This window comes from Notolepis coatsorum (assembly GCF_963971535.1).
Source record: "Notolepis coatsorum genome assembly, chromosome: 16".
NCBI lineage: Eukaryota > Metazoa > Chordata > Actinopteri > Aulopiformes > Paralepididae > Notolepis > Notolepis coatsorum.
The window spans coordinates 1815633-1877996 of record NC_140180.1 but is presented as its reverse complement, the minus strand read 5'-3'; the positions used below and the strand labels follow the sequence as shown (position 1 = coordinate 1877996).

Here is a 62364-nt window from a genome sequence, read left to right as displayed (position 1 = left end):
TGTCACAGGAAAGATTTGCCTCTAGGATGGAACCCAGGTAGGTAATTTCGTCTTTCCTTGTGACAATATTGTCACCCACTGTAACTGAGAATCCGTCGGTCTTGCTGAGTTTGTTATTTGAACCGAAGAGAATGGACTCTGTTTTGCCCATGTGTAATGATAGTTTGTTATCAGCGAGCCATATGCAGATTTTGCCTAGTTCCGTGCTGAGGGTTTTTTCAACCTGCAATTTGTTCTTGTCAGAGACCAGCAGGGCTGAGTCGTCCGCAAACAGGAACAAGTTGCAGTCACAGGCTGACGACATGTCATTTGCATAAATTAGGAAGAGTAGCGGTCCTAGTATGCTTCCTTGTGGAACACCACAGCTCACTGTGAGGGGGGGGGATAGAGTACCGTTTACCTCTACCATCTGTTCTCTCCCCTCCAGGTAGGATTGCATCCAGCTCACTGATAAGCTATCAAAACCAATTGCTTTTAGCTTGTCCATTGATTGTCTATCAGCGCAGTTTATCAGCCTGAGCAGCGATCGTGGACGCGCATACACCTCGTGAACGCGCATACACTCTATCAGCCTATCAGCCTAGGACTCTCCGCTCCTCCGACCAAGGAGAGCTCGTCGTCCCATGGACCAAACTAAAAACCAGTGGTGCGTTATTGAAATCATCTGGGGTGACACGCACCACGTGCACGCGCGCTCCCTGCGCGTGCGCGCGCTCCCGCGAATGCGCATTTAATGTCCCCTCGCTTGGGCACAGACTAAAGACAGTGCCTAATTGCCTCTACGAATGGAATGTAACACGTCTTCACAACAAGGTTAGGTGTGAATGTGTCTGAGAACGTATTTAACACACCTGACGACCGGAGCTATTGATATGCAAATAGCGAGTGAGGTCCCACACCGTGGGACCCCGTCCCATGAACAACGCATGCCTGCTAAAAACCAAGGGTGACCGGGCTTTTTCAGTCGTAGGCGTAGCACCCAAGCTATGGAATCAGCTACCTTATGAAACCAGGTCTGCTATTAGTGTGGAGTATTTTAAACAAGGTCTAAAAACCTTCTTATACAGTCAGGCTTTTAATTGATCATGTATGTGGTATAACATGTGTGTATATGTGATTATATTTTAATTAATTTATTTTGAAGTATTCTACAATCTTGTATGTGATGTAACATGTGTGATTATTCTATTCTGATTAACCTTTTACTGCCTGTAAAGCACTTTGTGATTTTAATCTGGAAAAGCGCTATACAAATAAAATGTACCTTACCTTACCTTACCTATCAGCGCAGTTTATTATCAGCCTGCGCAGCGATCAGTTTGCCAGCCTGCGCGGTCTATTTACAGATTTTATTCACGGTTTTTGTGATACTAAATCCAGTGGAATGATTAGATTTGTCCCGATCCATAGATATGCAACATGGCTATAATAAGGTCATTTATATAGCCTGATATTCTATATTCTCTAATATAATGTGAACATGCAAATGTTTTAATAGCCATGTGTAAGCATATACAAATTATACATGTGTGCGAATACACATTCCTTGTACTGTATGTGTTTATGAGATGTACAGTACGGCTCAATACACACAATTGTTAAGGGGGTGCAGACCAGAGAAAGACGTTTGTCTTGTTTACATCAGGGTCCCCCATTTTCAATTCATAGTGACATTTATGACATACACAACATACATGACATCATGACATTTATGGTGTAATGGAAATTATTAAAGGACAAACGATGAGCCGCTTACATTAATCATTCTGAGTCATTATTAATAATAATAAGAAGGTTTATTTAATAAAGAAAGTTCATGACAGCGTGGCCACGCTGCCAGACCAGTCACCCCCCCAGAGGCAGACATGTTAACCCCCTAGCGTCTGACAGGGGACTGGCCTGGAGGCCTGGTCAGACATACAATTGAATACATGAAATGACGTAGAAGAAAACAAAATGGCTGGTTAGAGAAATTAATAATACGACTATGTTATGGCTAAGCCTGGAAGGAAAAACAGCTCCATCTTACAGTTCCCATGACCTTGGGTTATGGCTCTATGGCTGGTACAAACAGCAACTTCGTTACGACTGAGAGAGAATGATAGAGTAATCTTAAAGAGACATACACACATTAACCAGTAAATCTGGTCAGACTGAAACTCAAGCTGTATGACATGATGAAACAACACAGATCCATAATGACATGATAATATTTCCACGACAGTTCCCTCCTCTTGATAATTATTAATAATCATAATTATTAATCACTTCATAAAGACAACAAAAAATATTATCATCATTAAACTCAGCAAAAAACTATTTTTATTATCTAAAAAACAAAAGGTCCTCTGCATAGACCCTGTGTCACGTGCAAAAGAGAAGTTGTCATAACAGCAACCATCATTTAGCGTCTCTTTGCAAATGCCCAGGCGGTGGTTGGAGGACTCAAGGGTACAGTGTCCAGTCTCTGGTTTTGTCAAGGCCATACTTCTCCCACCACCAAGCTGAAAAATTTAAATCACAAAAGAAAAAACAGGAGAGTATCTTGCAGAATAATAATTCCCCTTATTCAAAACAAAAACATTCTCACAAAAACTCATAGCGAAAACAGAATACACGTGACTGCATTCTCCGGGAGATAGCCAAAACAAAACAAAAACAATTTGCAGACTCCTCACAAAGAATGAAAAAATAACTGGTTACTATTGCAATGCACAACACATTAAAAAATCTCCACCTGAATCAAAGAAAGTTCATTACATCATTACCTAACATCTTTTAGGACGATACTGTAATATCTGCATGTATTGTGGTTCAAACCTAAGCATTGTGGGTAAAACTTGCCTCATCCCGGAAACGGTCTCTTCTCCCTCCCCCGGTCGCTGGTCCAAGCACCCCCCTCTGCAGTCCCTGTATGCCGTGGCTCGGTCCTGATGATCCTCCCCTCCGATGCAAGGAGCCTGTCCGGTGAATGGCTTAGACCTGCTGGAAACTGTCTCTAAGATCTTTATCTCAGGACCACTGATCCTATCAGACTGGAGTCAGCTGTCGGTTGATGGTCTTAGCGCCCCATCGTTCACTAGCCGATAGGCCCTCTGCCTCCTAGTTCTGGAGCAGATTGGGACAGCTTACTTTCACAGAAACCAGCTGTAGTCGGTCCCCCCACTCAGGCCCTTGGTTGTGGCCCTGATGGAACAGGCCTGCTAGAAACTGTCTCAGTGTCCATGCTGTAGCTGCAGAGTGGAGCTCTGGTCCAGTAGATTAGCTGGGCCAGCTTGTCTCCCCGTAATCAGCTGTAGTCGGTTCCCCCGTCAGGTTCTGCTGGAAACCGTCTCACAGATCTGATGGTCACGGAGTACTGTCCATGTGTCACCGCTGTAACTGCAGAAGCCTGGTACAGACAGTGGTCCTCTGCGCGTCCTCCTCTTGGTCAGAGATGGGTGCCCGGACCGCAAGGAGAGTGAAGAGACCGTTCAGCGAGACCCCACCACAGAAAAAAGAAAGAAGAAAAAAAACCCATCAGTACATAGCTAAATCTTTTAATAACGAATCATTCTTAGATGATATTGTTCTTTCTGATACTTATTGTTATGGGAGATTTATAATATAATATGAGCAATAACTTGTAATGTTATCAGTACATGGCTCAAACACAACTGAACACAATCACGTGCACTCCTGTGACATACGAATAAGATTAAAGAGAGAGAAAGAAAATAAAGAATTAATAATAAAAAACTGTATTCTGAAGCTGGACGAAGGTCATTCAATCACACTGTCACTCAGGGGTGACATGTTGTAGTTCTCACCTCCTTACCAGAGGACAGGTCTAAGACTGAACTGAACTTAAAGGGGAGACACTGCAGGTGAACTAATATATATCACACTGAAACTTCCCCAGTTCACTACTTACATTAAGACACATCCTGCCTCTGAACCACTCCTTCTATCGCCCTTTGCTAAGCCAACACATTTCGATCACTGTGTGTATTGAGCCCCACTGTACTTTTAAGGAGGAATTTTAAATCAATAACTTGTTCTGAGGCCAAAGTTTGAAATAAGGAATGGAAGATAGTTTTAATTCCTCACACTGATCAATTGATAAGGAATGCGCAGTTGGTAATCAGACCATGTAAACAAATGTCCGATCACCAAGTGAGAGCGATCTTTCGTTCGGCAAGACAGTTAATACACACATATGACGTGGAAGGAGCTGGAACATCACCCTGAGGATTGGCTGAAATGACTATTATGGCTGCTTTACAAGGAAAACAGAACGGATCCCATAACAATGTCACTTATGGCCTTATAGCAAGGATCAACATAGATCATAACCAAATTGTTTTGACTGGCTAATGTGTGCCTCTCTTAAAGAGAAACGCACATACTACGCTGATACCTGATGACAGCGCCCTCTCATACAATACCAAAATCTTTAAAGAGGACTGTTGTTCATCGTGCCATCAATCATTGGAATAACTGCCCACCGAACATAAGTAAATTGAATAGTAAAGTGTCTTTCAAATACCACCTAAGAATGCACTACTTAAATATGTGAGCTGATGTTGATAATGATGTCTGCCCCCCCATTATACCTGTCTCTCCCCCCAATATATATATATATATATACACATAACATATATATACAGTGGCTTCCCCTCGCCACAATGTATAGCAAAATAAAGCCCAAAATATACACTATCTCTATTGGAATGGAGACTTCAGCTCAGGCGACAGCTAATGGGGATCCTTTTCAACAATAAACCCGCCTTCTGGTTGTCATGCGACGTGTTGTCATGACAACTGCGTTTAACCTTTACACACACTTCAAAACGTTTCTCTACTGTAGCATTAAAGAGGTCACCCCTCTCCCTCGCTCTGGGCCTCCAGTACACTCTAATCTCAGATGTTCTAATGAGGAATGTCAACAAACATTCTCTCGCTGGCAGTGTGGCAATATGACTTGCTGCACAGGATAAACTAGGGATGGGCAAAAATAATCCAGATCGATTGATCACATGATGTACTCGAGTACTCGTGGAGGAAAACGCTGTACAAAATAAACTTATTTTCCGGTGTTTTAGACTTTTATTTTGAAGCCCACCGCTCCGTCTTTTCCGGTGTTCTAGACTTTTATTATGAAGCCCACCGACCGGACCGGAAGTATTGTTGTGTGATTATCACGACAGCCGCTTTGTATTCCCTTGTAAACGATAACGAACCAGAGCCGCGTTGGGAACCCTGTTGGTAAAAGCAATGACGCCTGCCGCGGACGTCAAGTTGATAAAGTTCCTATAATAACTTTACGAAACGTGTGAAGACATTTTGATCGACTTCTTTTTTTTTAGTTCATGTTATTAGATTAAGCACTTATTGTATACACATGAAGCACTAGATAGACTATTTGTTTAGTTCAATAGTTGTTCTTAAAGAAACATTCCCATCAGGCACCTCGCGGAACCCCTGTGTGCCCCGTGGTGTGCAGGCAATCTACCCGTTATGTCAGTCCTTTGACCACCCGCTTATTGTAAACAATCATGCATGCACTTGTTTTAACGTTGTTCTGTGTCGTTAGCCACGCTATATGTTGTATTCATTTTGTTAGCTATTTAGCCAATGTTGTTATCACTGAACGAACACCACCAAAACGTTACTGATCTCTAATCCTCATTTAGCAGCCCAATTTCTCCGGCAGTAGCTATGTATTGATCACAGACACAAGTGTCAATCTATGTAAATATTGATGAGTATTTTGGTGGCTGATACAATGTGATGATGAGCAAAAACAGTCCAGCTCTACTGTCAATAACAAGATACTAACTGACGTAAATTCACCCATGGCAATGTCAACACACACAAACGATGCAGATAAACACAAACGATGCAGATAAACACAAACGATGCGAATTGTTTATCCCCTATCACAGCGTGCGTGCATGTAAACGTGTGTGTGTGTGCCTACACAGACAGAGGAAAATATTTCTATGTAATATAACAGCGTGCACAGCCTGTGCTACAGTATGCACTTGTTTCTATTCTATCCTGTATTTAATAAAAATAATTACCCATATTTGTGCCTTTATGGCTGCTCTTTTTTTTTTTTTATGTTGATTCAAAACAGGGTATATATTGAAATGTATTTAAATCCCAGTCTCAAAGGTATACCTAAACCCTATACACTTTATAACTTTGGAGCTACTAATACAAATTTCAGAAGGCCCATTGTCAGTGATTTGTTCACATGGCCTTAATATATTGCTGTACCTGTATCTCCATCGATCTGTGTGCGTGCATGTGAGTGTGCGCTATACTTTGCCTGAGCTCAGGTCGATGTCTCCCCGCCGTGCGTCCAGCCAATGCGCTGTGGGCCCGTCCCGTCCTGCACCTCCGCACGCCATTGTGCTTTTTTCCCCTCGAACACCTCCTTATAGGCTCTATAGGTCTTTACACCAATGCCCGGCGCACCGGAGTTGATGGTCGCCGGCGAGACCAGCGGATAGGAGACGGGACGGCCGGTGACGGTGACGCACACGGAAAGACACCGAGCCCAAAATCCAGCCCCGGGCACACCGTGGGAGAAAAGACAGAAAAACAGATTCTTAGCTTCTCCCGTCATGACCCCACAGGCCCCCCTTTCTGGCCCCTCTAAACAAACAGAAAATAAAAACCCACAATATGTGGCAGACAAATCGTTTCCTCTGAACACTTTCGAGAAAAAAGCTCTGTGGAGTAGCGTATCACGCCTAATTATCGGATACAATGCCCCTATCTTATTTCTTTTCAGAAAAACTGCAGTATGACCAGATAAGACAGTGAAAACTAATCACACGACCCCCTGACCCCCTATCTTTTGGCATCCCACGCACGGTCCAACTTCCCGCCTCCTTGTTAGGAAAACAACCAAAAAACCCAGAATCAGTGCCTAAAACCCTTTCCACTATACTCCACAGTACATTCTGCACACGCCTACAATATCGGATACAAATGTAATTCACGCCTAATTATCGGAACATACCTCTTAATTTAAAGTGTCCAGAGGAAAACCATAAAAAAGGTACCCAAAAAAACAATACTATGTACAAATTATGTAGCCCCCAAAAATTGGTTCCTCCTGAGCACTCGGAGACAAAAAGCTCTGTAAACAGCGTACAGCCAGAACATACCCCTTAAATCCCAGTACTCAAGGAAACACAGGGGGGTTACACACATTATCCTATATTCAATACCCCACTCGCATAAGTACTTTATAGATAGAAACAAAAACCGCTTTTCAACAGAATGGCTACTTTATACATAACCGCTTTTAAACAGAATGGCCACTTTATAAATAACCGCTTTTAAACAGAATGGCTACTTTATACATAACCGCTTTTAAACAGAATGGCCTCTTTATAAATAACCGCTTCTAAACAGAATGGCTACTTTATAAATAACCGCTTCTAAACAGAATGCCCAGCTCACCGAATATCTCCCCCACGCTCCCATGGATTCTAGCCGTAGTTGGCAGCCAAACGGACGCTAGCAAGCGGTTCCTCACTCCCTTCCCATGTGTGCGGGGGAGTATTGAGGAGAAGAAAGCGCTTTCCCTGAAGCCCAAGACTTCAACCTGCCCGCATAGCGCCTCGGCTCGCGGCCAACTCGACCCCCATCGCTCTAAAATATATATTAACTTAATTAAAAAAAATATCCCATAATTCTTCTCGTCGTCAACATATTTTATTATACTCGTGGTAGGCACCCGCACCCCGTCTATAAGGCACGAGCCTAATCCCTGCCTAATACATTCGGGACATACCAAGATTGAGAAACTATAGAAAAAAACCATCGCCAGTCTACCAAGCACAGTAATACACCAATACAATGAAAAAAATAACCACTGCAGAGCACATAGTAATATACATTTAAAAAATAGCTCTGACCGGCACCATGTTCTAGTTTAGACCTCTAATTATAAATTTAAAAACAAAAAATGTTTTAAACAGAAATCAGAATGTCAACAGCTCACCGAGTGTTCCTTATCACGCGTCCCCAAGGTTCATGCCGGAGGTGACAGCCAAGCGGACGGCGCAGCTGGTTCTCTCCCCTCGGTGTCTCGCACGGAGGAGCCTCGAGACAGCGCTCCCCCGGAATTCCAGGATTCACCCTTTCTGCAGAGTCCGTTTGGCGGCCGACCTCGACACCCATCGGTTAAAAAAAAAACACCTCGTCGCCATCTGTAATGGAAATTATTAAAGGACAAACGATGAGCCGCTTACATTAATCATTCTGAGTCATTATTAATAATAATAAGAAGGTTTATTTAATAAAGAAAGTTCATGACAGCGTGGCCACGCTGCCAGACCAGTCACCCCCCCAGAGGCAGACATGTTAACCCCCTAGCGTCTGACAGGGGACTGGCCTGGAGGCCTGGTCAGACATACAATTGAATACATGAAATGACGTAGAAGAAAACAAAATGGCTGGTTAGAGAAATTAATAATACGACTATGTTATGGCTAAGCCTGGAAGGAAAAACAGCTCCATCTTACAGTTCCCATGACCTTGGGTTATGGCTCTATGGCTGGTACAAACAGCAACTTCGTTACGACTGAGAGAGAATGATAGAGTAATCTTAAAGAGACATACACACATTAACCAGTAAATCTGGTCAGACTGAAACTCAAGCTGTATGACATGATGAAACAACACAGATCCATAATGACATGATAATATTTCCACGACAATGGCATAGGGACATACATGACATACAGGTATATAGTACTGTGTGTGTGTGTGTGGTCTGACTGGCCAGACCTGAACTACCACTTACCAATGCCCGTGGCCATCTCATGTCGGCACAACAACAACTTTCAACACTGGACTGAGCTTAAACTGCAAGGGAAGCTTGCCTGTCTCCCTGCCGCTGACCACTCTGTCTCGCACGCAGTTTAAAAAAATTTAGCTATAGATGAGAGCATCATCATTTTTACTTTAAAAGCTAGGCTACAGGTTTTACCATCAATGCTCAACCTTTCCATCTGGTTCCCTGGCAGTCATAGCCCACACTGCATACACCATGGTCACGAACAGACAACAGAAACCATGTCTCACATACTCAATGGCTGTCATGCATACAAAGGGCTCTACATTTGTAGGCATGATAGGATCGTGGATCTGATTGCAGACAGTGTCAGTTCCACACTCGGGTCACCTGCAACATATAAGCTGTATAAGCACACCAGTGTGAAGCCATATGCTCAATCTGTGTAGGGACAATTCATTGTTCTCTGATATTTCAGCAAACACCCCCGATGTTGTTATTGTTAATGAGAATAACAGAGAGGTTATATATCGTATTTGCATCGCGTCCCGCTCTGAGCCTTACGAGATACTCCTATCTCCTGTGATACCTAATGTATCTCCCACGAATAAAAACACATGCACCCCACCTGTATGGGGCCCCGCCCCTTATGGTGGCACCGCCCATATAACCATGACCCTGGTCATGAAACACCCTTCCTCTATTTTCGTCCCAGCGTATTGGATGCGTGCACCATACGAGCTAGCGGAATGAAAAGATTAAGGAAGATTAATAATGTTGGAAGCTTACCGGAGGTTGCTGGCCCCTGGCATCTTCGACGCATGTTTTCGGCGACACGACGGGCCTGTGTTGATGTTCCTCGTTTGATGACTGCACATCGAGGTTCAGCTGTACAAGGCTGGCTGTCGGGCCAGCTTGTACTCAGGTAGGCCCTGTGTCTTCAGGCATGGGTATTAGTGTTAGTAATGCTGGTTTGTTTTGTTAACACAACCATGTTGTGTGTTGGCGCCGGGGGCAGGATGGTTTGGTGAACGTTCTCTGCAGGGAACGGTTTCCAAGCTGTCTTGGGCGTGCTGCTAAAACATCTAAAGCTATGCTACATGCTATCGCTACTGCCGCATGCTATTACTACTGCTAATTGCTATGCTGTTTTAATGTCTCCGCCGTGAGATGTTGTCACTCTCCCGCCTCTTGCCCGGTTCATCAATGAAGGTCAGTCGGTAGCTGTTGTGGGGTTTTTGAGTTCTATTTACCTTTTTCGGGTAAATGGGTTGACAACGGGGTAGGTCGTGGCTAGGTTCCTAGCCAGGTATTTTACCTTGTGTTCCGGCGGGGTTTGTTGAACGGTGTTCCCATCTGGGTTGGCGTCGGGTAGTGGGGCTATGGGTCCAGCCGACATGATAAACATGTTGCGTGTCTGTGCACAGGCAATTGTTGTCTTGGGTCCCACATTGCCTGGCGTTAGGCTGCAGTAGTATAAGGGCAGGGCCGCCTGGGAGAAATGTGAGGCCCTGTGCGTTTTTAGACGCGAGGCCCCCCATCTCCTGGGGCGGCCCTGTGTAGGGGGCTATTGTTTCGTTTTGTCACTCTGCTATGAGAAGGTCTGTCTTGCTACAGCTTTCTCTCCTCTCAAACCATTCATACTGACGGTCAATCGGTATACTGGGGGAGTAGTGCGGGGGGGGGCTTTGTTTACCTTTTTTGGTAAATGGGCTAAACTAGGGCTGGTGTTCTGTTGTGAATATTTTGAATGAAGACGGGTCTGGTCCGTCTCCCCTTAACTTTGTGTGTATGGGTTTGCTCATTCTACAGTTTTTGTGGTTTAGCTCTTTTATTCATTTAACCTTTTCATGGTGCACACCACAGTGGAGGGTGCTGTTTGCAATCACCACTGGTGCTCCTTTGTTGTCCTTTGTTTTTGATATATTGAAACAATGCCCCGCCCGGCCGACACCTTGGGTGGGTCGGCCTGGCGAGTGGCTGGTGGGCTGTTAAGGCTTGTACCGCCACGTTATGGAATTGGCAACGATTAGAACTGTGTTCGAATTGGTGTTTTTTCTATTAAAAAAATGGTGTCTGGTGGAGGGGCCTTGAGGGCCAGCCGACGTCGACACATCGCGCGAGGTTGTTGACGTTATTAGCTTTGACCCAGCCGCAAGCTATAACCGCTCAGGGTTCCCCTCTCCGCAGGGGATTTTGGTCTTCTGCTGGAGCGCGGGCGGTATTGTCCTAGGCCCTACACCGCCTCACACCGCGCAGCCAGAAGAAGAGAGAGCACGGCCTCGTCAGCGGCGATGACGGGGCCCTCGACAGGCGGCCATGTTTTTCCCCCGCCAGAGGTATCCTGGGCGTTGATTCGACAGGTGTCCACAAGGCCGACAGCCTTGGCGGCCGAGGGATCGGCCATGTAGGATGGGTTCGGCTTGAACAAACAAGCCGTCACCGTCCTGCCGCGAGCAGCCCGCTCTCCGATCACTCCCTTCCCCAACACCAGCGGAAGAAGTGGGCTCTAAAAAAGTATGATTGTTTCCTTTGGCTGCGGGCCGCGTGCCTTCGTTGATGCGCGGGCGGCCCCCCTTTTCGCTTCTCATGGGGACAGGGGCTGACACCCAGTTGATGGCTGAGCCTGGGTCTGTCCGTGAGAATGTTGTGCTGTCAAGCGGCTCCCACACCTTGAACTGTGTTGGTTGAGCCTGGTGTTACGTCTGTCAACTTAAGTGTTGTCAGCAGGGGGGCTCGAAACCTTTTGAGGCACACAGTGCGGGCTTCCCCGGCCTCGCCTTCGCCAGGCCAGGTATCATGTTGGTGCCTCCCACTCCTGAAATATTGGCAGGTGGTCGCAGCTCACATGGTTTGGGGTGGTAGTAATATCACTGCAGGGCTACGGTGTGTAGGAACCCATGGGGGCCTTACACCTTGCATGTCCGGCTGCAGAACAACTCCTTCAGCATGTTCTGGAGGGGTGTTCAGTGGGGGGGCTTTTTTCATCGGAAGCCCCCCGTATCAGATCGGCCCTTTCTGTCGGGGTTCCCCCTTGGGTGCGATTGCCTCGTGGGTGTGTCAGGGTCAGGTGTTCCGACACGGAACGCGCTCCTCGCACGGTTCCGGGGTTGTCTACGCACAGCGGGGGGACCGGGCCAACTATCTACAGTTCCTGGCGGACCTGCGCCATGTGACGGCGGGTGCGTTGGGAGTGTCGTCACATATGACTACGGCAGTACCATATGTCGAGGTAGATGGAGAGAACGGTGAGGCGGGGACTTGTGTTTACACAACCCCACCCGTTTTCAGGTTTGGTACAGACCCTGTTGTCGGGGTCTCCAGCAGGGACAGCTCTGGTCAACGAGATCCAATCTCTGTGGACGAAGCAAGCCATCGTCGTGGCGTTCTCCTCCCGGTGTTCTCAGCCCGAGAAGTCGGGAGGGAGGGGTGTAAGACCCAGGCTGGACCTGTCCCATGGGAAGGTTCAGCATTTTTTGGATCGTCTCCTACCTGTTGAACACTGTCAGGTGGGGGTCTGGTTCTCCTCCATAGACCTGTAGGATGCGTATGCGCATCCCCGATCTTCCATCCTAGGGCTTACCTACGCTTCCTTTGCAGGGTTAGCGTATGGGTACCAGAGGCTGCCGTTCGGTTTTCTCTGGCTCCCCGCATCTTCACCAAGTGCGTGGAGGCCGCGCTGGGGCCTCTGCGTCGTCCGGGGTTACCGAGTGTTCTGCCCTGATGACGTTCTGGTCCTTCGCGGTCAAGGTGGATCGTCAGGTCTCATACCAGGCAGGTCTCTACCAGCCTGGGGTTGCTGTAGACTGGATGTAGAGTATTCCTCTTCCCAGTCAACGGTTGGAGGGCTATGGGCATCCATCTCAGAGCGTGTTGTCAACACGCTCGGGAGGTTCCGTCCTAGGACGGTTACGGCGCTGTCTCACGTCGCGTTTTCACCGACGCCTCCCTCGCTGGTGATGCGTCGGGCCAACGCAGTAGGGGGCAGCTGGCAAACCATGCTGCCCGGTCTGCGCTACGTTCAATGTGTTGGTGTTGAAAGCGGTCCTTCTGGTCCACAAATGGTGTTGATCAGGACGGACGATACGACGTCAGTGTCGTGTATCAACAGACAGGGAGGAGTACGCTCCCCCTGTCTGCACCAGGCGGCGGGCGGCTGGCTATGGGCGTCCTCCATCTGCGCGGCCTGAGGGCTCCCCACATCCCCGGCAGGGAGAATGTGGGTGCAGGTGTACTGTCGCGGGGCGGCCCTCATCCTGACGGGTGAGGATTGCGTCTGGACATGGCCAGGCAGGTCTGGGACCGATGCCGTGCCGCCAGGGATTCTTCCCCATACATCTGTTAGGTCAGTTGTTGGGACGGGTACGTTGAGGGGTGCAGGTTCTTGATCCTGATGGTGTTACCATCTGGAATGCACATGCTCCCTCCACTGTCGCTCCGCTTACGCGGGTAGATGACGTATGTTCCAAGTGTGGTGTAAGCGGGGGGCCGGGACTCAGTCTCCTGCCCCCTGGATGCTGTCCTTAGTTACCTCCAGTCTCTCCTTGATAGACTGTCGGCTTCGACGGTGAGGGTATATGCAGCAGCTATATCCTCCTATCATGAGGGGTTTGAGGGGATGTCTTGTTCAGCCACCCTCTTGTGAAGCGTTTCCTGCTTGGCGCTCGACGCGTTAAGCCGGTGCAACGCTCCTTGGCTCCGACTTGGGATCTTCAATTGGTCCTCGTCGGTTGTCCTTGGCCCCGTTTGAGCTGCTCGAGCAGGCGCCGTTGGGACAGCTGTCCTTCAAGACCGCGTTCCTTCTGGCTGTCACTTCCGCTAAACGCGTAGGTGAGCTCTGTGCTCTCTCGGTACGTCCAGAGTGCCTGTCTTTTCGGACCGATTGCGGTGTCACTCTGCGACCTAATCCTGCTTTCGTGCCTAAGAATATCCGGAGTTCCTTCCGCTCCCGGGATATTGTGGTTCAGGCGTTTCGTCCTCCTCCTCACACTAGTGAGTTAGATGCGGGCCTTCACCTGTCATGTCCAGTCCGTGCTTGGGGATTTACCTCAGCCGTACTCAGGATTTCAGGGTTACCGACCAGCTTTTTGTCTGTTACGGTGGGGCTCGTGCTGGTAAGGCACTGTCGGAGCAGCGCCTGTCCCATTGGTTGTGCGAGGGTGTTACCCTCTGCTACACGTTGGCTGGGCAGGATCCCCCTGGGGGCGTCAGGGCGCACTCCACTCGTGGGGTGGCTGCCTCTGCCGCTCTCCTGGGTGGGGCCTCGGTGGAGGCCATCTGTGCTGCAGCTTCATGGTCCTCCCCGGGCTCCTTTGTAAGGTTTTTCCTCATGGACATGACCGGGGGTTCTGTCTCCCAGGCGGTTCTGGGGTCTGTGGCCTTTCCTGCTTCCCGTCCTTTGGTCGGGTAGCAGGAGTGTATGGGTTGGGCCACAGTGTGTTGAGTCACACGTGGTTCCGCCTGTACGGTGTGTTCAAGGGGTTCTAGTTCCCTCTTGTTCGCATTCAGGTGGAGTTGACTGCGCCCCCCCTTCGTTAGGAAGGATGGGGTGACAGGGCTCCCCGCACCCCTTGATGTGGGCTTACGGGTCCTCAGGGGGTACATCTGTCGGGTCTCGCGCCCGCTCTTCCCCATTATCTCGTAAGGCTCAGAGCGGGACGCGATGCAAATACGATATATAACGATAGGTTATGTAGATAACCTAGTTATATTAGTATTGGCTGAGCGTCCCGCTCTGCGCGGCCCTGAGTTCCCTCTTGAGGGATCTTTTCCTGGGACGGGTTTTGGCGAGGAAGGGTGTTTCATGACCAGGGTCATGGTTATATGGGCGGTGCCACCATAAGGGGAGGGGCCCCATACAGGTGGGGTGCATGTGTTTTTATTCGTGGGAGATACATTAGGTATCACAGGAGATAGGAGTATCTCGTAAGGCTCAGAGCGGGACGCTCAGCCAATACTAATATAACTAGGTTATCTACATAACCTATCGTTCTCATCCTAGAAGTTGGCTGTACGTTTGACTACAGTCTAGAGGAAGCCTTTACAACCAAAATGTTAAAATATCAACTGTTAGACCATACCATATCACAACTGGGCTACAACTGTAAACTTTTAGTCTTCATATTTGGAAGCCTGGGTCATGTTCATAATAAGTTGGGTGTTAGAGGCCTTCAGATGGCCGGTCTTCCGAAGAGAAGAGCCAAACAATTAGCTAAATATTGCTCAGTGTCAGCAATTATTGGCAGCCGGGCAATTTGGAGAAGACGCTGCTATCTGTACCCATGAGCTGTGTGTAGATTGTCAGGTTCATCATCCATGTGTGTGTTGTGTAACTTTGGTTGCCATTGTCAATTTGGGCACAACTGTATCAGAATAACCCACAATGTACAAGTGCACTGATAATATTTGTGTCCTTTAAACATTGTCTTTATGTGGACATAAATAAAGATTCAAAATGTGTGTGTATTCACAATGGAGACTAATTGGTATGGACCAATTGCACATAAAACATCTTTTAGAAGTCCGGTAGGGATGACATATGGGTCTGGATGACGCCTTCATATGAGAAATAATGTAATTAAGGTCATCTGCTGAAATGGGCTAAAAAAACGTATGAAAAAGTAATCATTTTAATATTCTCATGTCTTCATCTGCTCCATTTCTGCGTCCAGCATTTTTATGTGGAAGACAGATATGACATACGTGAGTGAGATTTCTAGGACATGATCATGTAAAAAGCATTTGCTGAAATTCATAACAGAGCCCCAGTTGGGGGGGTGGGGCATTTCTCAGCAAGGTTTCATAGAATTGACCCCCTCCCTTATCTTGGGAGACATTTTTTTCACAGACACCAGAATGACTGTGGTGACACTTGTAGGCCTTGCCGAGAAAGGACCCCCCCCCCCCCCCCCCCCAACTAGGGCTCTGTTATGAATTTCAGCAAATGCTTTTTGGCACGACACCTGTCGCCGGCCAGGTAGCTTCATTGCTTTCTACAACGGCCGGGTAGTGCGCGCGTGCACATCATTGCGGGCACTTAATTCTGCCCTGAGTGACCTACCAACACGCCGTGTAACCGCGTGTGTGCACGACTGCATGCCTGCCGATATGTCACAGTGAATTGAAAATGGGGGACCGTGATGTAAAAGACAAAAGTCTTTCTCTGGTCTGCATCCCCTTAACAATTGTGTGTATTGAGCTGTACTGTACATCTCATAAACACATACAGTACACGGAATGTGTATTCGCACACATGTATTATGCTTACACATTGATTGATTGATTGAAAACTTTATTAACAGATTGCAGAATGGGTACAATACAGTACAGCTCAATACACACAATTGTACATGGCTATTGAAACATTTGCATGTTCACATTATATTAGAGAATATAGAATATCAGGCTATATAAGCAGGCATGCGTTGTTCATGGGACGGGGTAGCACGGTGTGCAAGCTCACTCGCTATTTGCATATCAATAGCGCCGGTCGTCAGGTGTGTTAAATACGTTCTCAGACACATTCACACCTAACTTGTTGTGAAGACGTGTTACATTCCATTCGTAGAGGCAATTAGGCACTGTCTTTAGTCTGTGCCCAAGCGAGGGGACATTAAATGCGCATTCGCGGGAGCGCGCGCGCGTGCACGTGGTGCGTGTCACCCCAGATGATTTCAATAACGCACCACTGTATATAAGGGCCCGCGTCCACTTGGCGCATATTTCTGACCGCACGCATCTGTTTTCAATGTATTCCAATGGGGAGGGAGCGCATGCGGCCGCCTCTAGGAAGTGCGCTGCCGTCGGCTTCTTTTCTCAGCTTTTTTGTGCGGCCGAAAGTTGAAACTTTCTGAAGATGCGCTGCAAGCCAGCGCTGCCGGCGCACTCCCAGCATGTTTCACGGAGAAATATGCGCTAGGTGGACGCGGGCCCTAAATGACCTTATTATAGCCATGTTGCATATCTATGGATCGGGACAAATCTAATCATTCCACTGGATTTAGTATCACAAAAACCGTGAATGCAATCTGTAAATAGACCGCGCACGCGCAGGCTGGCAAACTGATCGCTGCGCAGGCTGATAATAAACTGCGCTGATACATGCTGGGAGTGCGCCGGCAGCGCTGGCTTGCAGCGCATCTTGTAGATGACAGAAATAAATCTACAGCCATGCCGCGGTTTTGCACATATTATAGCATATTTGAATAACTTTATTGTATATTAATTATATATATAGTTATTGCCTGACACCACAGTTCGCCCTTTGCTTTTTATTAGCTTTTTAGTAGTGTATTCGTGTAGTTATTATTATTAGTTTTGTCGCGAATCTCAATGGTCTGTGGGAGACAGCCAGACAGGCAGGCAGCTCCGGTGTCAGGTTACAAACAGAGTGGTAGATGAATGAATGAATGAAAACTGGGGGGGTTGGGTAGGAGGGGTGGGGGGGGGGGGTTGGGTAGGAGTGGGGGGGGGGGGGTTGGGTAGGAGGGGTGGGTGGGGGACACTGTACAACTGTACAAACAACACTGTACATTGGATTATTGACAAGACCATACTTGGTGAATGGCTGTGATTGGTTGTCTGAAAATGAGCCCAGCGCATCGCTCTGAAAGTTCAGAAAGTTTCAACTTTCGTCCGCACAAAAAAGCTGAGAAAAGAAGCCGACGGCAGCGCATTCCTAGAGGCAGCGCATTCCTCACTTGTCCCGCCCACACGCGCGGCGCGCCTCCTGATTGGCTGAAAGTTACTCCTAAGAACTCTGCATGTCCTCCTCGCTGGATGATCAGATTCTTCTGAGCCTTCTTCGCCCGCAGACCTCAACTGAAAACGGTAACTTTATTTCATGCTAAATGTTATTGTGCTTTGTCGCAGCACGACAGTTGACGGGTGTATTATTGTGTTGATATAATAACGTACATATTGGGACAACGTGTCTTATGATCTGTGGTGATTCGTGTCGGCAACGACTGGTCGAAGAGTTTCACTTTCAAGTTATTATTGGTGTTCAGCTCTCTGACAAACACAAACGACAATAAAGTCAGTCATCGGAATTTGAAGAATTACAGTTTTTGATAAACACAGACTTACAATAAAGTCACTCATCATCAGAATGACAATAATTCGCAATAAACGTCCTGGAATTCCTCTTGCTGACGGTACAAGTGCAGACAAGCACTCGGGAGTGTTGTGGTTTAAAAAAAAAAAAAAAAGTATTTTTTACTTTCTTTATTACAGGAAGAGAATTGGTTGAACATTTCGGTTGTAAACATTGTACATTTTCCATCTTTTTTCTTTCCACCCTTCATTATACACAGCACAAGTACAGCACTGTAATAGTAATATTACTGCCCACATTCAAAACCGCCCTTAAAGAGCACCTACGGGAGGCTGCAATTCGAAACTGGCCACCATAAATGCCCAAAACCCCCACCACCTCCTAATAGACAGTCTCCTCCCCACCGCATGTATATATTCCCTCCCCGCCGTATGTATATTTCCCTCCCACCCACCCACCCCCTCCTAATGTACAGTCCCCTCCCCATCATATGTATATACTCTGTCAGGATCTAGGGGTAACAGTACTGTATATTTGAATACCGCCTATGTCACAAATGTATCAGTACTAAATACCTATATGTCCCTATGCCATAAATGTCATGTATGTTGTGTATGTCATAAATGTCTATATGAATTGAAAATGGGGGACCCTGATGGAAACAAGACAAACGTCTTTCTCAGGTCTGCATCCCCTTAACAATTGTATGTATTGAGCCGTACTGTATTGTACCCATTCTGCAATCTGTTAAATAAAGTTTTCATTCATTCATTCATATACATTTATCCAATGTACAGTTCAAGTTATTTTATTTGTCAAACACACAACGATACAGGGGCATTGCAGTGAAATGAAATGTTTGTGTTTCGAGCTCAGACTCGACAGTCGACAGTGCACAATTAAGAAACAAATGCATATAAGAATGGTAACAATAAGTAGTAGTAGTAATATAAAATATATTATTTACAGTAAGAGTTTTGAGGTGATTAAACTAGGTATAAAATATATCAATTAGTGTGTATCAGCACACTCCCAACTTCGGGTGTTATATTTAAGCAATAATACACTCGGAAGACAGTGGTATGTCGTGCATATTGCCACGACTGTCACGCGCCCTCAGCCATGAGGGTGAAGCTCCAGTGGCGTAGGCATCACAGCCGTAAATATTCACGACATACCACTGGCTTCCGAGTGTATTATTGCTTTTATACAACAGGTTGCGTCGGGGGAAAATATAGGATGAATAATACAGACAATTCTGGGGTCTTTTATATTGATTTCAGTGAACTTGGTGTAGAAAAAATTGTTCCTAAAGATGTCTCGTTGCTATGGAATTTTAAATGGAGTAGGCTATCAACAAGCTAGGCAACACCAACAAATGACATATTAGTCTAATTTAACGTACCCGTTAACTATAAACGAGTGGATAGATATAGAGGACGGGCCTACATCTAATGGTGTAGGAGCTATTTGATGGTTTTTGTGCTTAGAATGTAGTTTGTTAAGTTCATCCCTCCCCCACAATGGAGGACTTCCAGACACATCTGTGGAAAGCGACCAGCCCCCCCCCACGTCGCGGGCTTTCACACCGAGCAATACAGACACCAGCAGAGGACAAAGGATCATCCCCACCCCCCCTCCTAACATCAATGAACACAGGACCCCATCCCCCCCTCACCACCTACCGCCACAAGATCAACCACACACCACAGTGGAAAAACAATTTGAACTTGACGACATTAATGAAATAACAAACTCAAATGGACTTCACATATTTCACTTAAACATTAACAGCTTGAAACCGAAATTGGCTGAAATCAGACATTTGTTTTTAAACGGTAAGGCTAATATATTATGTTTCACAGAAACAAAACTTGACTCATCTGTTCAGGATCCAGAGATAGAAATCGAGGACTATTCAATCATCAGGAGGGATAGGAACCAGTGTGGAGGTGGTGTCTGTGTGTATATACACAAAGATACCAAATTCAGCAACCGTACTGACCTTAACCATGACGAGATTGAAACTGTATGGATTGAAATCTTATTTGAAAGGGCAAAATCAGTACTAATAGGCACAATCTATAGACCACCAGAACAGAGTGGCTTTTATGACACACTTGATGGGTGCTTAACTGGGGTGGAGGGCGTAGAAAAAATCCTTATTGGGGACTGGAACACGGATATGCTACGTAAAGCAGCACCCGTCTTCAAGGCCTTCAGTAGATTTTCTGATCTGCACGGTTTCAGCCAGCTAATCACCCAACCCACAAGGGTGTGTGAATCAACCCAGACTACCATTGACCTCATCCTGACCTCCGACAAGTCCATGATCTCCAATAAAGGGGTGATAGCATGCGGGTTAAGTGATCATTATATGATATTCTGTTCCCGCAAAAAGCCAAAGCAAAAGGCTGGCTGTCACAAAATGGTCACATCTAGAGACCTCAAAACGTACTCTAGCGAGGCCTTTAACCTTGAACTGAAGAGCCTGGACTGGTCAGATGAACTCAATGGTACACTGGTTGAAGAAACCTGGCTTGGCTTCAAAACCAAATTCTCAACAATACTAAACAACATGGCCCCCCTAAGAACCACCAGGGTAAAAAATCGCGCTGAGCCGTGGATGCACACTGAAATACTGACCGCTATGAAAGCCAGAGACAAAAAATGCTCTGAATTTCATAAAAGTCAGTCAAAGCTTACCAAAAGCACGAGCAGTGAACTCCAAGCCCACGTGACTGAACTCAAACTAGAAAGAAACAGACTAAGAAATGACGTAAACTCCATGAGAAAAACTGCAAAAAAAAATTTCATCAATGACAAAACTGAGAAACAAAAATAAACCACGTGAACTTTGGAAATTACTCAATAATCAACTAGGCTGCAGTAAAAAACTTAAAACCAGGTTCTCAAACATAAACATAAAGACGGACAACACGCTCATCACAGACAAACTGGATGTAGCCAATTACTTAAACACTTTCTTCACAAACATAGCCACAACACTGGTAAACAAACTACCCTCCCACTCAGGGCAGTATGGGGTAGAACACATAGTAGCATACTACAAGAACCTAGGCGTCCACAAAGACGATTTCAAACTGGAAATGGTAACAACAGATGAGGTACTCAATAAACTGAGCGCCCTCCAACCGAACAAGGCCACTGGCCATGACAACATCCCCTCCAAATTCCTCAGAGACTCAGCAGCCGCCATCACCCCAGTCATCACACACATAATAAACCTCTCCATAAAACAGGGACACGTCCCCAAGGACTTCAAAATAGCGAGAGTAACACCCCTGCACAAAAAGGGCAGCAAATTAGACCCAGGCAACTACCGCCCTGTTTCTATCCTTACATCCATCTCGAAAGTCATGGAAAAAATAGTATACGAACAGGTCGAAAAGTACCTTACGGATAAAAATCTAATCTACGAATTCCAATCTGGCTTCAGAACATCCCACTCCACTGACACATGCCTTCTCTATTTGAACGACCACATCAAGCAAGAGGTGGACGCGGGCAAATACTGCGGCATGGTCATGCTAGACCTACAAAAGGCCTTCGACACTGTCAATCACTCCATTCTGATTGACAAGCTAAAAGCAATTGGTTTTGATAGTCTATCAGTGAGCTGGATACAATCCTACCTGGAGGGGAGAGAACAGATGGTGGAGGTAAACGGTACCCTATCCCCCCCCCTCACAGTGAACTGTGGTGTTCCACAAGGAAGCATACTAGGACCACTACTGTTCCTAATTTATGCAAATGACATGTCGTCAGCTTGTGACTGCAACTTGTTCCTGTTTGCGGACGACTCAGCCCTGCTGGTCTCTGACAAGAACAAGTTACAGGTTGAAAAAACCCTCAGCTCGGAACTAGGCAAAATCTGCATATGGCTCGCCGACAACAAACTATCATTACACATGGGCAAAACAGAGTCCATTCTCTTCGGTTCAAATAACAAACTCAGCAAAACAGACGGCTTCTCAGTTACAGTGGGTGACAATATTGTCACAAGGAAAGATGAAATTACCTACCTGGGTTCCATCCTAGAGGCTAATCTTTCCTGTGACAAAATGGCATCCAATGTAATAAAAAAAGTCAATCAACGAACTCGATTCTTGTACCGGATCTCCTCCCTGGTAAACAAGAATACCCTGAAGACTCTGGCAGGAGCACTCATTCAAGGGTACTACGACTATGCTTGCACCTCATGGTACCAAAGCACCTCAAAGGCACTAAAAACCAAATTACAAACATCTCAAAACAAACTAGTCAGACTACTGCTTGACCTTACTCCTAGAACCCACATCACCCCTGCCCACTTTGCCAACCTAGGATGGCTTAGAGTAGACAACAGAGTACAGCAACTTGCAATGGGCCTGGTCTACAAGATACACTACGCGACCAAGGTACCCATGTACATGTCAAAATACTTCCCAAAGGTCAGTGAATACCACGATCACAACACCAGAGGGAGCTCCACAAATCATGTAAAACCCAGATTCGGCTCAAACAAGGGACTAAACACGTTTCGCAATTATGCCACAACAATGTGGAACGCCCTACCCAAAGCTGTAAAGGAATGTAAATCACTACCCACCTTCAAAAACACTCTCAAAGAACACCTACGGGAGACTGCAATTCAAAACTGGCCCCTACAAATGTCCTAACCCAGTTGTACAATAAAGACCAAGCATGGCTTTGTCAGTATTCCAATGTACAGCCCCACCCAACCCCACCCCACCTACCCAACCTCCTCCAATGTACAGTTTCCATGTCAAATGTATGTCAGTATTCCAATGTACAGTGTCCCCCCCCCAGTGTTGCGTTGTTATTATGGGCTGAGCCGCCACGCAGGATAATGACGCCGCGCGCACGCGCGCGCGCGCACACGCACGCGCGGCCCCGCGCGCATGCGCATATGTTCCCTCGCGCACAATAATACACTTTGTTTGTATAGCCTTTCATACAGAAACTGCAGCTCAAAGTGCTTCACAACAGAATTAAGACAGGCATAAAATGAGCACATAAAGTGCAGACATATAAAATCAGTTTTTCACATTAGGATCTAACATCCCAACAGGCAACCTTGTTTATGGTTTGATTCAGTTTTAATATAAATAATAAAAATAAAGAGAAGATTAATTAATTATCTACTCAGTCCCGAAGTTTGTGATGTAGATATGGAATGTCCCGGGTTGCTGCTGTTTGCAGAGTGTGTTGTTGTCCGGGGGTGAGTGGTGGTGGGTGGGGGGTTGAATCAAAACAGTTGTCAATTCGGAATTGACGGCTGTTTTGATTTGGCCCTTCGTTCGCCGTCGTTCACCTTTGGACGGCGGTGCACTCTGTGGGCAGCGGCAACTTGGGACGTTCCATATATTTACATCACAAAGAGTCCCAGACTGGTTGAAGACACCAGCCTATAGCGGCTATTGTTATGATAATGCGAGGTAGCGCCGGGGCCCGGGACTCGGCAGGTAAACACGAACCGAGCCGAGCGCAGCGCGTTCTCGCGAGCGCGTGCATGTGCGTGCACGCGCTTCTGCTCAAATCTTTAATACTCAGTGAGGTACCACTGAGTGGTACCCCGTGCCATGAACAACGCATGCCTGCCCCCCCCCCCCCTACCCAACCCCCCCCCCCCACCTCCAATGTACAGCCCCACCCCACCTACCCAACCTCCCCCAATGCACAGTTTCTATGTCAAATGTATATACTCTTCTTCTGGATTTTTTTAGTATCACAAACAGTACTGTATTTGAAAATCTGGTATGTCATAAATGTATAGATGTAGCAGTACTGTCTATCTGTATGTCATGTGTGTCATATGATGAATTGAAAATGGGGGACCCTGATGGAAACAAGACGAAAGTCTTTCTCAGGTCTGCATCCTCTTAGCAATTGTATGTATTGAGCTGTACTGTACTGTACCCATTCTGCAATCTGTTAATAAACTTTTCAATCAATCAATCAATCAATCACTGGGTGGCAGCACGGAGCACTGGGTGGCAGCACGGAGCGCATAGGTTTTGAATAAAGGCACAGGTGTATGCTATGTCAATCAAGGTATCTAGGTATGGGTGACGGAGAGATCTCACGGTTTTTACCGCACGAACACACGCACGTACCCTCGCTCGTTTTCAGTATTATTAACAGCATTATGCAGAAATTATTGTTTGGCTCATCACATGTATTAAGTTGAATACTTCAATTAAATGGGAACTTTTACTTCACCCAACGGCAGGTGACACGGACTCGACATTGTGTTTTTTCTAATTGCGCGTCAAAGACGAGGAATCCCCGCACCCAACCGAGCGTCTATCAGAACATCAAGATAGCCGCTACACAAGTAAAAACCCGATCTTACTTGGACAAATGGAGGATTTTGGAACCTGGCTTGGAATGCTGCTTCTGGAATCTGGATAAAGATCATCATCCCGAGATAGCACACCAAAGGAGGACTGGTTAGTGTATCGCACTGGGTTGCTTGCTAATGGAGCAGCAGCATTGAAAGTTTTGTTGTTATTGTATTGACTTTTTTTCACGAGAGAGACTCCAGTCTCTTAAAGGAACAGTACGTATTATCAAAAATGAGTTTACGTCATGATATTGTGGAGCCCAGCCAAGGGCAAAATGTTTGTGAGCCAAGAATAAGAAAGCCTTCTTTAAAGGGATTATCAATTTTGATTGAAAGGCTCCAAACGGACAGAGATGCATATTGTACACAAGCAAGGAAATTGAAAAGGGAAATCATCACTCTTCTAGTTTCCAATGACAATGTAAATCTTGTGCACCAAAATCTAAAACAGTTCAAAGCTCTATGTCAAGTTGCCTCTGAGGCACATAATACATTGATGACTGAGTATCCTACAACTGAGGATACGCAGAGAAAGCAGGACGAATGGTTTTATGCAACAAAGGAAACAAATGATACATTTGTAAATGAAGTATCAACATGGTTGAGCGAAAATGGGATTTTTCAGGTCAATGATGATAATGCTGAATTGGAAAAAATTAAATCTGATTTGCATGAGGAAATTAAAGCTGGAGACAGTGCGTCTAATGTGTCTAGTAAAAGGTCAAGCAGAAGAAGCAATGCCAGTAGAGCATCAGGTTCTAGTACTGCATCTGCACGTTTAAATGCCATGGCAGAGAAAGCGGCTTTAATGGAGCAAACCGCTGCTCTGCAAAGGAAACATGAAATAGAGGCACAAGAGGAGAAACTCAGACAGGAACAAGAGAAACTCAGAAAAGTTAAGGAGCAACTGGAGCTTGATACACAAATGGCTGTTGTTACTGCAAGACTTTCTGTGCTGGAAGGCAGTGCTGTTGGAGGAAAGGCCCTTTCAGATGGAATGAATTCCTACCTGAGCAAATCTATTAAAGAGCTGAGACCTCAATTCAACCTACAGGCAACTGCATTTGTGCCGAAGGAGAACACCCTGATTTCGGATCAAGGCTCAAGAGCGCCACCTATCTTTTCCACATATGATGTGCGACCAAAGGTGAATATGCACACACACTTTCAGGAGAAAGTACAACATCATGGAATTCCACAAGCAAAGGATACTACTCTCATGCCACAGTGGCAACCAAACACTGGGACGTCTCTCACCACTACTCTAAAGCATCAGTCTCAAAACGCTTTCACAGCCTCCACTGCTGCACCTCGTAGGTCAGTAGCTGCACAGGAACGACAGCCTACACAGAACGCTGCAGTGCAGAATACAGTGGACCAGGATGCCATTTGTGGAATCATGCAAAGGCAGAATGAACTCACCACATTGCTCATTCAACAGCAAATGTTATCTACTTTACCAAAAAGAGATATAACCATATTTGATGGTGATCCATTGCACTTCATTTCCTTTGTTAGGACATTTGAACATTGTGTTGAAGAGGTAACATGCAGTTATCAAGACTAGGGATGCCCCGATCACGTTTTTTGCCACCGATACCGATCACCGATCGTCGTGAGCCATATTGGCCGATACCGATCCGATTGTTTTTGATTAAAAAGAAATTAAAAATTATTTTATATAAAGTTTTTTTTAATTTTTTATAAAATATATATATTATATAATTAGACTTGTACTTGTATTATCTGCGAGACATCGCCACCACGCAACAAGTCAAAATGCTCACTATCTGCAAACAGCTCCACTGTCTGTGTGTACTCTAGTAGCCTCCAGCTCCAAAAAGGATTCTCCGGCGCTGCAGCGGGACCCCATTGGTAACGTTAAGTGCTTTGGTCATTTCACATTCAGCAAGCCCTCAGCTCGAATACGCATTAAATCAATGTTATAAGACATTGATGTTGGTGACAGGTATACACAATTCGGGTTGTTAGGGTCACGTCATTGATCACGTCATTCACAAATGGGTCACGTGGTGTCGTAGTAGTAAAGTCAGCTGTTCACCTGCGGGTTTCGGGAACAGTAACAATGAGGGGGTGAACGGGGAAGTCACACTTTGCTGACCGCACGAACGCTACACTATGATGAATCAAACCGTGACTCATTCTATTTTTTGATACTATATGAACTGTTTTTAACTACAATAAACTAACCAAACACAGTATCCTGGATCCGTGGTTATGTGGCGAGCGGCGCGTCTGGCAGGTACCATTATTTCCCCGTGTTAGTCTCTCGGTGACTGCAGAATGTTTGGATAGTCACCATACAATTGATATCAAGAGCTATCTGTAGCTACTGCTAGCCGGCTAGATGACGTTAAGACAGAACTTTAGTTCAATGGGACATTTCGTTTTGAACAGTAAACTAACGTCAGCTAACGCAAGCTAACGCAAGCTAACTGAGGTATGAACATGAACTACTAGACTTTCTGGATCATTTGTTGATATCAGGAGCTATCGGTAGCTAGCCGGCTAAATACCGTTAGACAATGCCTACTAAACGTGAATAGTTGACTGGGTAATTTTGTTTAAACAGTAACGATAGCTAGGTAGCTAACGTTAGCGCAGGTCGAATGCACTACAGACTCGAGCAGAGGAGCCGCACCTCTTTGTTTACAAACTCTACACGGGGGCGGGCGGGGCTAGGGAGGAGGAGCAGCGGCAGTTTGCAGGTCGTGTGTGTCTGAGACAGACAGCGAGTGAGAGCTGCTTGATCGGTTTCCGCTATCAGCGAATATGACTCATTATCGGAATTCACAGATTGCATATTTATACTGAGTATCGGCCGATAACGATCGGTGGCCGATCGATCGGGGCATCCCTAATCAAGACTGTTTGTATTTTCTGGAGCAGTACACCAGGGGGAAGCCCAGAGAGCTGGTGCGAAGCTGCTTACACATGCCACCACAACAAGGATATCAAAGAGCAAAAGGTCTTTTGAAAGAACACTTTGGTAATGAGCACAGGATAGCAACAGCCTACATGGAAAAAGCCTTTCGCTGGCCTGTTGTTAAAGCAGAGGATGTAGAGGTGCTGCAGGAGTTCACGCTGTTCCTAAGAGGGTGCTGCAACGCTATAACAGAGATACAGTACATGGAGGAGATGAACGTTCCATCAAACATGAGGAATGTTATGATGAAATGGCCATACAAGCTGCGGGAAAGATGGAGGTCTACAGCTTGTGAGATACAAGAACGGCAAGGCTACAGGGCCACCTTCCCAGAGATGGTAAACTTTTTGGAGAAACAAGTCAAAATATTGTCTCATCCCATTTTTGGTGACATTTCAGATGCACGACCAAGCATCACATTAAAGCCTGTAGATAAGAGCGCGCCGCTACCCAGGAGCAGCATTAAAGGAAGCGGTTTTGCAATAACCATCGCAACCAACCAAGCTGAAACTCTGCCCACAGTGCACATGATGCCAAAGCAGCCTACCGTAACTAAGGAGTTGTCCTCAGAGGCCTGCCTCTATTGTGAAGAGTCACATCCATTTTCTAAGTGTTTTAAACTGAATACGATTTCTCAAAGGGAGAAAATTGATTTTCTGAGAGGAAAAGGAATTTGTTTTGGATGCTTGAAGTCTGGCCACATGAGTAAGGAATGCAGAAGTCGTCTGACCTGTGATGAATGCAATCTTAAACACCCGACTATTCTGCATGTCCACAACAACGACAAATTGACCAAGTCACAAGAAACACCAGTCGGTAGTGCACTTGTGTCTCTTCAGGCATGTGGTTGTACTGGGGCCGGAGACCACGACTGTACCCTTTCCATTGTTCCAGTACAGTTGAGATCCAAGAAAGGAAATGGAGTGCTGCAGACCTACGCCTTCTTAGACCCAGGAAGTACAGCAACCTTCTGTACCAACCATCTTATGAAGAAGCTGAATCTACAGGGTACAAAGACCAACATTCTTATGCGCACTATGGGTCAAGAAAAGGTCATTGAAAGCCAAATCCTTACAGGACTGGAAGTGTCCAAGTTGGATAATAACCACTTTATGGAGCTCCCAGAAACGTTCACACATGAAACAATCCCTGTTTCAAAGAGTAACATCCCTACTCAGCGAGATATTGAAAAATGGGAATATCTGAATGGTATCAGGATCCCAGAATTGGACGCCAATGTTGAACTTTTGATTGGAGCTAATGCATCAAAACTCATGGAACCCTGGGAAATTATCAACAGCCAAGGTGATGGACCTTATGCCGTGAAGACCCTATTGGGGTGGGTCGTCAACGGTCCTTTGAGGGGTAATAATGGTTGTCAGAGAAGCTGCTCGACCATATATGCCAATAGGACATCCATTGTCAAACTGGAGGAGCTGTTGGTCTCTCAGTACAACCAAGAGTTCAACGAGAAGTCACTGGAGGAGCAGCAGGAGATGTCAAGAGAGGGCCCAAGTTTTATGGAGATCTTGGAGAAGTCTATTTGCATGCAGGAAGGACATTATTGCATGGACTTGCCTTTTAAAATGGATGACATCACCATGCCAAACAACAGGTGCATTGTGGAACAGCACCTTCAGAGTCCGAAAATAAAATGTGAATGGAATAAGGACTACCAAAATGAGTACACAGATTTTCTTACTCATGTGATTGACAGTGGCTACGGAGAAATTGTGCCTCAAGTCCAGCCGGACTACAAAAATGGCAGTGTGTGGTATCGCCCTCATCACTGGGTGTGCCACCCAAAGAAGGAAAGACAGAGTGGAAAAGCGAGCACACACCAGACGTGGAATTTTTCCAATCGTCAGTCCCAGTGACCAGTTGGGGTTCTCGTCACCATTCACCTTGCTACCAAAACTGTTGTTGCAAGAAATGTGTCGAAGGAACATGTCTTGGGATGACCCCATACCCCAGACATTCTCACAGCGATGGGCAAAGGGCTTGTACGGGCAGTACGGTTGAAGACCAAGACAGGGCAGTTGGAGCGGCCCATATCCAAGCTCTTTCTGCTTCAAGAAGCAGTGGAAGGTCTGGCGGTAAAGGTCACGACCCAACGTTGAGTTACGTGCTGGTAACCTCTGGCTCAGAAGAACCAAGAACACTTGTTATAGCTCCTTTTTTCTTCTTTAATGTAATTGTTTTCCACCTTCACATTTGGGGCCGGTGTGTAGGAGCTATTTGATGGTTTTTGTGCTTAGAATGTAGTTTGTTAAGTTCATCACTGGGTGGCAACACGGAGCGCATAGGTTTTGAATAAAGGCACAGGTGTATGCTATGTCAATCAAGGTATCTAGGTATGGGTGACGGAGAGATCTCACGGTTTTTACCGCACGAACACACGCACGTACCCTCGCTCGTTTTCAGTATTATTAACAGCATTATGCAGAAATTATTGTTTGGCTCATCACATGTATTAAGTTGAATACTTCAATTAAATGGGAACTTCACCCAACGGCAGGTGACACGGACTCGACATTGTGTTTTTTCTAATTGCGCGTCAAAGACGAGGAATCCCCGCACCCAACCGAGCGTCTATCAGAACATCAAGATAGCCGCTACAAATGGTATTCATAAAAACAGCATTATTAGCAGTGGTTGGTGATTTCATACCTGGTTGCACTGTTTCAATGACATTGCGTGCGCGCGCATGCGCATAAATGTTCCCTCGCGTGCGCACAGAATAAAGACTATGCCTAATTGCCTCTAGGAATGGAATGTAACACATTTAATTAACAAGTTGTGTGTGAGCGTATCTGAGGGCGTATTTGAACACCTGACACCTGACGACCTGAGCTGTTGGCGCATGAGTCGAGTGCAGTGCATTCTTGTGTGCACGCAGGGAACAAAATTAACTTTTTGACTTACCAGCCATTTGACTGGTAGATTAAAAAAACTACCAGCCAGGCAGATTTTTTACCAGCCAAAAATTATAAATAGCTTTTTAGTATATCCGCCATGTGTTATTATTACTATATAATACTCTCATATGCTATTTTCAATTAATATCATAAACAACATAAGGAATATTAGCATAATTTTTAGTGGACTGAAGGAATGAGTCAGCGTTAATAGTTTTAAATGCAAATAATTTATTGAAACATAGAAGTGGGGTCGGGACACACACACACACACACACACACTGTTTCAACTCACAACCCCCGCATCATATTGTAGTCTAGCAGGGCTGTACGCTAAGCTTTTTCACTAGGGGCACACTTGCCCCTAAATGAGAAATTTAGGGGCAAAAAATATTTTTTAGGGGCAAATTTTTAAATAACAATTTTACCATTATTTATATCGATTGTTTTTGATTTAAAAAAAAAAAAAATGATTTTATATAATTTTTTTTTAATAAAATATATATATTATATAATCATACTTGTAGTTGTATTATCTGCGAGACATCGCCACCACGCAACAAGTCTAAATGCTCGCTATATGCAACCAGCTCCACTGTCTGTGTGTACTCGAGTAGCCTCCAGCTACGGCCAGGATTCCCCGGAGCTGCAGCTGGACCCTATACTGTAGCCTCCAGCTACGGCCAGGATTCTCCGGCGCTGCAGCTGGACCCTATTGACTATATTCAGCGTGCCCTCAGCTCGAATACGCATCGACTCAGTGTTATAACTAGACATTGATATCAGGAGCTATCTGAACTATTTAGTTTAATGGGACGTTTCGTTTTGAACAGTAAGCTAACGCGAGCTATCATGCACTACTAGACTTACTGGAGCATTTGTTGATAGCTATCAGTAGCTAGCCGGCTGGCAGGCTCACCGAGGTCCCAGTCCCACTAGAGACTAGTGTTTACAACAGCCACGGGTGCGCGAGGGAGGAGGAGCAGCAGACGCCGCAGCTCTCTCAGTGTGTCTGAGTTCAGTTAACGCGTCGAAAATATGAAGCAATACTAACGTTACTTTTCTTCATAGCTAAATCAGACAGTCAGCCAGTCTATCAGAGTGAGTGCTCAGTCGATTGTTCCCGCTGATCATACCTGCTGAGTGCTCACTGCTCAGCTCGCGTGAGTGACGGCATCGCGTCATCACACGCCTTGGATAATTTAGGAGTGAAATGCAAATGCAAGGCTTGAAAGCACTACTCGCAAGCCCGCCCCCAGATAATATTTACCAATCGCAACGGCCAATTAAAGGGGCAATTCGCGACGAGATCATCGCAGTGTACAGCCCTGTCTAGTCTGTCTTCAAACTTCCACTCCTCTCGAAACTTTTTTATATTTGAATATCAACATTATCTGTCCATCCTCAGTAATCCTCAGTTTACTATAATATACTCCTGTCCTGAATCCTGACTTCATCGTCTTTCCAAACGCACGCACACACAGAGAAAGGGAGAGTGCCCCCCCCCCCCCCCCATTTCCCTTTCCTCAGTCCCCACTTTCTGCTGTTCTCTATGGCTCTGCCTCTGATCAGTAACGTTAATTTCGGGCGATGTGGGCATAAAGGAATGGCGACGATGCAAAGCATGTTAGATGCATTTGACCCGTTGTGAGAGAAAAAACCACCACAGACTTATTTCGGGTTGCAAAATAGGCGCACTGCTGTGTAGCCCTGCTCTGCTTAATGCAGACAGCACGGACTGGGCGGATATGACTTGCCGAGTTGCCACGGCCCGTGGGGATTTTCAAAATAAGAGTATCGATATGAACCGAACGTTGTTAGCTGCCGGAGCCATAGATATTATAACTGGAGCTGCGCTTGGGGCGGAAATGAGGCCGTACACAGGATTTTCAAAATAAGAGTATCGATATGAACTATTTTGTTACACGCCAGGTGGCGGGCAGACCTCTCATTGTTACTCGCCAAACCTTAAATCTGCCCGCCATTGGCGGTTGGCGGGTACTTATTTTGTTCCCTGTGTGCACGTGCTCACAGACCTGGTTGAACGGCGTGCAACCCCGTCCCATGACCAACTGGTTAGTAGTAGGGCTGTCCCCGACTAAGGATTTGGATGGTCGACTATGATTGGCCAAAATTTGCCGTTAGTCGACTATTGGTCGACAAAAAAAAAGTTTTATCATTCCATTTGGGCTGTGGGGGGTGCTTAATGTCTGAAGGAGTCGACTGAAGGCTTCATGTCCTCTGCAAAAGCATGCAATTGGTCCACTGATGGATACATCTTGATATTTGTCTAGTCTAGTGTGTTCATTAGACGGGTGAAATCCTCTTTCAGTGCCTCTGTGCCTGTTTTCGTAGGCAGTTAGCCTCTGGTATGCGTGCCATTATCGTTAGCCACGCTTCTAGGCCTCTTTTCTTTTGGAAAGAATGATACATTTTTTTTTTATATATATATTCGACTAAGAGGTTGGCAGTCGACTACGGCTCCTTTCGACCGATTAGTTGACTAATCAACTTATAGGGGTCAGCCCTAGTTAGTAGACGTGCCAATTGCCAATCCAACGAAAGACGAGCTGGTCGCGCTGGAGAAAAGCCGCAATTAATCCTTCAACACCACCAAGTGGACGGCCTGGGCATTGAACTGGCCCGACTCCCGGAATTGTCCGAGGTGCTGATGACTTTTTCCGACTTTCGCCTGCATTAGACTCCTATATCTATCCACTCGTTTATAGTTAACGGGTACGTTAAATCAAACGTAACGTTGTCCGCGGAGTAGGTCATGTTGACAGTTTCCGTTTGATGAATGGCAGTTGAAACTTTCTACAACATTCTAAAGCCAGCGCAGTGGTATATTCATGGTGATTTAACTAAAGCCAGCACAGTGGTATATTCATGGTGATTTAACTAAAACCAGCGCAGTGGTATATTCATGGTGATTTAACTAAAGCCAGCGCAGTGGTATATTCATGGTGATTTAACTAAAGCCAGCGCAGTGGTATATTCATGGTGATTTAACTAAAACCAGCGCAGTGGTATATTCATGGTGATTTAACTAAAGCCAGCGCAGTGGTATATTCATGGTGATTTAACTAAAGCCAGCGCAGTGGTATATTCATGGTGATTTAACTAAAGCCAGCGCAGTGGTATATTCATGGTGATTTAACTAAAGCCAGCGCAGTGGTATATTCATGGTGATTTAACTAAAGCCAGCGCAGTGGTATATTCATGGTGATTTAACTAAAGCCAGCGCAGTGGTATATTCATGGTGATTTAACTAAAGCCAGCGCAGTGGTATATTCATGGTGATTTAACTAAAGCCAGCGCAGTGGTATATTCATGGTGATTTAACTAAAGCCAGCGCAGTGGTATATTCATGGTGATTTAACTAAAGCCAGCGCAGTGGTATATTCATGGTGATTTAACTAAAGCCAGCGCAGTGGTATATTCCTGGTGATTTAACTAAAGCCAGCGCAGTGGTATATTCATGGTGATTTAACTAAAACCAGCGCAGTGGTATATTCATGGTGATTTAACTAAAGCCAGCGCAGTGGTATATTCATGGTGATTTAACTAAAACCAACGCAGTGGTAGATTCATGGTGATTTAACTAAAGCCAGCGCAGTGGTAGATTCATGGTGATTTAACTAAAGCCAGCGCAGTGGTATATTCATGGTGATTTAACTAAAGCCAGCGCAGTGGTATATTCATGGTGATTTAACTAAAGCCAGCGCAGTGGTATATTCATGGTGATTTAACTAAAGCCAGCGCAGTGGTATATTCATGGTGATTTAACTAAAGCCAGCGCAGTGGTATATTCATGGTGATTTAACTAAAGCCAGCGCAGTGGTATATTCATGGTGATTTAACTAAAGCCAGCGCAGTGGTATATTCATGGTGATTTAACTAAAGCCAGCGCAGTGGTATATTCATGGTGATTTAACTAAAGCCAGCGCAGTGGTATATTCATGGTGATTTAACTAAAGCCAGCGCAGTGGTATATTCATGGTGATTTAACTAAAGCCAGCGCAGTGGTAGATTCATGGTGATTTAACTAAAGCCAGCGCAGTGGTATATTCATGGTGATTTAACTAAAGCCAGCGCAGTGGTATATTCATGGTGATTTAACCGTGAGTGTATCGTGAATATACTCACGGTTTAGAACGCTCTCGGCCAATCACAATGCGTGGTGGTCAGACCTACCTCTGTTGTATAAAAAAAAGTTTCACTTTCCCACTTTGTTGGGTTGTTCATGTGCGCTGACTGAGGTGATATTTCCGATATTTCTGACATGACTTGAAGGCACCATCATATGTTTCACCTGACAACGTGAAAGTAGCTCAGCTGCCCTCAGTATTCCCCACGCAGACTCACTGCTAGCTGGGTTGATGTCCATGTCCACTCTGTGGCTACAAGCAACACAAATATATAACCACAAAACATGGCGGTAAAGAGAAATTGTAAATAAACCCAAACTAACCAACAGAAAGAGTCTTAAAACGCTCTTCCCAAAGCAGATATTGGAATGGAGAGAAGAGTATGGTACTTTCTGCATTTCTGTTTGCTGTTTCCACTCAAATATCAGGGGTTTTGTACTTTTACCAGAATTATATTATATCAGAGTATTTCTACTTTTAATAGTAATTGATTTGTGTCCTTGTTGCTCTGCTGTAGGAAGCAGCATGTCTGATGTTGGGAGTCATGGAGACGGCGTGGCTGTTGGGAGTCATGGAGACGCTGTGGATGCCTTCGGAATCTTCAAGAGGTAAAACAGCAATGTGTCTCTGTACAAAACAACCACTAGAGTAGTAAACATTACAACAACAACCACTAGAGTAGTAAACATTACAACAACAACAACCACTAGAGCAGTAAACATTACAACAACAGGGGAGCTCCAGTAGCTCACCGCGTACCTCGAACGCTATTTCGGCGTCGGGGACAACCGTGCGCGTCACGGATCTGGGGTAGCGAGTTCGACTCCCGGACTAGCCGTACTTTCTCAGAGTGTCTTTCCCCCGATCTATACCCACATTCAACCTGTTTCTGTCGGTCATGCTTGACCAGAAAAAAAGAGAAAAAAAAAGCGATAAACGCTAAAAGAACCAGCTGACTGGTCAAAGTTTAAAAAAAAAAAAACATTACAACAACAACCACTAGACTAGTAAACCTCTGGGGGCGACAGTGGCTCGGGAGGTAGAGCAGTCGTCTGGCAATCCGGAGGTTCCCGGTTCGATTCCCGCTCCTCCCCGGGCAGCGTGTCGATGTGTCCTTGAGCAAGATACTTAACCCCTAATAAATTGCTCTCGACGAGCAGGTTGTTGGCACCTCGCATGGTCGCCTCCACCGTCGGTGTGTGAATGTGTGAGTGAACGGGTAAAATGTGAGGAACAGAAATTGTAAAACGCTTTGGATAAAAGCTGTTATATAAAAAAGCAGCCATTTACAGCCAGAGAGAAAGAGGCCTTGGGCACATCTCCATCAACTAGTACATCCAGTATCCAAGCCAGGTTCGATTACCGGTATGTACACTTCACTAATGCTTTAACACGTGATTTAACACGTGTGTGTGTGTGTGTGTGTGAGTGAGGCATGAAAGAGGGTAATGGAGCTGCTGACAGCTAAACTAGTCTCTCAGGTTCCAATACTATTGTTAATCTAAAGTATGGGTGTGAGACAGACGGACTGTATAGCCACATTTTCTTTTTATCGCTTTATTTCTACTGGGCAGTCCAGTAGGGAGAGACAGATGAGGAATGGGAGACAGAGTGGGGGGAAGACATTCGGCAAATAACGACGGGTTCGGAAGTCGAACCCGGGTCGGCCGTGTCGCGGCTGAGCGCGCTATGTGGTTCGCCACTGGGGCGCCCCAATAGCCACATTTTCTTTCAAACTAATTTGGTTGTGGATGTCCCGGTTTGTTAAAAAATTGTGCCCTATTGGACGGAGGTGTTTAGCAGGCTGTGACGTACAGGTGTAGAGACAGAGGTGTTTATAGCAGGCTGTGACGTACAGGCGTAGAGACGGAGGTGTTTAGCAGGCTGTGACGTACAGGCGTAGAGACAGAGGTGTTTAGCAGGCTGTGACATACAGGCGTAGAGACAGAGGTGTTTAGCAGGCTGTGACGTACAGGTGTAGAGACACAGGTGTTTAGCAGGCTGTGACGTACAGGTGTAGAGACAGAGGTGTTTAGCAGGCTGTGATGTACAGTAGGCTTGGGCGGTATCCTTTTTTTCACACCGTTATACCCTTATCACATAATACCCCGGTGCACGGTATTTGACGGTATGACTTTCATTTTCATCAGCGGGGGGGGGGGGGGGGGGGGCAACCCGTGTTACCAAGTAAACAAATCATCGTCAGCTCTCAGATTGGTAGTCAGAAGCCCGCACCGTTAGCGTTACTGCGTTAGCATCTAGCCTTGGCAGACTATTTGATTCGTTAAGGGCTCGAAATTGCATGAGTTTTGGTCCGAAATGCTCCCGTTGTTTGGCTACTTCTATGTGCAGTGAAAACTACTCGAATGCTTTATAACCTAGTCATTGATTTAGTTCAGGGTAATCTTAAGATTAGCCGCAGAGCTAACGCTAGTTAGCGTGAGCTAATGCTAGCTAATCAAGCTCAGTAGCTCACAGAGAGAGATAAACAGCTGACAGCGGATAGTACAGGACGATACAAATACAATAAAAAGGCGGGTGGGGGCTGTTGTGTAAACCTTGTACTCTTTAGTTCACATATAATAAGAGACGGATTATTTGCTTGCTCCACCAGTGCACCACTCCACAACAACACACACCAACTCTCGTCACAACGCTTTACGGTATTTTCACAGCACTGTCGCAACATTACCGTAAAACGTGAACACTGTTGTGACCCACTCGCTCCACTAGACTGGTCTCGCCCTCTGCTGGCGCGTGTGTGCACTACACTCTGTGTGCACTACACTCAACTCCATTTCACTGTAATAGAAGCTGAAGCGCATCTGTGATTTAACGGTGACGGACGGTATTGATTTTCAATACCGTCGGTATTTCTAAATACCCCGGTATATCGTAATACCGTCATACCGCCCAAGCCTAATGTACAGGTGTAGAGACGGAGGTGTTTAGCAGGCTGTGACGTACAGGTGTAGAGACGGAGGTGTTTAGCAGGCTGTGACGTACAGGTGTAGAGACAGGTGTTTAGCAGGCTGTGACGTACAGGTGTAGAGACAGGTGTTTAGCAGGCTGTGATGTACAGGTGTAGAGAAAGAGGTGTTTAGCAGGCTGTGACGTACAGGTGTAGAGACAGAGGTGTTTAGCAGGCTGTGACGTACAGGTGTAGAGACAGAGGTGTTTAGCAGGCTGTGTGACGTACAGGTGTAGAGACAGAGGTGTTTAGCAGGCTGTGACGTACAGGTGTAGAGACAGAGGTGTTTAGCAGGCTGTGATGTACAGGTGTAGAGACAGAGGTGTTTAGCAGGCTGTGACGTACAGGTGTAGAGACAGCTGTGTTTAGCAGGCTGTGATGTACAGGTGTAGAGACAGAGGTGTTTAGCAGGCTGTGACGTACAGGTGTAGAGACAGGTGTTTAGCAGGGTGATGTACAGGTGTAGAGACAGGTGTTTAGCAGGCTGTGACGTACAGGAGTAGAGACGGGTGTTTAGCAGGCTGTGATGTACAGGTGTAGAGGCAGAGGTGTTTATAGCAGGCTGTGATGTACAGGTGTAGAGACAGAGGTGTTTAGCAGGCTGTGACGTACAGGCGTAGAGACAGGTGTTTATTTCAGGCTGTGACGTACAGGTGTAGAGACAGGTGTTTAGCAGGCTGTGACGTACAGGTGTAGAGACAGAGGTGTTTAGCAGGCTGTGACGTACAGGTGTTTAGCAGGCTGTGACGTACAGGCGTAGAGACAGGTGTTTAGCAGGCTGTGACGTACAGGTGTAGAGACAGAGGTGTTTAGCAGGCTGTGACGTACAGGTGTAGAGACGGAGGTGTTTAGCAGGCTGTGACGTACAGGTGTAGAGACGGAGGTGTTTAGCAGGCTGTGACGTACAGGTGTAGAGACAGGTGTTTAGCAGGCTGTGACGTACAGGTGTAGAGACAGGTGTTTAGCAGGCTGTGACGTACAGGTGTAGAGACAGAGGTGTTTAGCAGGCTGTGACGTACAAGGGCTGGGCGATATGGCCTCTAAATTATATCACAATATTTTTTGGCACTTAAAAATGCTTGATTTAACCCTCTAAAAATCTAAGAGTAGTCTACAGACACACTAATACAGAAAAAAAATTAACATCTAAGACAATTTATATAAACTCTTGGGTGCCTAAGACTTTTGCACAGTACTGTGTTTTCTATCCACTTTAGCCAAAAATACACACACACTACTGTGAGAAAATAATAATAATTTTTATTATCGGCAATGTTATAACATCCTACTGGTAAACAAAACACTAAAGGTGTGTGTGCATCATCATCATTATATATATTTACTTTTTAATTGCATGAAACATTATGAAGTATTTTCTTATGCCGCTTATATCGTTAATGAATTGTACCAGATATTTATTTAATATTGTCATATCGCCCACCCCTACACGGTACAGGTGTAGAGACAAGTGTTTAGCAGGGTGTGACGTACTATGCTACTATACCTATACCACTACACATCATGCTAATATGTCTATACAACTATTTCTACTATACTTCTACCTACTATGCTAATATGTCTATACTACTATCTATTATACTAACATTGTCTATACTAGTCAAGTCAAGTCAAGAGTTTTAATTGTCACGGCATACAGGTATACAATGAAATGCGGCTGGTCTTGCCCGCGACGATGTGCAATACAGTGGTACAACATATAATAGAATCCAATAAAAATACAGTGGTACAACATATTAATAGAATCCAATAACAACAACAGTGCAATAAACAGGTACATGGTGTGCCATCTCGGTATCTGTACATAGTATTTACAGAGCATATAGGACATGCTAGGTAGCTTTAGTAGTGCAATACACTGTTCCTGATGTTATACTAATTTAAAGTGGCCTTTCCTCTGGCCATAAGTGTGCGTGTGTGCGGCATGAGTGTTAAAGTGGCTGCTAGTGTGTGAGCGTGCTCAGCGTGCGTGTCGTGTATGTGCTTGTGTGTGCTTGTGTGTGGATAGTTCAGTTTCTGTGTCTCTCAATGTTCATTGTTCAAGGCTCTGATGGCCTGGGGGAAGAAGCTTAGCCTAAGCCTCTCCGTCCTAGTAGCTGGGGTTCGCAGGCGTCTGCCTGACCTCAGCAGCTGGAACTGGCTGTTATTGGGGTGGTGGGGGTCTTTCATTATCCTGCAGGCTCTGGATTTGCACCTCTTGTTGTATAGAGCCTGCAGGGGAGGTAGCGCAATACCCGTGGTACGCTCGGCTGAGCGCACCACTCTCTGTAGGGCCTTCTTGTCCTGTGCCGTGCTGTTCCCATACCAGGCAGTGATGTTTCCGGTCAAGATGCTCTCTACAGCTCCTGAGTAGAAGGACTGGAGTATCTTCCCCGATACTCTGAACTTCCTTAACTGTCTCAGGTGGTAGAGGCGCTGCTTCGCTTTCTTTACTACTGTGTCTATGTGTGTTGACCATGTCAGATCCTCTGAGATGTGGACCCCCAGGTACTTGAATGTACTACTATGCTAATATGTATATACTACTATCTACTATGCCTATAATACTACCTACTATGCTAATATGTCTATACTACTATTTACATTTAGTCATTTAGCTGACGCTTTTATCCAAAGCAACTTACAAGTTCTGTACGACAAGTCATCAGGAAGGGCACAACTGTATCAGCTGAGTAACAATGTTCATCAAAGTGTTGAGTGCTACAGTGTAGGTTAGTATATTAGGACAAGTGCATGACAGTAAGGTTAGTTATGGTTAGAGTTTTTTTTATTTTTTTAAATTATTATTTCAGATAATGGTTGAAGTGCGTCTTTAGTCGACGGCGAAAGATTGGACGTGTTTCGGCTGTCCTAACTGGGGTGGGAAGTTCATTCCACCATTGTGGGGCAAGGACTGAGAAAAGGCAGGTTCTCCTTGATGACAGAGAAAAAAAAGAGTTGTTCCTTAATGATTCACGTGTCTTCATTTTCCCCGACTACAGTTTTGAAGTGAGAAGAAGACGCCAGGCCTTCCTACCAGTGCTACATCATCTCAAATGTCTTAAGTTAAACTGCTGCCTTCGTTTTCCATGCTACCTGATTGTGACCGTCGATGGCAAAGAGGAGCTGTTCCATGACCACAAAGTTGCCGAAGCTTTCTTCATGAACAAGTACGATGGAGCTTTATTGGCTGACCACAATGGGGCCAGTTGAAGTTCACCCTCCAAACGATTCTGTGTACACTCTAAAATAGCTGATTCCAGATACACGTAAAGCAGAGGTGCACCAGTTTCCGCCTTAATAAAAAATATAGTTTACAAAAGTTCTGAACAAGCAAAAAACAATCATAAAATAAAAGCTCCTTTGATTTGCAGTAGAAGTCGAGATTTTACCTTTATCGACGAGAGGTTTCTTCGAGTTGTCTTATTCTTTCAGTATTCACTTATCGTCTGTGTTCTTTTATGCCTCTTTTCCATTGCATAGTACCTACTCGACTCGACCCTACTCTACTCGCTTTAGGTACCTGGTACTTCGTTCCTTTTCCACTGCAGGTAGTACTCCGTTTGTCTATATAAGCCGCAGGGTCGAAAAATGGGGGGAAAAGGCGCGGCTTATAGTCCGAAAATTACGGTAGTCATTTAGCTGACGCATTTCTCCAAAGCGAGTTCTGTACGACAAGTCATCAGGAAGGGCACAACTCTATCAGCTGAGTAACAATGTTCATCAAAGTGTTGGGTGCTACAGTGTAGGTTAGTTTATTAGGACAAGTGCATGACAGTAAGGTTAGTTAGGGTTAGACTAGGCTTAGAGAAGGCAGGTTCTCTTTGATGACCCTCCCGGAGCTCGGATAGGAGTGGGTCTGAGGCGGCCAGAAGATGCAGAGCATAGGAGTCTTGAGGGTGTGTAGTTAGAGACCATTGACCGGAGGTAGGCGGGAGCGGCTCCCTTTGCCGCACGGTATGCCAGGTCGAGGGCCTTGAAGCGGATTCGTGCAGCAATGGGGAGCCAGTGCAGGTCCCTAAGAAGTGGGGTGACATGGGCGGCTAGGTGGTGTAGTGGGAAAGGCGCTCGCCACCAATGCAGGAGACGCTGGGTTCGAGCCCAGCTCTCCGCATTGCTATCAGCTTGGCTGGTCGTTCATACTAATACAATTGGCAGTATTAGGGGTGGGAAGCTGATGGGTGGGGATCGGACGTTGTGGACAGCGACTCCTACAGGTCGGTTGGTGCGCCTGCGCGGCAGAATCAGGAAGCGACGGGGGGCGGCGTGCCCTCCAAACGCAGACCCCCGCCGCTGAGAGATCGCGCTGTGCAGGTGAAAAGATGCGACGGCTGCCTCCTCGAGTACCGGAGGGGACACGTGATGTAAGGCTTCGTCCACATTGCAGCCGGCCAGTGGGAGGCATGGCCTAACAGCGTTCGTGACAGGGGAGGGTAGAATTGGACGATACGAAATTGGGATGGGAGAAAAATAGAAAATGGGAGAAAAAGTAGATAAAAAAAAGAAGTGGGGTGACATGGGCCGACTACTACTATGCACTCAAGTCTGTAGCACTCAAGTTCAACACTGTTTGACAAACAATCTTACCGACCCTTAGCTGCCAGAGATGTGCCCTTCCTTCCTGCTGACTTGTTGTTCACGATTTGTAAGTCTCTTTGGATAAAAGCGTTCAGCTAAATCACTAAATGATAACAAATGGGTAGCTCTGCTACCAAAAATACAAACAATCTTACATTGTGTGTGTGTGTGTGTGTGTGTGTGTGTGTGTGTGTGTGTGTGTGTGTGTGTGTGTGTGTGCAGGCCGAAGCCAGACCAGCAGGACAGTAGTGCTGATGAGGAGGCGGACCCTTGCCCAGGCTCGAAGGCGGTGCCCTCTGACCCCTACAGATACAAAATGGACTATCCCAACTTGGGAACCTGCGTCGTCGTCAACAACAAGAACTTTCACAGGAGCACTGGTACCACATATTACAGTACACACACACTACACACACACACACACACACACTACACACACACCCACACACACACTACATACACACACACACACACACACACATACTGTCTGTCTGTCTGCAGGTATGAACTGTCTGTCTGTAGGTATGAACTCTCTGTCTGTCTGTAGGTATGAACTCTCTTGTCTGTCTGTAGGTATGAACTCTGTCTGTCTGTCTGTCTGTCTGCAGGTATGGACTATCGCAGTGGAACAGACGTGGACGCTGCTGCTGCCATGAAGGTCTTCTCCACCCTGGGTTATAGAGTCCGAGTGACGAACGACCAGACGGTCAGCCAGATGGAACAGACTCTGTACAACCGTAGGGTCTCTCCTTCTCCTCCTGCTCCTCCTCCTCCTCTCAGCTCCTCCTCCTCCTCCTCCTCCTCCTCCTCCTCCTGCCGACTTCAGTCTAGTAGTAGTAGTTAACCTTCTGTGTTGTCGCAGTGAAAAGGGTTAACCATTTGGTAGTGAAAGGGTTAAATAATATGAGTAGGTATGGATATATATATATATATATATATATATATATATATATATATATATATATATATATATATATATATATATATATACAGATATAGTTACATACAGAGTTATTGTGCATCGTTATTACTGGAACTCTCTCCCCCCTGAAATCTGCAACGCCCCAACAACCCTGGACGCCTTCAGAACAGCTCTCAACACACCTTTTCCCCACTAGTTAGTTTAGTTTTGATTTTTAGGTTTCATTAACCCTTTACCTGCCCTCACCCCCCCTTTCCCCTATTGCCCCCTTTCCCTAGCCCTCTTGACTGTGAAGCGACCTTGGGTTTCCCGAAAGGCGCTATAATTTATTTATTTATTATTATTATAATTTTTTTTCATATTTAAAGTTATTTTTCACAAGCAAGACAAATCATACATGACAAGACAAACAAAAATAATAATAATAATAATAATAATAATAATAATAATAATAATAATAATAATAATAATAATAATAATAATAATAATAATAATAATAATAATAATAATAACAACAACAAGGGGGTGAGGGGGGGGGGGTTGCAGAGTGTTACAAAGGTTCAGTACACAAACATATTCCAGATAGTGATCTAATAAAGTTCCAGGGGACCTTGAAGGCCATCGGGCCGGGCCTATCACTCTCTTGAAGAGATAGAGCAGCCTGTTCCATTGATATCAAGTCCATGAATTATTATTATTATTATTATTAGTGTCAGAGTTGTAGGCAGTAGAGATACGTATGAATTGATGGGCAACAGAGTTCATACAAAAGAAAGGAGGACTACTAACCTTCGTACTGTCTTGTACTATTATGCACTTTACTACTAAGTAATCTACTGACGTTGACCTTTTATGGTCGCGGCCGTCGTATGCTAGCTTATCAGCAAAACGCGATTTGATGTCTCTTTTCACCATGGTGAAGTTACTTTAACCTAGGGCTGGGCGATTAATCGATATTATCGATAATTCGAATTAATGATTTGGGACGATTTTGAAAAACTAAATGGATTTTCAAAAAAATATATATATATATATATTTTTATTTGACAAAGTGATGTTTGGTGAAAGTTAGATTTGCACTTTATTAATCCCAATAGGGAAATTCATTCTTGTTTGATGATCAAGAGGGACCTTTTATTTGGGGACCTGCATTGCTATTCCTAGCACTATTTGGGCAACTTTACACAATTCCTGTGAGTCTATTGAAGACATCTGTAAGGTTTTTTTTTTTTTTTTTAAATGCATTGTTTTAGAGAGAGAGAGAGAGCGCGAGAGAGAGAGAGAGAGCGCGAGAGAGAGAGAGAGCGCGAGAGAGAGCGCGAGAGAGAGAGAGAGCGCGAGAGAGAGAGCGCGAGAGAGAGAGCGCGAGAGAGAGAGCGCGAGAGAGAGAGCGCGAGAGAGAGCGCGAGAGAGAGAGAGAGAGCGAGAGAGAGAGAGAGAGAGAGCGAGAGAGAGAGAGAGCGAGAGAGAGCGAGAGAGAGAGAGACACCAGGGGCTGTTGCAGTGGAAAAAGACAGGCCGTTATTGACCTGCGCGTGGAGTGTTTGCACGGTGGTCTCTCTCGATTCGGGAGCAGCTCCGCACGGCATGTGCTCTGTCGCGAGGGTCTATCTGATTCTCGCTCGGTCAAACCCCGTTTGGTGCGCTACAACCACAGAGCCAATCGGATCACTGTCCGCTTACCCAGCGCCCGCTGACGTCAACATGCGCCTCAAATCAGGATGACCTAATTAAATCTAGCAGGAAATGGTCTTGAGCTGAATGAGAGCAATCCGCCAATATGGTATTTAGACAGAAAAACACATTGATACTAACTCCTATTACTATAATACAATGCTAGAGACCCAAAAAAGAAATTTATATTAGAATGCATGTCACCTTTAAGTGAAGTTTGGTGAAAAAGCAGGTTATTGCACTATTAATCCCAATAGGGACATTCATCTTTGTTTGATCGTGAGTAACCTTTTATATATATATAAATATTTTTAAGTGAAGATTGGTGAAAGTTAGGTTTGCACTTCAATCCCAATAGGGACATTCATCTTGGTTTGATTTTTTTGTTTTGTTCTACAGTACATTACAGTACACGTAAATCGGATAAAAAAAAAATATCTGGATTTTATTTTTAGGCCATATCGCCCAGCCCTACTTTAACCCTTTCATTACCACACTACAGAAGGTTAACCCTTTACTATCGCACTACAGACGGTTAACCTTCTGTATTGTTGCAGTGAAAGGGTTAACCGTTTGGTAGTGCGGCAGTGAAAGGGTTAATGTTGGCTTTTTAAAATGTATTTAGTTATATGTATTTTTCTTATCCCACATTATTTGTATGTGGTTGAGTGTGCATGGTCCTCATTCCAAATGATTTAAAATACACGTACACATACTCTCTTCAACTCATTAAGCATCTTAGTTCCTACTGCGCCACCGCTCTAAGAGATAGGGATGCGTGGCGGTGTTTGCAGGGCTATATCTATATTCTATATTATAGCTATGGAGACAATACTATGGCTCATTTGACATCAACTATCCATCGTTCAATATGTGAAAAAGAATATATTTTTTCATGTATACGTTCGCATGTTATACCGTGGTGAATATAAGTATAGTTTCAGAGTGATCCTGGCTAATTCCATAAAACGGCGCTATGAGGAATACGTGAATTTTACTAAAAGCGTTGGCGTTGCTTTGATCATCACCAACGGCATACGTTCTGGAGTACGTTACACATGGTCGTTGCGATCGAGGTGAAATCATGGTTGGATCAAAGCAGGATTGATATCATTTAGTCCTTACCTTCACTAGGAGGTAACCCAAAAAGAATATTCCAATTGTCTGATCGCGATTTCCAGTATTGGTGTCCATCGTGTCGCCAACATAATCCACCACAACACATGCATCGGGGGCATTGGATGCGTTTCAAGAGATATTTTTGTCTGTCTCTCTGTCTCTCTCTCTGTCTGTCTGTCTGTCTGTCTGTCTGTCAGTCTCTCAGGAGGACCACAGCAGCAGTGCGTCAGTAGTGTGTGTGCTGCTGAGTCATGGTGATGAGGGGGTGATCTACGGGACCGACGGCTTGATTGAACTGAAGAAGCTGACTAGTCTGTTCAGAGGAGACCTCTGTCGCTCCCTAGTGGGGAAACCCAAACTGTTCTTCATACAGGTGAGAGATTAAAGCTGTCGCCCCCTAGTGGGGAAACCCAAACTGTTCTTCATACAGGTGAGAGATTAAAGCTGTCGCCCCCTAGTGGGGAAACCCAAACTGTTCTTCATACAGGTGAGAGATTAAAGCTGTCGCCCCCTAGTGGGGAAACTCAAACTGTTCTTCAGTCAAGTCAAGAGTTTTATTTGTCACGGCTAGGGTTGGGCAGGAGAACCGGTTCTAATAGGAACCGGTTCCTAACTTAAGAAAAATCTCCTGCGAAATAAGCTGTGACCTGTTTTGACCTGCACCTCAAAGAATCGGAATCGAGAATCGTTTAGAACAGGAATCTAAATGGAGAATTGGAATCGGAACCGGAATCGTTCAAATCCAAACGATGTCCAACCCTACTCACGGCATACAAGTATACAGTGAAATGCGGGGGGTCTTGCCCGCAATGATTGTACAATAATAAGAATAGGATGAGAATAAGACATTTGTGCAATAATACAAGTAATAAGAATAAGACATAACAGGTATATGTACATAAAGTTTACAAAAAGATAGACATGCTAAGGTCCTGCGATAGAGCAATACACTGTTAGCTACGGATGAGGCACTGGGTATTATGTACACTACTATACAATGCTACACTATACAATCTACAGTTATACTGTGTCTTTATGCTAGCTTGCTATATCCATCTGTTTACTATACAAGAACCACCCTTTCTTGTTTTTAAAGTGACCTTTCATTGTGTAAAGTGACCGTTGAGTGTGAGCGTGTGCAGCATGTGTGTGTGTGTGTTCTTCATGCTAAAGTGACTGCTAGTGTGTGAGCGTATACAGTGTGTGTGTGTGCTCATGTGTGCTTGTGTGTGGAGAGTTTAGTGTTCAAGACTCTGATGGCCTGGGGGAAGAAGCTGAGCCTAAGTCTCTCTGTCCTCGTTACTGGTGCTCACAGGCATTTGCCTGACCGCAGCAGCATGAACAGGCTGTTGTTGGGGTGGTGGGGGTCTTTCATTATTCTGCAGGCTCTGGATTTGCACCTCTTGTTGTATAGAACCTGCAGGGGAGGTAGTGCAATACCCGTAGTACGCTCAGCTGAGCGCACCACTCTCTGTAGGGCTTTCTTGTCCTGTGCCGTGCTGTTTCCATACCAGGCAGTGATGTTTCCAGTCAAGATGCTCTCTACAGCTCCGGAGTAGAAGGACTGGAGTATCTTCCCCGATACTCTGAACTTCCTTAACACTTTGAGTGCCAAGAACGAGAAATCTCGCTATTTAATCGTTATTTTTTTTATTAGCGATTTTCATCAATCTAGCCTCACGTTACCAGTGGGGATCTGTCTGAGCTCGAACAGGGAAAATACCGCCCCCTATCGTCTCTCCGGATGGTATTGCACCCTTGGATTGGACTGAATGAAATGGATGGGAAAAAGAGTCCGGATTCCACATTTTACTGTCAGGCATGTAACCGGAGACGATCCCACTCATTGCCCACCCTCAGAACAGCGTGGAATATGTGTTGCCAGTACCCAGTGTTGGATCAATAAACGCAATCGATATTTGGAATGGCGATCAGGAATTGGAATAATCTTTTTGGAGAACATCTGATCTGAGGTAAGGAATCTATTTTACCTGTCTTGGGATAATCCGAGCTCTTTTCACCTATATCTCAGCGTGTCCCATATGTGTGTGTGGCTGTGAGTGTGTGTAGCTGATCAGGAAATAAGAGAATCGATTTTTCAGCCCGCTTCTCTAGCATGCATAAGTACACATATACTATCGATAATCTAGCGTTTATTTGAAAACGATTCATAAATAGGCAGAAAAATTACTACGTGTTTTGTGTATTATGGTAAAGCGCGATTCCTGCAGATTTTTTTTCTGGAAGTTTAAAAAAACGAGCGTTTTTCAAAATGGTATAAAACGGAAATGAACCGATTATTTAAAAAATAATAATAATTAAATGTAAAAAAAATCCGTTTCGACAATGTTGACTGCAAACAAGTCATTGATAAGCGACAGGCGTATTAGACACATAGCCATAATTTAAGATATAGTTTATGCGTTCGCAAATGTGCTCACTCTCTCATTGAATAGAGCGTTGGCAATCCAGAACCAACCCATACGCCCCCTGCTGGCACTCAAAAGTATTAACTGTCTCAGGTGGTAGAGGCGCTGCTTCGCCTTCTTTGCGACTGAGTCTGTGTGTTGTCCATGTCAGGTCCTCTGAGATGTGGACCCCCAGGTACTTGAAGCTGCTCACCCTGTCCACGGTAGCCCCGTTTATCCTCAGTGGTATGTGTGTCCCCTGCTGTTTTCTCCTAAAATCCACAATCAGCTCCTTGGTTTTGCCAATGTTCAGGAGCAGGCTGTTGTCCTGGCACCAGCGTTCCAGTACCTCAACCTCCTCCCGGTAGGCCTTCTCGTCGTTGTCAGATCAGCCCCACCACCACTGTGTCGTCCGCAAACTTCACTATGGAGTTGGAGCTGAACTTGGCCACACAGTCATGTGTGTATAGTGAGTACAGCAGGGGGCTCAGAACACAGCCCTGGGGGGACCCGATGCTCAGGGTGATGGTGTTGGAGGTCTGACCCCCCACCCTGACCGCCTGGGGCCTTTCACTCAAAGTCCAGTATCCAGGCGCTCAGAGCAGAGCTCAGACCCAGCTCAATCAGAAATATGATTATAGAATATAGAATATCAGGCATAAAATGGTTATGCGATTAAAATGCGATTAATTAGATTAATTAATTACAAATCCTGTAATTAATTAGATTAATTTTTTTTAATCGCCTGACAGCACTAATTATTATATGATTATTTATATATATATATACGAGTTGGACGGCAGATTCTAAAAAAGCGCTTTATAAATGCAGTCCATTTACTCTGTCTGTCTGTCCTGTGTCCTGTCTGTCTGTCCCGTGTCCTGTCTGTCCTGTGTCCTGTCTGTCTGTCCCGTGTGTCCTGTCTGCCCTGTGTCCTGTCTGTCTGTCCCGTGTCCTGTCTGTCCTGTGTCCTGTCTGTCTGTCCCGTGTGTCCTGTCTGCCCTGTGTCCTGTCTGTCTGTCCCGTGTGTCCTGTCTGTCTGTCCTGTGTCCTGTCTGTCTGTCCCGTGTGTCCTAGGCGTGTCGGGGTAGAGGTTTGGATGACGGCATAGAGACGGACAGCTTACAGACGGACAGCATAGAGGACCAACCGACGGCGAGGATCCCTGTCGAGGCCGACTTCCTGTACGCCTACTCTACAGCCCCAGGTAACCATGGATACCAATGTTGTGTTTCCCGGGGGGGGGGGGGAGATGTTGGCCATCTACTATTTAGTGGGAATTTTTTGAGTATGCTAGCTCAACACTGTTTGAAGTTTAAAGGACATGTGGGTTCCAAGTGATGTTCGATGTTGGCTTTTTTACTGATATCTGATATACCGATATTGTCCAACTCTTAAATTCCGATACCGATATCAAATATATTTGTAAGGCCCGACAACACGCGTTAATGTCCCCATGGGCCGGACACGTCTTCTTTAACACATCCTGCGCCAAGAACGAGTTACGCCGTTTTTTTGCCCGCCACGCATTGAACGCCAAGAACGACTTACGCCGTTTTTGGGATCAATATTTAATTTTTTCGCCATGGCATTCATAATTCATCCAGCCAACCTCCGGACTCCAGCGGGACCCTGTATGAGATTGCAACGCCTCAATACCGCCGCCTGGTGGATGGTCGGGTGAGTTACACTCTCGCCAAAACCGGAAGTGCCGATCGGTGCGTTGAGGAAATCCCTCCGGCAGTGATATCTTGTTACGTGGCTCCAGACAAACACTATAGTGCATTTGGATCGCTTTCTAAACTTAATAATCGATATGATTTCGGCGTTTATTGCGCCATACAAACCGGAAATGGATGTAGGAGATCGGCATCAAATAATTGGGATCTTTTTCCTCCAGTCTCATCGGCGAACGGTAAGAGGACAGTAACGTTATTTTCAGCCCGATTGTTTATTAATTTCACTGCAAACCATCTGATCAATATATCAACCCATACTAAATAAAGCCGTTACTGACGATCAAGGAATTATAAACGACCCCCCCCCCTTTCCTTCACACATGATGAAGCATAATGTATACCGATCATATACATTTGAATTTTTTAATATAGCGTGTATAGGAAAGAAACGCCAATCGATAATCTATCATATGCGTCAGGGCCTATAACTCTCGTTTTTGGAATTACTGCTATACTGTCTAAAAACATACTTATGTTCTAGACGGTATTAACACAACAATGTATGAATGAAAAAATATAACGTTCCCACATCCTGAATGATAGATAATCGATGTTGAATGGGCCATAGTAATGTCAATATAGCAATCAAATTTAAAATGTTATAGCCCTGCAAAGAAGGTAAACATCTCCATAGGCTTTCAACGGTGGCAGACTGGGTATATTGATGGATATAACCCATGGCGCCCAATGTGTTAAACAAGTCAAGAAGAAACATCACAATAAGTCAAGAACAAAACAAAGAAGCTTCTATCCCCAGGCCATCAGAATGCTAAATGACAATAACACCATGCAACAACCATCAAATGCACTCACAGCACACACATCCACACGCACACACTCACTTTAAACAAACAACTCACTGCAGCACCCACTTTACCCACTTTAGAACACCTAAACACACTTTATATTTATTGGTAAAGAATTTGCACTACAACCCATACCTCATTACACCTTACTGTAAATTGTACCTAAATTGTACCTCATCCCATTTCTGCTTTGTACTGTATAGTATATTGTAACTCAGTTACTTCTACTCTGCATTGTAAATTGTATATATGTATATACTGAACACTTTTGTCTACGTACTTGACTTCTATTTTATACTTACTATACTTATTTTATACTTATCTATTTTTATCTAGCACAATCTCTGGAGCAAAACAGAAACAAGCATTTTATATAAAACTATTCTGTACTTCTGTATGACAACTAATAAAGAAACTTGAACTTGAAACTTGAAAACACCATAAAGTCCAAAAGATTTAAAATAAATGCAACACTCCCAGACATATCCCACGCGAAGGTAAGGAAAAACTCGCTAAAACCTAGCAATAGCACCACAGGCAATGTGGAGGAGAGAAACCTTAGAAGGGCCATTCAAGGGGGGATATCCCTTCTTAGATGTCGGTGATAGTAGTGTTGCAGTAAAAACAGGCTAAACAGTTGGTAGGCATGCACTCACATGCGTGGTGAGACACGTAAGTGCATGCAATAGCAACTGAACATTTTGAAAGATTAAAGATAGAGCTGATAGCGGATCTATTTGAGGCAAAGGGGCGGCGCAGAGAGGGTCGCATCCTCCTGGTCATCATCACGGGACGTCTGACACTCCAGTCATCACTCCAAGACAGCCACTCACAGGGAGACGGGACAGGCGTTAGACAGGGGGACAGGTGTTAGACAGTTTGCGTGATTGTGATGGGCGCACATAGCAATAGATACAAGTGGACGTGGTAAGCATATGTGAATAGAATAGACATATGTAGTAAGCATATTATGTGAATAGAATAGAAGTACTTAAACCCAGCAATGAACTCCACGTTGACAGACCACGGACAGAAGACTGTAAGAAGCTGATCCATGGCCCCGGTGGTGCACGTAGAACAGTCTCTGGAGAGAGTCTGGACTGGTCAGATGAGCTCAATGGTACACTGGTTGAAGAAACATGGCTTGGCTTCAAAACCAAATTTTCAACGATACTAAACAACATGGCCCCCCTAAGAACCACCAGGGTAAAAAATCGCGCTGAGCCGTGGATGCACGCTGAAATACTGCCCGCTATGAAAACCAGAGACAAAAAATGCTCAGAGTTTCGTAAAAGTCAGTCAAAGCTTACCATAAGCACGAGCAGTGAACTCCAAGCCCACGTGACTGAACTCAAACTGGAAAGAAACAGACTAAGAAATGATGTAAACTCCATGATCAAAACAGCAAAAAAAAATTCATCAATGACAAAACCGAGGAAAACAAAAACAAACCACGTGAACTTTGGAAATTACTCAATAACCAACTAGGCTGCAGTAAAAAACTTAAAACCAGATTCTCAAACATAAACATAAAGACAGGCAACACGCTCATCACAGAAAAGCTGGATGTAGCCAATTACTTAAATAGTTTCTTCACAAACATAGCCACAACACTGGTAAACAAACTACCCTCCCACTCAGGGCATTATGGGGTAGAACACATAGTAGCATACTACACTACAAGAACCTAGGGGTCCACAAAGACGACTTCAAACTGGAAATGGTAACAACAGATGAGGTACTCAAAAAACTGAGCGCCCTCCAACCCAACAAGGCCACTGGCCATGACAACATCCCCTCCAAATTCCTCAGAGACTCAGCAGCCGCCATCACCCCAGTCATCACACACATAATAAACCTCTCCATAAAACAGGGACACGTCCCCAAGGACTTCAAAATTGCGAGAGTGACCCCTCTGCACAAAAAAGGCAGTAAATTAGACCCAGGCAACTACCGCCCTGTTTCTATCCTTACCTCCATCTCGAAAGTCATGGAAAAAATTGTATACGAACAGGTCAAAAAATACCTTGCGGAAAAAAATCTAATCTACGAATTCCAATCTGGCTTCAGAACATCCCACTCCACTGACGCATGCCTTCTCTATTTAAACGACCACATCAAACAAGAGGTGGACGCGGGCAAATACTGCGGCATGGTCATGCTGGACCTACAAAAGGCCTTCGACACTGTCAATCACACCATTCTGATTGACAAGCTAAAAGCAATTGGTTTTGATAGTCTATCAGTGAGCTGGATGCAATCCTACCTGGAGGGGAGAGAGCAGATGGTGGAGGTAAACGGTACCCTATCCCCCCCCCTCACAGTAAGCTGTGGTGTTCCACAAGGAAGCATACTAGGTCCGCTACTGTTCCTAATTTATGCAAATGACATGTCGACAGCTTGTGACTGCAACTTGTTCCTGTTTGCGGACGACTCAGCCCTGCTGGTCTCTGACAAGAACAAGTTACAGGTTGAAAAAACCCTCAGCTCAGAACTAGGCAAAATCTGCATATGGCTCGCTGATAACAAACTATCATTACACATGGGCAAAACAGAGTCCATTCTCTTCGGTTCAAATAACAAACTCAGCAAGACCGACGGCTTCTCAGTTACAGTGGGTGACAATATTGTCACAAGGAAAGAAGATATTACCTACCTGGGTTCCATCCTAGAGGCAAATCTTTCCTGTGACAAAATGGCATCCAATGTAATAAAAAAAGTCAACCAACGAACTCGATTCTTGTACCGGATCTCCTCACTGGTAAACAAGAATACCCTGAAGACTCTAGCAGGAGCACTCATTCAAGGGTACTACGACTATGCTTGCACCTCATGGTACCAAAGCACCTCAAAGGCGCTAAAAACAAAATTACAAACATCTCAAAACAAACTGGTCAGACTACTGCTTGACCTTACTCCTAGAACCCACCTCACCCCTGCCCACTTTGACAACCTAGGATGGCTTAGAGTAGACGACAGAGTACAGCAACTTGCAATGGGCCTGGTCTACAAGATACACTACACGACCAAGGTACCCATGTACATGACAAAATACTTCCCAAAGGTCAGTGAATACCACGATCACAACACCAGAGGGAGCTCCACAAATCATGTTAAACCCAGATTCGGCTCAAACAAGGGACTAAACACGTTTCGCAATTATGCCACATCAATGTGGAACGCCCTACCCAAAGCTGTAAAGGAATGTGAATCACTACCCACTTTCAAAAACACTCTCAAAAAACACCTAAGGGAGACTGCAACTCGAAACTGGCCCCTGTAAATGTCCGAACACAACCCCCTCCAATGTACAGTAAATTACCAAGTATGGTCTTGTCAATAATCCAATGTACAGTGTTGTTTGTACAGTTGTACAGTGTCCCCCACCCACCCCTCCTACCCAACCCCCCCCCCCCCCCCCCCACTCCTACCCAACCCCCCCCCCCACCCACCCATCCACCTCCAATGTACAGTCCCCCCCCACCCCCACCTACCCAATCCAATGTACAGTTTCTACGTCTAATGTATATACTCTTTTCTTTCTGGACTCTTTTTGTATCACAAACAGTACTGTAATTGCAAATCTGGTATGTCATAAATGTATAGATGTAGCAGTACTGTCTATCGGTATGTCATGTATGTCACATATGTTACGATGAATTGAAAATGGGGGACCCTGATGTAAACAAGACGAAAGTCTTTCTCTGGTCTGCATCCCCTTAACAATTGTATGTATTGAGCTGTACTGTACTGTACCCATTCTGCAATCTGTTAATAAAGTTTTCAATCAATCAATCAATCAATCTGCAATCTTGGCCAAGACCCCGAGATATCCACCACCTTGGTCAGCACTACGAGACAACCACTCAGAGATGGGGGGGTTGGGGTCAGGGGTTAGAGAGTTCCCATGTTTGTAGTGGGCGGAGATGGAGCAATAAATACATGTAGTGAGCATATGCATTAGGGGTGTAACGGTACACAAAAACTACAGTACGGTACGTACCTCGGTTTTGAAGTCAAGGTTCGGTACGGGTTTTCGGTACAGTGGGGGAAAGTTTGGCTTTCCATGTTCCACTCGGGGGTGATGTAGTGTGCAGTAACTAATTGTACTTGTAGGGCTGTCAACAAATATTCTATATTGAAATTAATAATCAACTTATAAAATTATATTAGATTGTGAAAAAAACAGCCCCCAGTTGGCGCTCGTTAGTGGTTAACATACCGTTGTATTCGTTCAGTACACAACACAGCCGTTCGGTACGGTACACACTGAAACGGTTCGGTACGGATATGTGTACCTTTACACCCCTAATATGCATGCATGGTGACAGTAGAATCATAGTATATAAGAAAATTGTGAAATTGAGTAATAGATGGAACTACTGCAAGCGTATGGATACAGGATGAGATACAACAGCTCAGGGCCGTATGCCCCGAGGGGCAGGAGAAACCACTCTGAAGGTTCAGCACTGCAGGCCAGACAGAAGCTGTTCCATGGGACCGGTTGAGACAGAGACGGAGGTTAAAAAGGTTCTCCCATGTCTGCAGAAAAGCAGACATGGGAGCAAATAGACATCCTAACTAAACTAGACGGATTAATCTAAGGGTCAGTCCCCCCCCCCCCCCAAAAAAACTTTATAATTTCAGGTAATTAACATTACATATCTCTTGTTGTGGAATTAACACAACATTATGCATACTTTTGACAATAAATAAAATAAGAATTTGTTCTTACTTGCTTGCCTGGGTAAATAAAGTTTAAATAAATGTTAAAAAAAGGGAAATAATTATTTTTTTGAAAACCAATACCGATCATTTCCGATATTACATTTTAATGCCGATAATCGGCCGATAATATCGGACATCCCTAGTTCCAAGTTATTCTTTCCTTGATACAAAAAGGCAAGAATGTCTCTTCTTCTTCTTCATGTCTCCTCTGCATGTCTCTTCCACGTCCAGTGGCTCCTGGTTCAAGCATGTACGTTCACGTAATCTCGAACCGGCCGGCGCGTTCACACCGGGAATAATTGGTTCGGAACATGACAAATCGGTGCTCAGTGTTTTCTTAGAGGGCCCAACTAAAGCCTCTGTCATGTTCCGAACCAATTATTCCCGGTGTGAACGCGCCGGCCGGTTCCAGATTACGTTTGGGAACCGGCTCCGGCCCGGAGCCCGGCCGGTGTGAAAGGCTCTCTGTGTGAGACGTAACGGTGTTGTCTGTCCTCCAGGTTACTACTCGTGGAGGAACAGGTCCAACGGCTCCTGGTTCATGCAGGCTCTGTGTGAGATGTTGAAGCGCTTCGCCCCGGAGCTGGAACTGATGCAGATCATGACCAGAGTCAACCACAAGGTGGCGCTGGACTTCGAGTCGTCCTCCAACCGGCCGGGCTACGGCGCCAAGAAACAGATTCCCTGCATCGTGTCCATGTTGACCAAAGATCTCTACTTCCCTCATTAATGGGATTCTATTCGACTCTATTGATTTAGCTCCGTCTCTGCTATCAAGAGGCTGAGTGTCGTGTCTGTTTACCAAAGAAAGGACCCGTTTCACTTTGACCTGTTTCACCATATTAACACCATATTAATACCATATTTTAATAATGTAGATACCTTGGTAATATAGATCACATTTTGGCTGATTATCTGGATCATTGAACCATTAAGTTTAGCATGTTCCCTTGTGTCACCCCCCCTGGTGCAATGTGAAATAGGCAAGTTCTACTTCCCTTGTTGACTCTTAATGGTATTCTGTTGGGATTCTACTGACTGTACTGTCCCCTTATGTCTATAAACGGATCGACTAAAGTTCTGAGAGAGTTCTACTTCCCTGACTAGCTCGGTTCTACTTGAGACACTGCACAGACAGACAGACTGTTGAGTAGACAGGAGAGTAGATTGTTTATTCTGTTTCTGCTGTGTTTAAGAGAAACGGATCTCTTTTATTGTATCAATGTTTACCAAACAAAATATCCCTCTACTGTATCGGAGGTGATTCGAATCTGGTTTCTACTGGTTCTATGGTGATTCTAGTCTTGATTTCTACTGATAATGTGATTCTAGTCTGGTCTCTACTGATTTTACCCTGCTGGGATTCAGCCCCAAGAAGGAGCTTGTCTTTATTGTCTTGATGTTGTCGAAGGACTTCAGTGACATGTGGCCTTTACTCGTTTTTTACTGGGGTTCCTTTTTTTTTAACTTTTTTTTTAGCGTTTATCCCTTTTCTGGTCAAGTATGACCGACAGAAACGGGTTGAAACGGGATGTAGATCAGGGGAAGACATTCTGAGAAATGACGGCGGGTCCGGGAATCGAACTCGTGTCCCCCAGATCCGTGACGAGCACGGTTTTCCCCGACGCAGAAATAGCGCCGAGATATGCGGTGAGCTACTGGAGCTCCCCGGGTTTTTTTTTTTTTTTTAAACTTAATTTTTTAGCGTTTATCGCTTTTCTGGTCAAGCATGACCGACAGATGTAGGGTGAAACGGGAGAGAGAGCAGGGGAAGACATTCGGCAAATGACGGCGAGTCCGGGAATCGAACTCGGAGTCAACCAGATCCGTGACGCAGCACGGTATTCCGCGATGCAGCGCGGTACATGGTGTGCTACTGGAGCACCCCTTTACTGGGGTTCTATGATAGTTTTTATTATTTTCTACTCTTGTAGAAAAACCGAAAGCTTCCAGCATTTGTTCGTTGATGAAATATTTTTGTCCCTCTCACTGATTCTGACCTGATTCTATTCTGGTCTGATTTATACTCTACTCTAATTTGACTCTGTCTACTGTAATTTCTGCTCACCAAAGATACTTTCCTTGCCATCTTAATTTCATCTGATTGGTCAAATCAGGACCAGTCAGAAATGTGTTTTCGTCTGATTGGTCCAATCAGAAATGTATTTTCATAGGAGATGTTTTTAAGGAGGAAATCAAACCTGTATCAACTTCTTTTTAGTTTTGTGGTTTAATCAGTGTTTATTTGTGCTTTTTTGTTGTGGGATTTGCTTCTGTCCTCAGGTATTGTCAGTCTACAACTATTGATGGTTTTTTAACCCTCTTCAGGAATTGTGTTTTTTTTTTTGTTAAATATTTCCACCTGTAGTTGTATAAAATGAATCTCCACACTTTTTCACTGCAATAAATGGTCTTATCAAAGCACTTGACAACAGATTTGGTTTAAATGGTTTTATTAAAGCACTGGGCAATACATTTGCTTTAAGATCTACTCACAACCATGAGTATCTGTCAATACTAATCCCATACTCCTTTTTTCCCCTTTGCTCAAAGGCGATAACATTTGTATGTAGAGTAATCATTAAAAAATAAATACATCCGCAGAGCTTTTATAAAGGTGTGAACTAAAAGTGTCCCCCCCCCCCCCCCCCCCCCCCAAAAAACAATTTATTCATGAATTTATCATTTTTGAAATGTTGACGGGTCCAAAATTAATGTTTACATGTTGCTGCATGTATCCCCTCCCTACTTCCCATGTCCCCACTTGGAATGCACCTGATTGGATAAATGACATGCTGGTACGCTAGTGCGTCATCTAGTGGCTGGAATGTTGAGATGCCATCTAAAACATGCTCAAACTGTGACAACAAGTCCTCTCCTCCCCTAAAGGAAGGCGTCCAGCAACATTACATGAGGTACGTATACTGCTGCTGCTTTGATCTACTAAAACCTTTTCACATACTGTCTGAATATACCTGCATATAACCCCTCATATACTGTACACCTGGTCACCTGCACATAATAACCCATCATCTAATCTAATACAGGACAACCTTTAGCAGACTTTTTGAACGGCCAGCAGCATTCAAACATTCAAAATGGATTGCATCTGATTATAACTTTTATAATTATATATATTTTTTCCGATATCGAATAGTGTCTGTGGCTAGTATCAGATCTGCGCAGCTCTAATTTGAACCAAAGACAAACTAGCAGCCAGTATTTTTATATATATATGTGTATATATATTTATTAATGACACCAACAATATAGTCGTCTGTTATTGTTGATAAATGTGATCAAACATCCAGACTGGCTCTATACATATTTAATATAATATCTATACAGACAACCCATTTAATATCACATCTATAAATATAACATGTTTAATATCACATCTATAAATATAACATGTTTAATAGCACATCTACTGTATAAATATAACATTTAATATCACATCTACTGTATAAATATAACATGTTTAATATCACATCTACTCTATAAATATAACATGTTTAATATCACATCAAGACTGTCTCTATACAGATAACATGTTTAATATCACATCTACTGTATAAATATAACATGTTTAATATCATATCTACTGTATAAATATAACACTTAATATCACATCTACTGTATAAATATAACATTTAATATCACATCTACTGTATGAATATAACATGTTTAATATCACATCAAGACTGTCTCTATACAGATAACATGTTTAATATCACATCTACTGTATAAATATAACATGTTTAATATCACATCAGGACTGGTTGTATTGAGTAGGTCGGATGTATTGTAAGTTGTGCATGGGACCAGCAGTGGTAATTCCATATCCTACCACTAGAGGGGTCTCTACAACCACAGACAGTGAGCCTGGCCTGTATTAATGGTAGTTAGAATATGACTCAGCAACCTGATTACGTGTCTGTCTTCAATAATAACTCATGTTATTTGTAACATGCTATTCATGGTATTCTCGTGACATTTTGTTCTCATACCATATGGTGCACGGACACAGCTCATTGGCCACGTTTGTCATGTAATTATATTATAATCACCTGCTGTTTAATTGTAATCACCTGCTCTACAAGATACACTACACGACCAAGGTACCCATGTACATGTCAAAATACTTCCCAAAGGTCAGTGAATACCACGATCACAACACCAGAGGGAGCTCCACAAATCATGTCAAACCCAGATTCGGCTCAAATAAGGGACTAAACACGTTTCGCAATTATGCCACATCAATGTGGAACGCCCTACCCAAAGCTGTAAAGGAATGTGGATCACTACCCACTTTCAAAACCTCTCTCAAGGGACACCTACGGGAGACTGCAATTCAACACTGGCCCCTGTAAATATCCTAACCCAATCATTCCAACCCCCTCCAATGTACAGTCATTTACCTAGTATGGTTTTGTCAATAGTTCAATGTACAATTGTGTTTGTTTGTACAGTGTCTCCTCCCCCCCCCCCCTCAATGTACAGTGTTACTTGTTTATACAGTGTGCCCCCCGCCCCCCCCCCCCCCCCCAACCACCTCCAATGTAAATTACCCAGTATGGTTGTCAATATCCCAATGTACCCAACCCCCCCCACCCAACCTCCAATGTACAGTTTCTACGTCAAATGTATATACTCCCTTTTCTTGACTCCTTCTGTATCACAAACAGTACTGTATTTGCAAATCTGGTATGTCATAAATGTATAGATGTAGCAGTACTGACTATCTGTATGTCATGTATGTCATATATGTCTATATGAATTGAAAATGGGGGACCCTGATGGAAACAAGACAAACGTCTTTCTCAGGTCTGCATCCCCTTAACAATTGTATGTATTGAGCCGTACTGTATTGTACCCATTCTGCAATCTGTTAAATAAAGTTTTCATTCATTCATTCATTCACTCTTTAATTGTAATCACCTGCTGGTTAATTGTAATCACCTGCTCTTTGCGACCAAAATGTCTGTGATCGAATACTATGAATAAAAAACAGCCCTTCTCATTGTCTGCCTGCCTGTCTGTCTGTCTGTGAATGAATGAATGAATGAAAACTTTATTTAACAGATTGCAGAATGGGTACAATACAGTACGGCTCAATACATACAATTGTTAAGGGGATGCAGACCTGAGAAAGACGTTTTGTCTTGTTTCCATCAGGGTCCCCCATTTTCAATTCATATAGACATTTATGACATACACAACATACATGACATTTATGGCATAGGGACATATAGGTATTTAGTACTGATACATTTGTGACATAAATGGTATTCAAATATACAGTACTGTTACCCCTAGATCCTGACAGAGTATATACATATGATGGGGAGGGGACTGTACATTAGGAGGGGGTGGGTGGGTGGGAGGGAAATATACATACGGCGGGGAGGCAGTGGCGGACTGGGACACAAATTCAGCCCGGGACATTCAGACGCGCCAGCCCACACACCGGCCCACGCACCGGCCCACGCACCGGCCCCGAAACCGGCCCACACAACGGGCGTTATGAAACACTTGTCCAGTATTAAACAACCCAAGGCTGTGGCTAAGGAGTCAACATCAGGGAGACCAAATCTACACACCGCCCCTAGATGTGCACTCATGCACAGTGCACACACACACACACACAGACACACACATACATATACCGTTACTTCCCGTCATTGGCATATGTTTTTTTTTTACTAACATCTTAGTGCCTCATTAGCCTAGGGATTAAGGATACATGAAGTATTAACTACACCATAATAATATTGAGGTTTTGATCCATAGAAAGTAGGGATGTCCGATATTATCGGCCTACCGATATTATCGGCCGATATCGGCATTAAAATGTGATATCGAAAAATATCGGTATCGGTTTTAAAGAAATAATATTTTATTTACATTTCTATAACCTTTATTTACCCAGGCAAGCAAGTAAGAACCAATTCTGATTTTATTTATTGTCAAAAGTATGCATAATGTTGTGTTAATTCCACAACAAGAGATATGTAATGTTAATTACCTGAAATTATTCCATTTCTTGGGGCGGGAAACCCTGCATATATCGGTATCGGTTGATATCGGTTGATATCGGTATCGGAAATTAAGAGTTGGACAATATCGGTATATCGGTATCGGTAAAAAAGCCAATATCGAGCATCCCTAATAGAAAGGTCTGTGCTACACAATTTCAGTTAGATTGGATTTATTGTCCTTTAATTTGGCACTCATGACATTAGTTGCTTGCCGTTTAATCAACATTGAAAGACCCCCCACTTCCTCCCAGACACCCATTCCAAGAGCCTGTTTTCTCTCTCTCTCTCTCTCTCTCTCTCTCTCTCTCTCTCTCTCTCTCTCTCTCTCTCTCTCTCTCTCTCTCTCTCTCTCTCTCTCTCTCTCTCTCTCTCTCTCTCTATGTATGTGTCTCTCTGTGTGTGTGTGTGTCTCTCTCTCTCTGTCTCTCCCTCTCTCTGTGTGTCTCTCTCTCTGTGTCTCTCTCTCTCTGTCTCTCTCTGTGTGTGTCTGTCTGTCTGTCTGTCTGTCTGTCTGGACTGGGCTCTCTCTCTCCCCTCAGGGTCAGCTGTGCTGGACTGGGCGCTCTCTCTCCCCTCAGGGTCAGCTGTGCTGGATTGGGCGCTCTCTCTTTCCTCAGAGTCAACTGCATAAGAAGAACATCAGCAATCAATAATAATGGCTTGAATTCATACAGCGTTTTTCAGCCTTTTGAAAACACCCAAAGTAGTAGTAGTAGTAGTAGTAGTAGTAGTAGTAGTAGTAGTAGTAGTAGTAGTAGTAGTAGTAGTAGTAGTAGTAGTAGTAGTAGTAGTAGTAGTAGTAGTAGTAGTAGTAGTAGTAGTAGTAGTAGTAGTAGTTTATTCAGTCATCATCTCACACAATACAATATACCCCATCATTTAACAATATTTGATTTTACAGTGACTGAAAAGGTACAGACTGAAGCATAATGCTTATATATGCCTGTCCTATATTCTTAACAAAAATTTAAAAAATTGGCGGCTACGTGGCGCTCGCCACAAATACTGGAGACGCTGGGCTCGCCTGTTCGAGCCCAGCGCTCCACATTGCTTTCAGTTTAGCTGGTCGTTCATACTAATACACATTGGCCGTATTAGGGGGTGGGAAACTGATGGATGGGGATTGGGCGTTGTGGACAG

At 44.7% G+C, this 62364-nt stretch overlaps 1 protein-coding gene across 3 annotated transcripts; it reads left to right on the top strand.

Annotated features, from left to right (window-relative positions):
* Positions 1-17547: 17547 nt before the first annotated feature.
* On the top strand, positions 17548-57611 carry LOC311242560 (caspase-3-like). 3 transcript variants are annotated; one of them, XM_084331530.1, is made up of 9 exons: positions 17594-17629; positions 24112-24331; positions 34759-34849; positions 40212-40379; positions 42010-42167; positions 42396-42524; positions 45700-45875; positions 48988-49117; positions 55684-57611. In XM_084331530.1, exons 3-9 carry the CDS (start codon positions 34767-34769, stop codon positions 55911-55913), a joined length of 1074 nt encoding a protein of 357 aa, XP_084187656.1. In that variant the 5' UTR covers positions 17594-17629; positions 24112-24331; positions 34759-34766; the 3' UTR covers positions 55914-57611. The 3 variants fall into 3 exon arrangements, with proteins under 3 accessions (XP_084187655.1, XP_084187657.1, XP_084187656.1); XM_084331529.1 differs by lacking the exon at positions 24112-24331 and having other exon boundaries at positions 17548-17629; XM_084331531.1 differs by lacking the exons at positions 24112-24331; positions 40212-40379 and having other exon boundaries at positions 17548-17629.
* Positions 57612-62364: the final 4753 nt, after the last annotated feature.

Bases quoted from the DNA above. Each gene is read 5' to 3' on its own strand.
- LOC311242560 (XM_084331529.1), top strand. From the start codon at position 17,563: ATGTCCTCCTCGCTGGATGATCAGATTCTTCTGAGCCTTCTTCGCCCG. The intron at 42,168-42,395 runs GTACCACATATT...GTCTGTCTGCAG, and splicing joins GAACTTTCACAGGAGCACTG to GTATGGACTATCGCAGTGGA. The intron at 49,118-55,683 runs GTAACCATGGAT...TCTGTCCTCCAG, and splicing joins CGCCTACTCTACAGCCCCAG to GTTACTACTCGTGGAGGAAC.